The sequence below is a fragment of the Misgurnus anguillicaudatus genome, chromosome 6 (genome assembly GCF_027580225.2).
Source record: "Misgurnus anguillicaudatus chromosome 6, ASM2758022v2, whole genome shotgun sequence".
NCBI lineage: Eukaryota > Metazoa > Chordata > Actinopteri > Cypriniformes > Cobitidae > Misgurnus > Misgurnus anguillicaudatus.
The window spans coordinates 26434914-26507002 of NC_073342.2; the positions used below are offsets into that span (position 1 = coordinate 26434914).

The 72089-nt window shown below is 37.4% G+C and overlaps 1 protein-coding gene across 1 annotated transcript; it reads left to right on the forward strand.

Moving 5' to 3' along the window:
• Window positions 1-17690: 17690 nt before the first annotated feature.
• On the forward strand, window positions 17691-45795 carry ush1c (Usher syndrome 1C). The gene is made up of 28 exons (XM_055193032.2): window positions 17691-17850; window positions 19635-19702; window positions 24332-24475; window positions 25667-25805; window positions 27489-27597; window positions 27864-27888; window positions 27985-28042; window positions 28123-28226; window positions 29320-29404; window positions 29518-29577; window positions 29673-29729; window positions 29860-30002; window positions 30195-30260; window positions 30439-30584; window positions 31046-31095; window positions 31708-31872; window positions 32076-32192; window positions 32296-32916; window positions 34459-34512; window positions 35465-35578; window positions 39096-39158; window positions 40770-40811; window positions 40900-40953; window positions 41377-41476; window positions 41625-41734; window positions 44655-44710; window positions 45142-45295; window positions 45471-45795. The coding sequence occupies exons 1-27, from the start codon at window positions 17815-17817 to the stop codon at window positions 45248-45250; spliced, it is 2895 nt and encodes a 964-aa protein (XP_055049007.2). The 5' UTR covers window positions 17691-17814; the 3' UTR covers window positions 45251-45295; window positions 45471-45795.
• Window positions 45796-72089: the final 26294 nt, after the last annotated feature.

The following is a 72089-nucleotide window of genomic DNA, read 5'->3' on the forward strand; positions in this document are numbered from 1 at the left end:
ACGCATGAGATTATGCAAGTATCTGGCAAACGCGAGCGTCACTTTATTTATAAACCCTTTAGACGCGCCTGCAGCGGGCACTTATTTTGACAAGACATGTAATGCACACAGGATTTCTTGACCCACAGAACACATATTTTGAAATAAAGAACCACACACGACGAGCTACATACATGTTGTGACGAACTTTGCATCGAGCGCCCTCGAAAAAAAGAGGTCACCGGCCGCCACTGCGTCTATAGCCACCCAAACACAGCCAAGACATCTAAGTTAAAAAAGGCAAAATTTGTGCTGTCAGTGAAATTTAATAGATGTCTAGCCATAGCCCCAAAACAAATGAAATAAGATTAATGAATAAATGAAACACCTTGTAATCACTGTTGACTTTGCTTACATGATCATGCATCTCGCAAGTTATTTTAGCAAAACGACATGCAATGACCAATTAGATTCAAGGGTATTGACATACTGCCATAGTTGAATTTACTGCACTGATCTGTATGTTTAAATTAATATGCAGCGTATCCATCACTAAATAAGCTCTTTTGTGTTTGAATGAGAACTTTGAAGTACTGCTATTCAATACTTGCAATATTTTAGCACAGAGAATATATTGATTTCCGCAGGAAGACGTTAAACCCCCTTGAAAATTGCCTAGGTAACATGACACGTCGCACCATAGTGGAGGGATTTCTCGTGCTCTTAAGGACTTTTGTGCGCATATGTTGGCCCATTCGCTCATGAAATCGGTAAACCATGTCAATCGTGTGGGTCCTTTCTTCAACATTGTCTCTCAACTGATGCAGAGCCACGAGTTAGCATGATAAACGTTCCCCGGGTCTTTGCGAACAGCTGCAGCAGGTGAATGCCAAAGTTTTGCTATGATTCCACCTTGTCCCAATGCTCAATTTCAACTTTTGGGACAAAGGCACTGCTTCAAAGTATATTGTGACCATGTTCTGTCAAACTCCAAAAATTTCCAAAAAAGTATCCAGCCAACAACTCATTCAACAAGAATCCTGGGGAAGCATGACATTGTTTCTGTATGGTCATTTGGATTGTGTTCCTGGTACCTATTGTAAAAGTTCAAAGGTCAGTTTGTCAGAGGGGAGAAGTTAACAGATCCACTCCATGTGTTTTGTGGTCTGTGTTCTCACCCCAAGTTTGACCATGAAATCCCATGTGGCCTGATGAGTAAGACGTACATTTGGTTTAAGCTATATGTTCAAGGCCACCATTGGTGTGTTTACTGTGGCAAGCCAGAAATCACCTTTTTGTTGATTATAATATCCGGTACAAATAGTCCCATCATGTTTATTTGTACATGTTCATTGCTAGAAAACAACTGGTGTAGCTGATTCCATGTAACTTCATTCCAAATGGTCTGAAACCTTATACCAATATCCTTACATTTAAAAGAAAATAAAACCTCTGTATATCATCACGCTGGGGTTGAACAAGTACACATGAGTACACATGAGTACTGTATACATGTGTATATGTGTGTGTTAACCCATTACCTCAATAATTGGAAAAGCATCTGGTTGAAGATAGGGCCGGGTTGAGGCTAATGGTAGATTTTACTGGATGTTTTATTTTGATGGTGAGTGGCAGTGCCCTGGCTGACACGTGGAGACCTCTGTTAAGGCCCACACATGCAGATTGCTCAGTCATGTTTATGTGATGTCCATTATTGTGGTTTCAGGAGATATTTTATCAAATCTCTGTTTTTCCTCTTTTACAGACTGCCATCAAGTATGTTTCGCTAAATGTGCTACTCAGTTTTCATGTACACTGGGGTCTCACTGCATTTCAGATATTCTATTCGCTTCTGTTCTGTTCTATACTTTTTTTTGTTCTGTCTCTGCTGTGCTTTCGTGAAATGTGATGTGTGTACTCTGCGGTGCTTTATTGTACTATGGTATGCTGTGCTATACTGTACTCTCTGTGCTGTGCTATACTATACTAGACTGTGTTGTCTTGTGCTATACTATGCTATGCTATACTGTCCTAAGCTGTGCTCTGTTGAGCTTTACTAAACTATACTATGCTGTGCTGTGCTACACTGTACCATACTGTGCTGTGCTGTACTATGCTGTGCTGAACAATGCTCTGCTGTGCTATACTGTGCTATGCTATACTGTGTTGTGTTATACTATACAGTGCTGTGTTTTGCTGTGCTATATGTACTCTGCTGTACTGTACTATACTTTAATAATGCTATGCTGTGCTATACCGTGCAGTGCCGTACTGTACTGTACTTGTATGAAATATTCTTTGCTGTGCTGAACAATATCTCTGCTGTGTTATACTGTACTATGCTGTGCTTTGGTGTACTATGCTGTGCTGAACAATATCTCTCCTGTGCTATGCTGTACTATGCTGTGCTGTACAATACTGTGCTGTGGTGTACTATGCTGTTCTGTGCTAAACAATATCTCTGCTGTGCTATACTATGCTGTTCTGTGGTGTACTATGCTGTGCTGAACAATATATCTGCTGTGTTATACTGTACTGTACTATGCTGTAATGTGGTGTACTATGCTGTGCCGAACAATATCTCTGCTGTGCTATACTGTACTGTACCATGCTGTGCTGTGGTGTACTATGCTGTGCTGTGCTAAACAATATCTCTGCTGTGCTATACTGTACTATGCTGTGCTGAACAATATCTCTGCTGTGCTGTACTATACTGCAGTATGCTGTGCTGAACAATATCTCTGCTGTGCTATGCTGTGCTGAACAATATCTCTGCTGTGCTATGCTGCACTATACTATAATGTGCTGAACAATATCTCTGCTGTGCTGCACTGTACTATGTTGTTCTGTGCTGACTAATGTCTCTAATGTGCTATGCCGTGCTGTACTATGCTGTGCTGTGCTGACCAATATCTCTTCTGTGCTATACTGTACTATGCTGTGCTGTGGTGTACTATGCTGTGCTGAACAGTATCTCTGCTGTGCTATACTGTACTATGCTGTGCTGTGGTGTACTATGCTGTGCTGTGCTAAACAATATCTCTGCTGTGCTATACTGTACTATGCTGTGCTGAACAATATCTCTGCTGTGATATGATATGCTGTGCTGTACTATACTGTGCTGAACAATATCTCTGCTGTGCTATGCTGTACTATACTATAATGTGCTGAACAATATCTCTGCTGTGCTGCACTGTTCTATGTTGTTCTGTGCTGACTAATGTCTCTAATGTGCTATGCCGTGCTGTACTATGCTGTGCTGTGCTGACCAATATCTCTTCTGTGCTATACTGTACTATGCTGTGCTGTGGTGTACTATGCTGTGCTGAACAGTATCTCTGCTGTGCTATACTGTACTATGCTGTGCTGTGGTGTACTATGCTGTGCTGTGCTAAACAATATCTCTGCTGTGCTATACTGTACTATGCTGTGCTGAACAATATCTCTGCTGTGATATGATATGCTGTGCTGTACTATACTGTGCTGAACAATATCTCTGCTGTGCTATGCTGTACTATACTATAATGTGCTGAACAATATCTCTGCTGTGCTGCACTGTACTATGTTGTTCTGTGCTGACTAATGTCTCTAATGTGCTATGCCGTGCTGTACTATGCTGTGCTGTGCTGACCAATATCTCTTCTGTGCTATACTGTACTATGCTGTGCTGTGGTGTACTATGCTGTGCTGAACAATATCTCTGCTGTGCTATACTGTACTATGCTGTGCTGTGCTGTGCTGAACAATATCTCTGCTGTGCTATAAGGTGCTATGGTGTGCTGTACTATGATGTGCTGTGCTTAACAATATCTCTGCTTTACTATACTATACTATGCTGTGCTGAACAATATATCTGCTGTGCTATACGGTACTATGCTGTGCTGTAATATGATCCGCTGTGCTGAACAATATCTCTGCTGTACTATACTATACTATGCTGTGCTGAACAATATCTCTGCTGTGCTATACTGTTATATGCTGTGCTAAACAATATCTTTGCTGTGCTATAATGTACTATGCTGTGCTGTTCTGTGCTACACTTTACAAAACTGCTGCTGCTCATAATGTCTTCTGGTCAAAGACATTGCCTTTAGTCTGCAAAGAGATTATTCTGAGACACAGAAGCACAGTAAACCAAACATTTCTAGCAAATGATTTCCACTGGGGAATTCAGTCCAGGCAGCAGCTGCAGAAATGAGAGCTCCATACCTGCAGATGTACTAGACTCAAGTCCACATCAGATTTAGCCTTTAATCCTCAAAATGTTCTTCAGAGAGTGGTGCTGCGGGTCTTTGTGATTATTTCTTCTGGAAGCCAAAGGTTGTTATGAAAATCTGTGTTGATAAAGTGTAATGACTGCATGGGCAGCTGTACCTACGTCATGCAAGAAATTCTGGGCAATATTTTATAGGCCATGTCCAGATAAACACATTACATTTTAAAATTTAATACAATATCTTCACACACCATTGTTTTTTGGAAACTAAACGGGCGCGTTTCCCAAAAGCAACTGTGGTCGCAAGTTCTGTCGTTACCATTACTGTTCATTGTTTGTAATACATTTATACAAAGCAGCATTGCATTACATTTTTACATTTTATTAGCATGTGCTACCTATGAATACAAACTTTGTGCTTCTAGCCCAGTGCTCTACCAAGGAACAGAAAGCAATTTTTAAGTTTAGATTTGGAAAAAGTGACATTCTTTAAGTGATTTTTTTTCCAATTGAATCTGCGTCAGGCATCTTGCATACAGTTTGTATCCACAAATATTTGACCTGATGTAGCAGCAGGCTCAGGGCTCTTCAGATAGGGGCCCTACAAAGAGTCCCTTCGTTGGAGGAGGCGTGTGTGGTGGGGGATGAAGCGTGCCAGCGAAAGGGTCGGGGTAGCCGTGGGGACTACAGAAATGACAGCTGCGGGTGTCGACACGGGTCCAGGGGGAGCAGAAGGTCCAACAGCAACTGTTAGCCTAATGCCAGAAGAATAAATAATAAAACAACTGCTAGATAAGAACTCCCATTCAAGAGGGCCACTGTAAATTGTGGCAGAGCTCTAAATCTCCAGACTTTGGCACGAGATGTTCAGGGCTTTAATTAAACAGATGTGGCAATGAAAATCGCAACTTCTGAGAAACTGGATCATGGCGTGTGCTGATGTAATGCGTGCAGATATCAGTAAATAAGTGGCAGAGAAAATGTGTTTAGAGTAATGGAGCTGTATTGCCGTGCGTGTGTGTGTAGTCCATTCAAAGTCAAAGGTGTGGACACACTCCATCTGTTAACACCTAACAAAATCTTCGACCAACAGTTTCCTCAACACTCTAATACTGAATATGCCATAACATATAACACAGATGTATTAAATATCAAAAACGTATCTAAAACAGGCACCTGTTGATTTATCAAACACTTTTATCCACATCAAGATAAAAGATACAATGATGACCAAAATCTAGGAGCTTGCAAAGCTTTCCAAACATGATGCATGAATGTTATTAGACACTTTTCTATTCAAATGTCACTTCTCATGAATCTAAAACATGTACTTATGTGTATGGCATTTTTAAGGACCGATTACACGGTTTTAAAGAGCACCTATTGTCCGATTCACGTTTTTAAATTAATTTTGGTGTGTAAGTGTGTATTAGTACATGTTAAAGGAATAGTCTACTCATTTTCAATATTAAAATATGTTATTACCTTAACTACGAAATTGTTGATACATCCCTCTATCATCTGTGTGCGTGCACGTAAGCGCTGGAGCGCGCTGCGACGCTTCGATAGCATTTAGCTTAGCCCCATTCATTCAATGATACCATTTAGAGATAAAGTTAGAAGTGACCAAACACATTAACGTTTTTCCTATTTAAGACGAGTAGCTATACGAGCAAGTTTGGTAGTACAAAATAAAACGTAGCGCTTTTCTAAGCGGATTTAAAAGAGGAACTATATTTTATGGCGTAATAGCACTTTTGGGAGTACTTCGACTCGGCGCAGTAACACCCTCCCTCTCCCATTATGAGAGTGAGAAGGGGAGCAGACTTTTCAGGCGAGTCGAAGTACTCCCAAAAGTGCTATTACGCCATAAAATATAGTTCCTCTTTTAAATCCGCTTAGAAAAGCGCTACGTTTTATTTTGTACCACCAAACTTGCTCGTATAACTACTCGTCTTAAATAGGAAAAAAGTTGATGTGTTTGGTCACTTCTAACTTTATCTCTAAATGGTACCATTGAATGAATGGGGCTAAGCTAAATGCTATCGAAGCGTCGCAGCGCGCTCCAGCGCTTACGTGCACGCACACAGATGATAGAGGGATGTATCAACAATTCTTAGTTAAGGTAATAACATATTTTAATATTGAAAATGAGTAGACTATTCCTTTAAAGATTTGCAAAAGGTACAAACCCCAAAGAAAACGATGACGCAAGTTATTACACACAGATGGAGGACGAATTCCAAACGGTGCTTAGGGAAAAAGATGCAGCATAAACATAAAGTGAAAATTAGGTTTTTTTTAGAGCTTTATTCCCCAAATGTATTTTAATGGACTACAGTATGAGACACAGTAGCGCAACTCTCTCTCTCAAGTTTATACATCAAGAGTTCTGATCTTTGGTTGGAGCCGATGGTGTAGTGGGCAAGTGCTCCGACATATGGTGCAAATGCACTTTCGGCAACCCGAGTTCGAATCCCGGCTCGAGGTCCTTTGCCGATCCTGTACCCCTCTCTCCACCCTATACTTTCCTGTCCTCTCCTAAAATACTATCTATCTAATAAAGGCAAAAAACGGCCCAAAAACATAACTTAAAAATAAAAGAGTTCTGATCTTTGAAGGGCATAGGGATAATCACGTTTGATTGGAGTTGGACCGGACACATTCAACCACATGTGCGTCTGTGCATACAGAAAATTGTTCACTTTAGCGCCTTTTTGTGGTTAAATTGTTTAAAATCACTTAAGTGTTAACATTTGAAAGCCTTTGAACCATGTGCAAATGATCAACTTTCACCATATTTAAATTTGGGTCTTAATCCGCGAATCGCATGCGAGCCGAACCGTGGGTTGTGAGCTGTACGGACCACGGATCAACTGCGATCCATTAGACGACTAATTAGTATTAAAAAAACAAACATCTTGAGATACTTGGTAGCCTACAATATTTACATCTTATGATTAAGCATTAGAGACTTGTGCTTGAGTAGGCTACTTGCTAGTGGCACGCTCCTTATTTCTCCGATGAGTCAACAACGACCGAAAGTTAACTTCACCGAGTCATATTGCACAGAAATCTTGTCGAACGAAAAAAATAACGGTATTAACCGGTTACCATTATTTTAAAAAAAGATTCTGTTCCAAAACATATATATTTTGAAAGTTTCTGGTTTCGTTTCTGTTCCTTGCAAAACATCAAAAGTTTCTGGTTTTCGTTTTCGTTCCGTGAACCGGTTCAAATCCAACAACAGCCCTTTGAAGGCCTAAAAAATGGAATACTTTTGAAAATGGGCGTGAAATTTGTGAAAATCGCGAATTTGTAAAAACAGTGATGTCATGTGCATGCAGATTATTTTCAGACGTAGCGTGACATCGCCAACTACTGGTCTGGCATGCACGATACAGATTTTTTTTGTCATTTTTGTGGATTCATGTTAACATGGATTGTTGTGACATTGTTGTCAACTGTACATAAAAAAGGAAAGTTTTTTTAATACATTGTTGTCATATAAACAAACCATGCGGCTTGACTCTCACCAAAAGCGATACCTGACCAAATAGCCACACAAAAATACTAATACATATAAGTTTTTGACCTTGTGGAGACATTTTCTGGTCCCAACAAGGAAACAAGCTTATACATCGATCATACAGAGTGATGGTTTTTAAAATTTCTTAAAAAAGGCAAACCAAAATGCCTAAAAAGGACACAACTTGTACTTGCTGTGTTGACTGTATCTTAAAATAGTTTACATCATTCAAATCACAAGAATTTCAGCTTTCCAAAGATATGTGACATGTTTAGCTTTTTGTTTTTGAGGTGTTGTATTTGATGATGTTTTCTGTAACTTTGTGAATCTGGGGAAAAAATAATAATATGGAAATATACATACATAGATACAGGTCATTGAAAGTGCTTGAATCTTATGCAAGATGTTTTCTGAACAAAATCCATATTATTCCCCGTGTAGTCATAATATCAAAAACATTCTAGACGTTATAAGCACACGTGCTACACTGTTCGCTTTAAATGCTTATATCTTTTGTATGCGAATGTTGATTCATACCAAAATGCTTTTTTGCATAGTTGTGTTTGACACATGAAAACGTCTCGGGTTACGTATGTAACTGTTGTTCCCTGAAAAGGGAATGAGACGCTGCGTCTCCGTTGCCATACTTCCTACTTCCCTTGCAATATTTCAGATAGCGATATACTTCCTGGCTCCTGCGTCACCGTTTCTTTGTAGTGAAGCCTCACCATTGGTCGAATTTGATATACACATTTAGACGCACTTACCCCTGGAGGCGTCCCCAAAGTGTCACCGCAGTGACGCTGCGCGAGTTCCCTCGAAAGGGAACTGTAACAATGTATCTTAAACGATGTAACACGATGTAACCTTGCTCTCACTTGAAATGTGTCTCCACATTTATTTCTTGAATTTAAGGGTATTAGACCTGGAAAGTCCTTGAAAGGTCCTTGCATTTAAAGTTAACTAAGGTGTGGGAACCCTGACTAAAATAACCAAAAGTTTGCAATGAGAGTTAGGTTTAGGGGTTGCGTTAGGGGATAAAATATAAAGTTTATACAGTATAAAAGTCATTATGTCTAATGTCCTCATAAAACGTGCCAACCAGTGTGTGTGCATGTGGAAAATTTGTGATATTAATAGTCATAATAAAATAGTTTTTGGCTCTGAATTGGTCATCTCATAGCGCAGGTAACTCAAATCCACACTTCTGAGCTCGGTACACGTCCACCTCCCCCACCTCTCCATCCCATCTCCCTCGAGCGATATGCCAGGCATCCAGCATGGTCAGCAGGGAAACCCTATCTGCTTTTTGCCATAGGAGTTTGGCCTTGGGTGCAACTTTGCCATTAACTAAAACAAATGCTGCCATATTTTTAGCTGCAGTAATTGCCCTGTTCAGCATCCAAGCTCTTGGAAGAAGCACAGAGACACCCCAAACCCCCACTGCCGCGACCCCCACTCTGAAACATGAACTCAGGTTAAGACTATTAACACGACACGGAGAGACGCTCGGGGCTCTGTGATGTGGCCTGATACTTGCAGGTGTGATTTCTCCATTTAGACCAATTGTGCAAAGTCTTGATTTGTTGACAGACGACGAAGCTAAAAGACGGATCAGGTGTGAATTTATGGTTATTTTTAAAATTAAACATGAATCAAAAGGGATTCTAGATGATGCTATAATTGCCACTATATTTTTTAACAGCTTTGTGCAATCTGATTCCTAATAATAATGTCCTTGTGTGAATCATATATAGTGTTGTACTGCATATTTGGATTTGTGCATCTAAAATAACCATACATTGATTATACCTGGGTGCCATATTATGCGTCTTTACATGCTTTTTGGGATATAAAATTACCCACAAACCCTTGCACAATCCAAGATGGTTTGCAACTCTTGTCTTATGCCATAACAAGATTTATTTTTATATCTGTATTTAAAAAAAAAGAATCAAAGTGAAATTAATGAACCTAAACATACAAATGCTTGGAGGGATTTTGCATCTGAATTGCTCATATGTCTGTTATGCCAATGGGTTGTGCATGCCATTCATTGCCAGTGCAATATGTACTACTAGGTTAAGCATGCATACTGGAATTTATACTGGAATTGTATAAGCATGAACTAAACAATTGATAGCAAGAGCCAACAAAACTTTGCACTGAGTTATTTACTTTATCTATTGTTCCTGATGTTCCTGATGTTCAGAGTAGTTCAAAGGTCATGGGTTTGATTCCCAGGAACACATTTACTGATAAAATGTATACTCGTGCACTGTACAGTAAGTGGGATTAAAGCATGTGCCAAATTCACACAAGCTCAACAGAGCCCTTGCAAAACATACCGGAGTTGGTCATATAACCGCATTATATTGATATCCTCCCCCCATCTTAGGTTTTTTGTGATTAAAGGCACTCTCATCCCCCAGCAGGCATTTGGCATTGACAAAAGCTGTCATTTCTCTGTGAGGTCGGAGTGTGCCAGCTGACAGCTGCAGGGCTCAAGCCTCTAACATCAGCCCGGCCGCCTGCCCATTAGTGCAAGCCTATTGGGTGCTGGCAGGGCCACTGGGAGGCCAGTAAAGGGGCGATGTGATGCGTGCAGAGCCCACGTCCTTATCAACAGACATTGATCTCTCAAACTGCACCCAACTTTGGCAGAGGATCATGGGAGATCGATGTAGTGGTGCAGAATGAAATATTTTTTAAGTATGGGGTTTGATGATAATGGGTTGGAGTTATTTGATCGTTTTAGCTTTGAGTATCAGAGCCATTGTACTTCCCAAAGAGGAACAATTTTATGCTTTTATTCTCAGTTGTGTTTTATTTAAGTATTAATTTAGTGGCAGTTGTTTCTCATACAATTGCTTAGGAGAAATTAATACAGAAACAAATGAGACAATTGTTAATGTACATTTAAGTTTATGGAGCATAAAATCTCATGTGATTTTCTTTCTTATGGGGTTTCCTCATAATGTAATCATAATTGCCTAAAAGCTCAATTCCAAGTTGCAAAACTCTAAAATTCCAATTTTGGGCACAAAAACATTTACTTTATTTTTATTTAAAAAATGCCTACAAAAACTGATATTTTTTGTTGCAATCATTATTAGCAATGTTCCTGTAACTGTTTAAGGTCGATTGTATTTTATATCATTATGAGAGGTTTAATGTATAGCTTTGACAATAACAATAGTTTTTCTAAAATAGTTTTTAATAAACTGGGTTATTGGCAGTACTAGGCCACTGTAACATATGTGACCTTGGACCACAAAACCATAAGGGTCAATTTTATGAAATTGAGATTTATACATCATCTGAAAGTTTAAAAAATAAGCCACTGATGTATGGTTTGCTAGGATAGGACAATCTTTTGCTGAGATACAACTATTTGAATATCTGGAATCTGAGGTTGCAAAAAATCAAAATATTTGCAAAATTGCCTTTAAAGTTGTCCAAATGAAGTCCTAAGCAACACATATGACTAATGATAAATACTTTTTGATATATTTCCGATAGGAAATTTACAATATCTTCATGGCACTTTATCTTTACTTAAAGGTGCAGTGTGTAATTTTTTGAAGGATCTCTTGACAGAAATGCAAAAAATTATACAAAACTAAATTATCAGGGGTGTATAAAGACCTTTCAAAATGAACCGTTATGTGTTTATTGCCTTAGAATGAAACGTTTTATCTACATACACCGAGGGTACCCTTACATGGAAGCCGCCATTTTGTGCCGCCATGTTTCTACAGAAGCCCATAACAGACAAACTTTTTTACTAAGTTGTCTCCAATGATGACATATTTGTCCGGTGGTGGCTACCGTAGCTTCTTTATGTGTTTCAAAAGCAAGACGTGACCAATGGACTGAGCCGTTGGTTGCAATTCACCACCTCACCACTAGATGCCGCTAAAATTTACACACTGCACCTTTAATGGAACAGTATGTAGGATTGTGGCCAAAACTGGTATTGCAATCACAAAACTTGTGGCTAAAACTGGTACTGCAATCATACAACTGGTGGCCAATACACAACATGACAACATAAACATCAGTTGAGGGCTGCAACTCCACTTTTTAAATGAAAATATTTTGGCCAGACCACTGTTGTCAGTGATATAAGTATTTGAAATGAAAATTATTTCTTAATGTCTAGTGACATATCAGGACTATTTTATGATTAATTGATATACATTTCTTACATACTGTTCCTTTAATATATGATTTTTGGCATAAAAATTGATAATTTTGACCCATACAATGTATTGTTGGCTATTGCTACAAATACACCCATGCTACTTACTTATTACTAGTTTTGTGATCACTTATTTCAAGTATATATATTGCTACTGCAGATATACTGAAGATACACTGTAAAAAATGTCTGTAGAAATTACATTATTACTGGGTATTACTGGCAAATAGCTTTCAGTAACTTACTGTAGATTTTACATTCATGTTATTTACTGGCAACAGTTTGTTCAAAGTTAAATGAACATAAAACCTTTTAAGTCTTTATCTTCTACAGTAAGTTACTGGCAACCAGCTGCATAATTACAGCAATTTTTTTACAGTGAAAGATATTGCTAGTGTAGTATAGCATGCATACTTAAGGTACATTCACATTATAAGCAACTTTGTCGCTGTGTGTCGCTCGTCTCTTTCAAAAGAGGTGTTTCTAAATTTGGTCGTCATAAACAAATGAGTACAGTCCACTCCAGTATCTGAAGAGAGACGGATGACTAAACTCTACTGCTTTGTTCTCATTGGTAGTCGCTCCCGAAAGTCGCTCATAATTTGCATAAAGTTTAACTTTTCTCAACTTTTTCGCACGGCTGGACACACCCACCCAGTCGCCAAAGGTCACGGTCACCAGAAGTTGCCATAAGGTACATTCACATTATAAGCGACTATGTCGCTGTGTGTCGCTCGTCTCTTTCAAGCGAGGTTTCTAAAATTGTTTGTCATAAACAACTGAATACCGTCCACTCCAGAAGAGAGACAGATGACGTGAAGTCGCCATAAGGTACATTCAAATTATAAGTGACTTTGTCGCTGTGTGTCGCTTGTCTCTTTCAAAAGAGGCGTTTCTATATCTAGTTGTCATAAACAAATGAGTAACGTCCACTCCAGTAACTGACGAGAGACGGAGGACGTGAACTCCCCTGCTTCGTTCTCATTGGTAGTCGCTCCCGAATGTCGCTCATAATTTGCATAAAGTTAAACATTTCTCAACTTTGTTGCGCAGCTCGACGCGCCCGTCCAGCCGTCAACGGTCACTGTCGCTCGTGTCGCCGGATGCCGCCGAGCTTCCATTGAAATCAATGAGATTGCGTCGCTCTGCCACTGCTAGACGCTTATAATGTGAATGTACCTATAGCTTCCATTGAAATAACGCCGCATTCAGACAGCCAGCGATGTTATCACTGTGTGTCACCCGTCTCTTTCAATGAGGTGTTTCTAAATCTGCTTGTCATAAACAAATGAGTACTATCCACTCCAGTAACTGACGAGAGAAGGATGATATGAACTCCACTGATTCGTTCTCTTTGGTAGTCGCTCCCGAAATTCGCTCAACATTTGCATAAAGTTAAACTTTTCTTAACTTTCTCGTGTCACTGGACACGCCCATACGGTCGCCAACGATCACTTTTGTTCGTGTTGCCGGAAGTCGCCAGGTTTCCAATAAAATGAATGAGATCGCGTCGCTCTGCTACTGCTGGTCGCTGGCTGTCTGAATGGGGCATGAGATTGCGTTGCTCCGCTACATCTAGTCGCTGTTAGTCTGAATGCAGCTTTAGAATAAAACTCTATTCTGTGTTCTCTCTTTTTAATATTTACATAAATATCATGGCGTATCTATGGTTAAAACCTTACTTTTAGCTTCAGAACTGACTTCCCTTACGGTGGCCCTGAAGTGCAAACCACAACAACAAATTACTAAACAACAACAACAAATTAAAAAACAACAACAAATTAAAAAAACACTACAACAAATTAAAAAACACCACAACAAATTAAAAAACACCACAAGAAATTAAAAAACACCACAGCAAATAAAAAACACTACAGTAAATTAAAAAACACTACAACAAAATAAAAAAGAAATAAAAAATAAAAAATACAACAACAAGTTAAAAAAACACTACAGCAAATTAAAAAACACAACTACAAATTAAAAAACACTACAACAAATTAAAAACACAACTACAAATTAAAAAACACTACAACAAAATAAAAAAACCATAACAAAATAAAAAACACAACAGCAAGTTAAAAAAACACTACAACAAAATAAACAACAACTACAAAATAAAAAACACTATAACAAATTAAAAAACACAACTAGAAATTAAAAAACACAACAACAAATTAAAAACACAACTACAAATTAAAAAACACAACTACATTAACCTACCGGAAGAGGTAGGTACCAGTGGGCAACATGAGACATCGCTGATTGGACGACACTGCAGTTCGGCTTTTGAACCGGAAGTAGTGTAGTGTTTTTTAATTTGCTGTAGTGTTTTTTAATTTGTAGTTGTTGTTTAGTAATTTGTTGTTGTGGTTTGCACTTCAGGGCCACCGTATTCCCTGGTACCTTTTGTACCACTCCAGTAAAGTACAGTTCACAATTGCACCTAAAGAGATCAAATTAGTACCTCAGAGGTACATATTGGTACCAAAGAGTGCAAATTAGTACAAATTGGTACCTATCTGTACCTAAATGGTATATGTTAGGACTTTTTATAAAGGGAGGGCCCCAGTCATAGAAAGAAACCATTTTTATGCAACAGTTATCTTAAAATTATATAACACAAAATAAAAATATCTCTTAAGTATAGCACAACTTGGACTTAGGACTATGTAACTACAAAACTTGTTTATTACAAAACATAGCTGTATTCCTTTCTCTTTTGCATGAATATATTTTTGAAGTAGATCAACAGAGCTCGTAATTTGTCACACAGCAAGACGCATAGATGAACCGGTTTTGAATTGCCTTGTATAGGAACATGATATCCAGGCCACCATGACTTACTGTTGGTGTGTCACCGTACACTGTACCGCACGTCTCTTCAGGACACACGTTTCCTAACAACCAGAAGACTTCCAGCAACTCAAGGAATGAACGAATGATGAATTGCCCTGCTAATGATCACTACCCGCATGAAAATATATATAAGAGCTATTTTAGTATAACTTATAATGACCTTTAAGGCTACCATGACATGGGAAAAATATGAAGCATGTGATGCATGTTATTGCTTTCCTAAGCATTTTGGCTTATGGTTTACAGCAGGATATTACATTTTAGGAGAAACCTGTGCAATATCTACAAATCAGACCATTATGGAGACTTGGAGTCAGGAAGAAACCACTAAGCAACACCATAGCAACCACCCAGAACCTCCCTAGCAACTCTATTACATTTTAAGTTAGGTTATATACATTATTCTGCTTAAATATTGATTTGAAATATTTTGGAGGCTGTTAGGTATTTTGTTTAATGGAGTGATACATTTAACGTATTAGTAGTACCGGTCAAGTTGACTTGCAGTACCTGGATTAGTTTTAGTGATTGTTATCAGGGGATGACTTTTAAGCGCCATTCATGTCAGGAAATGTAAAAATCTAGGTTTACACTAATAGTTGGATGCATTCTGACTATTGTTAGTTTGGAAAAGTCACACCTTAAACCCCACACATTGTTTTAGGTGCAAAAGCATTAAGTCTAAGTGCAAGACTAACACATTTGCCTGCTCCCTTTCAACAGCTCCACAATGTGCTTCTTCCTGTGGGCATGAAGTGTGACGCCCCAGCACACCAAAAGTGAGCTTAGGCGAGTTATGTGACCGAAAGTACTTTTTTATGCAACTTAAAAATGCAACAAAATATCTACATTGATTTTAATTAATAGTTCATTCCCAAAATAATATTTTTCTTTTATGTATGCACCTTTTCGTGACTTCGGTTGAAAAAATAAATGCATACCAGTTTGAAACAGTGTCAGTATGAGAAAATAAGAATTTACGTTACTGGGTGAACTATTACTTTAATCGATAAAAGAGGCTTAGGCAAATCTGTCTTGCCCTTTCTAGGCCCAGTGGTAGCACAGCATGACAGTATCATTTACCTGCTTTCCCATACTGCCACCTAGTGGTTACTGAGCATTTAACAGCTTACAACTTTATTAATATTATTAGAAATGTTTAGCACATTGACATTTTTTATTTGTTTCATTACAGTAAGGAAAGTGATTTAAATCAGGGATAATGGCAAAATTATAACTCATGATTCTCTAATATGCACAATAGATATGCATGAGCTATATTGTATTTATAACGTATTAATAGTATTATGTAAGTAAAAAATATTTATTTTTTGCATGCATAGAAATCATAAGTTTGTATAAAATTAGTGAAAAAAAATTTTCTTAGCATTTATATGGATGGTTTAAAATAAACACCCTTCATATAACTTTTAACTTTTATCTTCTTTTTCAAACTGTAATGTTCATGTTAGGATCATTTTTTTTTTAGTAAATCTGTGTAAGATCCTGCCCCCGAATCCGTACTGAGTTCTGTCCTTCTAAAGTTGTGTGCCTCTATGTGTTTTGATGGTGGGTAGATGAGATAGTATTTCAGGCTGTAATCTCTCCCCGTAAGCCCTTGGGTCAGAGACGGGCCTCGAACCCCCCAAGAGCACCACACTGCCAACAGCTGAACCAGCAGGGGCCAACCTGGCTGCTTCCCCTGAAAATGAGCACTCCACACACACATTCGCGAGAATATGCCCGAACCAACGCGAAGGACACTTACAAGCACATACACATTATCCTGTGAACGTGTGTGGTCTTTAGGTCTAATGTTTTGTCATGGTGATAAATAATGATAATTACTAAGCCCCCCTGTACAGCAGGGATGGAGAACACACACAGAATCTGAGCAAAATACTGCGAATTACACAGAGTACAAAACAAAACTGTGAAATGTTAACATCGCTGCAGTAGGAATTGATAGGAACTGTAAACAGTGAGGTCCTGTTTTGTCTACCCCAAAACTGTTTATGCATATTTTAAATCTACATTACCGGAAAATACATATAGGCCTAAACACAGTAATGAGATGGATGATAGATAGATAGATAGATAGATAGATAGATAGATAGATAGATAGATAGATAGATAGATAGATAGATAGATAGATAGATAGATAGATAGATAGATAGATAGATAGACGTGCAATTTTTGTGTGTGTTCTTTTAAATGCAAATTAGTTGATCTTTGCACTAAATGGCAGTGCCGTGTTTGGATAGTGCAGATTAAGAGGTGGTATTATCCCCTTGTGACATCACAAGGGCAGCCAAATTTCAATGACCTATTTTTTCACATGCTTGCAGAGAATTGTCTACCAAAACTAAGCTACTGGGTTCTTTTTTTACGTTTTCTAGGTTAATGGAAGAACTGGGGACCCAATTATAGCACTTAAACTTTAAAGCATTATTTGGTGTAAGAATATGTATATATAAAATTATTGATATGCTTGAATTTGATTGAACATGATTTTTCTCAGTATTAGATGATTTATCAAATTATTCATCGAAGTAAAATATTTGTTTTCTCATTTTAAACTTAATTAACAAACAAGTTTAGTAAAATGTTTTATTGAAATGTTATCTATGAGATTGTGTTATCAATAAGATGCTATTTTTTTAGGCATAGCTTAACCCTTACGAAAATTAACCATGTTTTTTTGTGGTAAAAGTGCAGTAACCAAGTTTTTGGTGTATTGATTAGCAAAACCATGTTTTTTTGGTTGTAACTGTTGAAAAAACATGGTTAATTTTTGTAAGGCAAAATAAACGGAATACGTTTGCGAGATAAAAAATATATTTGACGTTTTATTGTAGGCTACGGAGCACTTTGCTGACATTTCATCCATAAACTCTTGTGTAATAAAGCGAACAGCGTGATAACATCAACAGCAGGTATCGACCTCTGACCGGGGCGCGCGCACAAGTGAAGCGCGTCCCCAGCAGAGCAACCGTGACCGTTGACAAAAACTGCTGCTCACTCATCATGGAGCGAAAAGTAGCGAGGGAATTTCGACACAAGGTAATACGTTTTATAGTTTTTTTTACATTGCGCGTTATTGCTTTGTTTTGTGGGATATTTATTATAGCGTATAGGCTACTGTAAGATAATCGCCTCAGAAGTGGCGGAAGAACACTCATCCTTTATGGTTTCACACGTTATTTAAATTATTAACACGTAAAACACGTTCAGTTTTCGATATGGCAGCATTAGGTTTACACAGAAACTGCCGTTGTTTTGTTGATAATGTTGGTTTTGGACTGAAAATGCGATAAACCTGGTGTCATAATGAATATTTTCGACTTCAGATAGATATGCTTACATCGACTCGAGGACAAAATACACATACACGCTAAATATGTAATTTATAAATTAGTTTAAACTTAAAGATGAACGTATTCATATTTTTACCACGGTAAAGGTGCCAGTAATGGCATAATTTCAGGTAAAAGGTAGGCTTCAGAATGACGTCACCCGACGTTCGCTTACCTGATTGGCTGAACAGGTGACAGGTGTAGAGGAGTGGGCACTGTTGTACAGCAAGTTTTATTTTATATTTTCGCCTCAGACGTGAATTAACACTTTGTTGTACGTTAGGTTTTGTTTGTGAAAGTATACAGTATTATGTATTTATTGTTTTAAAGCTTCTCAGGTGAAGTTTGTGTAATATTAGAGTTGTACCATCTGTTCAGAGACACACAATAGACAGTTTATCACAGTGTTACATGAAGCCACAGATCTGTGAGCTCACGCGTAATGGATTGCTGCATTTATTGTTGGGGTGTAATTGCCTGTAGATGGGGGTTCGAAAGCTGTGCACCTAATAAAATGAAAACCTTTGTATTTTGTTTCCTTCTGGTATAAATATTTAAATGTTATATTGTTAGCCTTTTATTAGACTTGAATTGATTTGGCTAGAGATTAACTGATGATTTCATTTATAGGCGTCACCTTTATCAGTTTACAGTTTAATGTTGTCCAAAGGTGGAATGCCATTTGGTCTTGTCAAAAATATTTATGGCACCATATACACCCTTTATGCACGCAGGCATCGTTTTATTACACGTAGCCTTTATTTTGTACTTGACATTTAACCAAGGTTGACAGAAATAAATTTCCACCAAACACAAGTTTAATTAAGATAAAGTCTTGCAATGCTGTCATTAAAAACCATAAATTTATTTATTTATTTTATTTATTTATAAATGTATGGTTTTTAATGACAGCACTTAATCTAAATTAATATTTTATTTTTAAATTTAATTTAATATACATTTTATTAAAATAAATCAAATGTATTTATTTAGGATATTACTGTTTATTTTAATAAAAAGCTTGGTTTTTAATTTGTGTAAACTTCATGCAAACTGTACTTATGTAAACTTTGTTAATGGTAAGAGCGTCAACACACTTTTGTAATGTGATACTTAAGTGCATTATTTGAGCCAAGTACATTAACAGGTCCAATGGATCAGAACTGCACAAATGCTGCTCATGGTACGGGTAAAGAATAAAGATCCACCTGACCTGACGTATTTAACCAAACACAACAACACAAAACTTTTTCCTTGCAAACACAATTGATGCTCCACCTCCTCTGTCTCTCTCTCGCTCTGTCTCAAACCTTCTTCTTACCTCTTGGTCTTGGTCTCTTTCTCAATGAGAGAGATGTGTTACATCATTGACTGGCCAAAACGCTTCCTTAAAACTTTTCTGCAGCAGATCAGTCGTCACCAGGTAAAGATGTGATTAAGATTAAGTTTGCGATTATTAATGATGAACTGATTGAAATCTGTGTGTTCAAGGTGGAGTTATTGATTGACAATGAAGCAGAGAAGGACTATCTCTATGATGTTCTCCGCATGTACCATCAGTGAGTTTTTTTTCAAATACCTCCCTGTTAAAGAAAGTCAAAGGAGTGGTTCTTACTTTACAAACATCTTTATTTTGTCATACGTTACACAGCGCTTTCAGCATTTTGTCTTAAACAAAAAGCACAGTATACAAGGCTGCATTTACAAGAAAGAAATGTATTGAAGGCTGGGGAGACGTGTTTAAAAGGTGTTTTTGTTTACATAAATATTGTTAAGTTGTTAAAGATTTAGCATTGGTCAAGTGTATACAGAGAAGTTATGTCTTTAATTTGAAAGTCATTTAAAGCTGCAGTTGGTAACTTTTAGCTTTATATCACCATAAAGAACATAAAATTACAGGTGACTTTTATGTACTTACGTTTCTATTTATTGAGAAATAAATTTCCTGCAAAATGTGATTATTATTATTTTAGATTTAGCCTTGTAAATTGTGGTAAGGTAAGGAAAACACTTTTTCTTTTTAACCAAAAAAGTGAAGGATTGCAGATTTAATTTTCCACAGTATTTGAATACTCTATCCTCAATTAGGCATGGTCTGCGTATACGAACAACATTTTTTCAAATGGACACAATTAGGGTTGTATAACGATTAATCGTGAATAATCTATTGCAGAAAAAAAGGTTTTTCTTTACATCATATATGTGTGTGTACTGTGTATAATAAATACACACATGCATGTATATTTTTAAGAAATGTTTACATGTTTATATACATTCGTATATTTCTGGATTATATATATATATATATATTAGGGCTGTCAATAGATTAAAAAAATTAATCTAGATTAATCGCATGATTTCATGAGTTAACTGCGATTAATCGCAAATTAATCGCACATTTTTATCCATTCTAAATTTACCCTAATTTAACACTTTTCAGGTTTTTAATATTCTAATCATATATACATATATAGATGCTTTATGCAAATGTATGTTAACAACAGCCTGTTTACATTTTAACAGAATCACCAGCCATTGTTTTGTATATGAATTTTCCTTTCAGAAGATTTTTCTTTCTCCATTTTTGTTTGCTGCTGCATCATTTGTGACCTGTGCAGGCAAGTTGAGTCGGAATTAGCAAATTTTAAAAAAATAGTTGTTCATATTTTGACATTCTCTATTAAAACATAGAACAATGCATGATTTGTTGAAATATAACAAAATATGACAAAACTACACGTGTTTGAAGTTGAAAGAGTCAAATTACCACAAAAATTTCCACATCCATACATTATATTACCACATCAATACCTTAAAATCACTGGTAAAACTAATAGATTTAGCACACACAAAGCAAAAACATCATCAATGTATGTTCAACTTTTTTTCCTTTTGTTTGATTGACATTGAGACAGACTGCTTAAAATCTAAGTGATCTAATATAATGTTACACATCAGATAGTTTTACCCAACAGTTAACCAAACATTTACTTAAAACATAACAGATTATAGAGCCTACCTGCGTGAATTCTTATCAAAACAGATATTTGTAAAACTGTAATTTTGTGTAGATGTCTATATATCCGGGTCGCGCACTCGCGCGTCTGTGTGCACGCGCTTCAGATATCAGTCAGTCAGCGTGAGGGGATCGCTTTTGAGTCTTGTCGCTCTTAATAACTCTTTAACATTAATCAGGTACCGAACTTTATCTCTCTTAATGACTCTTTTAACATCAAGCAAGTCCTGCAGTCTATTTTCTAAGTCATGCATAAAAGCGAAACCAAAATGAATTGAGAAGCATTTTTGTATTAGATTAAGCATTAGGAGGACGGTAACGTTACACCTCTCAGACGTATAAATAAAGATCATATCAGATGTCCAACGAGCATTTAGAGCATTGGATTTGGTAGACGATTTGCTCAATGTTCTTATTTCTATGAAAACCTTTTACTCATTTAGAGAGAGTCACATTTGTCTGCGTCTCTGTTCATTCAACTATGGGCTGGACCAAGGGTCAAACAGAAATTGCGCGTTGCGTTAATCTCCGTTAAAAAAATTAGTGGCGTTAAAATGAATTTGCGTTAACGCGTTATTAACGCGTTAATTTTGACAGCCCTAATATATATATATATATATATATATATATATATATATATATATATATATATATATATATATATATATATATATATATATATATATATATACATATATATATATATACATTTATATATATATATATATATATATATATATATATATATATATATATATATATATATATATATATATATATATATATATATATATATATATATATATATATATATATATATATATATATATATATATATATATATATTAATATATATTTCTTCTTAAAATTATACATAATTGTGTGCATATTTATATACATAATTATTATTCACAGTTGACACAAATATATGATGTAAACAAAAACCTTTATTCTGCAATAGATTAATCACGATTAATTGTTATGCAACCCTAGGCACAATACATTTTACTTTTAAGCAACATACATCATATGCCATGTAAAAAATAAAGCCTTTAAATAAAAATATTTTGTGATATATATTAAATGTAAACATCAAATGAATTACATGACTTAATGATTTAATCAATTTTGTGTGAACACAGCTCATAACCCTCTGTATGAAACCGGTAACCAGCCCATGCATGTCTATACTCAATACCAAAAGATTGGGTAGTATTATCATTCTCAAAGGTTTTGATCTACTTTAATTTAATAATAAAGTAATTTTCCAACAGTAGTCCTGGAATTTTGTTGATCAAATGTCAACTCAACCGGACAACAGTGTTCAATGTCTGATGTGCAATAATAAGAGCTGCTCAATACAAAGCAAACAATCCTTAAAGTCTTTTTTGTAACCTCAAATGGAAGTCAACGTCATTGCTCCGCTGGACAGGTCGGTCACTGCTCCACTGAACAGGAATAAGAGGCTTGATCCAATGGAAAAGTAACCGAGTGACTTGGATCATATAATTTCCACTCTCCTCCTTCATTCAAGGGCAGCCATTCTTTTACTTTCCATTGTCTCTGATATCTGAGTCAGGAGTAAAATATCAATGATTCATAAAGCAGCTGTCTCTAAATTCATAAGCTGCCTCTGTGACTTTATATGGGCATAAAATTCAGCATTAATTCATTCAGACATTAAAACAAAAAACCCTATAATCAATACATAAAGTTACACCTCAAAGAGCTTTTAATCTGATGCTTAAAGGATTAGTCCATTTTCTTAAAAGAAAAATCCAAATAATTTACTCACCACCATGTCATCCAAAATGTTGATGTCTTTCTTTGTTCAATCGAGAAGAAATTATGTTTTTTGAGGAAAACATTGCAGGATTTTTCTCATTTTAATGGACTTTTTTTATAGAGCCCAACAATTAATACTTAACTCAACACTTAACAGTTTTTTTCAACGGAGTTTCAAAGGACTATAAACGATCCCAAACGAGGCATAAGGGTCTTGTCTGGCGGAACGATTGTCATTTTTGACAAGAAAAAATAAAAAATATGTACTTTTTAACCACAACTTTTCATCTAGGTCCGGTCCAGCGCGACCTAACGTAAATGCGTATTGACGTAGGGAGGTCACATGCTACATATATAAAACACACATTTGCGGACCATTGTAAACGATAAACTGACACAAAGACATTAATTAGTATCAGTTGACATACAACAACGTAGGAACGGTCCTCTTTCTCAACACATGTAAACACTGGGGCGGAGTTTCGCGTTCGTCCTCTGTGACCTCTTGACGTGATGACGTATTGCGTCAGGCCACGCTAGTGCATCACGACCGGATCTAGACGAGAAGTTGTGCTTTAAAAGTGTATATTTGTCATTTTATTGTCAAAAATGACATTCATTTTGCTAGATAAGACCCTTATGCTTCGTTTGGGATTGTTTATAGTTTTTTGAAACTCCGTTGAAAAAAACTGTTAAGTGTTGAGTTAAGTATTAATTGTTGGGCTCTATTAAAGTCCATTAAAATTAGAAAAATCCTGCAATGTTTTCCTCAAAAAACATAATTTCTTCTCGACTGAACAAAGAAAGACATCTCCATGGTGGTGAATAAATTATCTGGATTTTTCTTTTAAGAAAATGGACTAATCCTTTAAATGTTAATTTAATTGATAATCATATTACGCAGGGTTGAGTCACCAGATGAAGCACATTATTTTCATAGAGCATCAAATTCATTATTGCCAAATAAAAATAAATTTCAACTATTAATATTACCAAAAAGTGGAGCACTAATAACTACTAATAAGTTTACTCAAAATCACTCAAGGTCAATGAAAACCTTTCTACTATTCCAATTTATATGGACAAACAACTATAAGCAAACTATTTACAGATCAGTTCCCCAAAAAGGTGTAAAATTGTGGTGTAAGCATAACATTTCTTTTCATTTTGTCTTTATTTTAGTTAATATCTGGTTTAAAAAATAAATTACAGGGATACACTGAAACAAGTAAAAGTCCATTTTAAATCAATTTAAAAGTCTAAATGTATATTTACGCACTGTTTGTCCAATTGATTTTATCCATTTACAATGTGGCAGAAAATTATTTTGACCCTGTATTCATGTTCTCAATCAGGTCCTATTATAATTGCTCTGCAATCTATTTAGATCAATGGACCTGCCTGTCCTGGTCGGTGACCTGAAGTTGGTCATTAATGAGCCGAAACGCCTTCCCCTATTTGATGCCATCAGACCCCTGATTCCTCTTAAACACCAGGTGCAGTACGACCAGTTCACGCCCAAGAGATCCAGGTGAGAATTATCATGATGCGGTTTGGTGCTTCTGAGAAGTCTAGAAATCAATCCGTGCATGAATAAGAAAGAAGGGAATAAAGATGGAGAGAAAGAGAGACAGGAGATGACAGCCACCCCTCTCGTCTCCAAACGGAGTAATTGCTGTCTCTCATGCTCGGTCAGACGTGGTGAAGGAACGCTGTTATGAGCAAAGAGAAAGAGGAGGTTTATTCAACCGAATCTGATGTACAATGCTAATGCGGTCGTGAAAAACAAGATTCTGTTTCCTCTCGCTGTCCCTCTTCTCAGAGGATGAATAGATGATTGTCATTCAAAACTAAAATGTTTGCAAAAATACGTACTTTCTAAATAAACGGAAGCTTTATCTGTGCTCACCTGTCTATTTATAATGGTTGTATACTTTCAGACATAATGCTTTTAAACTATTTAAACCTTTAGGGGCAGTTTTGACAGGGTTTAGATTAATTCAGGACTATGCCTTAGTTATTTTAGGAAATTTAAGTCGTTTTTACAAACACACCTTACAAAAAACGTTACTGATGTGCATTTTGAGACAAAACAATGGCACTGATGTATGTTAAGATATGTCAGTGCACTATGTTTTTAAATCGAGCCAACTCAAACATGCATTTCTGTCTGGGACTAGGATAAGCCCTGTCCGGGAAACCACCCCTTATAGTTTGATGATTTTACTTACATACCATGAAAATCTGATTTTTCCATGTTTAAGTGCTATAATTGGGTCCCCAGTGCTTATATTAACCTAGAAAATGTGAATAAGATCAACCCACTAACTTAGTTTTGGTAAATCATTCTCCACAAGCATGTGAAAAAATAGGTCATTGAAATTTGGCTCCCCTTGTGATGTCAGAAGGGGATAATACTGCCCCTTAATCTGCACTATCCAATCATGCCACTGCCATTTATTACAGAGATCAGCTCATTTGCATGTTAAAAGACAAACCCAAAAACGACACATTTTTGCACACACCTACAAAGTGACAATTTTAATATGTTAGAATAAATGATCTATAAGATATTTTGAGTTAGAATTTCACACATGTACTCTAGGGACACCAAAGATTTATTTGACATCTTAAAAACGTCTTGTGAAATGTCCCCTTTAACATGAATCATAGTAAATGTTACATATGTTGTTTATTTTTGAATGTCTTCTGCTATAAGCAGGAAGTTGAAGGAAGTGCGTCTGGATCGCACTAACCCGGAGGGTCTGGGTTTGTGTGTTCGAGGTGGACTGGAGTTTGGCTGTGGTCTCTTTATCTCACAGATAGTCAAAGATGGACAGGCAGGAAATGCTGGGCTGCAGGTAAAAGAATAAACTTGATGCATTTTTATATAGCTGACAACATACATGTTAAGTTGCAACCTTAACGTGTTATGATAGAAGCTTTATTTAACTTGCTTTATTAGTATTGCTAATTACATTTTATCTAACCAAAATATGCTAACAAATCTAAAGCGTTCAATCTGTTTAATGCGTAATTTACATAAGGCTGTGGTAGATGTATAATTATAATGTCACTGCATCTTCTCACCACTAGGGGGGAGTAGTAGACCTAATAAGTTCTTCCTCAGACTGTTTTTTATTTTGTGATGCCAGCCTTCCTCTGTTTGAATTTTTGTATTCTTTAAAATAAATATTATCCTAAAAACAAATATAAGAGTTTTTTCAAGCTCATTTAAATTTTAAACCACACGAGCATCATCATTATACTTTACACTACATACTTTATACTATATTTATGCTACACATCAGGGGTCTCCAACCTTTTTGTGAGCAAGGGCTACCACAATGGGTATCATTGTTTAAAATGTTAACATACATAAAAGAAGCCAAGCTAATATAAAAAGATGTAATAAATAAATATTAAAATTAAGGCTATTAATAGAATGTGCTCACAAACTCTGTGTGGGCAACCTGGAGCCCGTGGGCACCATGTTGGAGACTACGGATACAGTATACATGATTATACTAAGTGTTTAAACTATAGGTCAGTAAGTAGGCCTTTGCATTACTGCAAAAGATAAATGTACACTGCAAAAAAAAAAAAAGATTTTCAAGAAAATATTTTCTTAGTATTTTTGTCTTGTTTTCAGTAAAATATCAAAAAAATCTTAAATTAACATGCCTTTTCTTGATGAGCAAAATGACCCAAGAAAATAAGTCTAGTTTTTAGACCAAAAAAGTCTAATTTATGTGATTTTGTGCATAAAAGAAGCAAAAAATCTGCCAATGGGGTAACCAAAATTTTCTTGAATTTTTCTTGAATTTAGTGTTTAAGAAAAATGTTCAAGATTTTTTTTGCTTACCCCATTGGCAGATTTTTTTGCTTGTTTTAAGCACAAAATTACTTAAATTTGATATTATTGGTCTGAAAACTAGACTTATTTTCTTGGGTCGTTTTGCTCATCAAGAAAAAGCCTCTTAATGTAAATTTAAAGGAACATACCACAGTTTTTCAATATTTTACTATGTTCTTACCTCAACTTAGATGAATTACATACCTATTTTTTTCAATGCGTGCACTTTTAATCTTTGTACAGTGTTTCTTGAATGTATTAGCATTTAGCCTAGCCCCATTCATTCCTATGGCTCCAATCAAAAGTTTTATTTTGGGCCACCATACTTACTCGTGTAACTACTCATGTACAGTCTTTAAATAGGGAAAACATGGAAGTGTTTGGTGGCTTCCAAATTCATCCCTGTTTGGATTCTAAGGAATGAATGGGGCTAGGCTAAATGCTAACACATTCACGACACACTGTACAAAGATTAAGTGCACGCATTGAATAAAGATAGGGATGTATTAATTCCTCTAAGTTGAGATAAGAACATAGTAAAATATTGAAAAACGGTGGTATTTTCCTTTAAGGATAACCCACAAGTAGGTTTTAATGATGTGTCCATATATTCAGTATTGTTTTGGCTTTAATAACGTTATTAATATTACATTCAAGTTGTTAATGTCTTGGTCTGTGTCTTGCTCAGGTTGGCGATGAGATCGTACGCATCAATGGGTACTCCATCTCCTCCTGCATTCACGAGGAGGTCATCAACCTCATCAAAACCAAGAAGACCGTCTCTCTGAAAGTCCGCCGTAAGTTCCTGTGACATTCACACATTTCCTTTGTTGTAAAATATCATCTGTAGAGCTGCCGGTATTACACAGAGCAAAAGCTCTTAATAAGCTTTAATTCTCCGGGGGGATTTAATCACAGTTGACCTGTGATTGATTTAACAGTTCAGTCATTTGTAGAAAATATCCTCTGTGGGATTTGTCGCACCTAATTGTATTACTTATTTATTTTCTTTACCGATCGAGCGTCTATATTGATTATTCCCATTGTGATTGTCTCTTCACAGATGTGGGCATGATTCCTGTCAAAAGGTAATCATGTTATTGATGTCACAATGCTGTTATTCTCAGACATACAGGTATGGAAGCACATTTGTTAACATTATATTGATATCTTTTATAAATCAGCTCCTCTGAAGATCCACTGAAGTGGCAGTTTGTGGATCAGTTTGTGTCTGAATCAGGGGTAAGATGGAGTCTCCTGTACGTTTGGCATTTTATTTTACACTGACATTTATACTTGCCCTTTGTGTTTTGCTCTCTCAGGAGAGGAAGACCAGTGTGGCTGGTTTGACTTCAATAGGAGGGACAGAGATTAAGGAAAAGAAAGTGTTTTTGAGTTTAGTGGGAACTAAAGGCATGGGAATCAGGTGAGGACAAGTATACTTATTTTATTTATACTACAGTTCACAAATCAGTCCTAAATCATAACAATCTGTATGACTTGGACCTTACCACCGGAGAATTTACTGTGGTTTTACTACAACAACAACATGACCTTGTGACTATAATGCCAGAAAAAAAATGGTCAAAATACTTACCTTTTGTGTCTAAAGTGCATCATTGTACCAAAAATTTCAAGAAACATTTTTGTTTAGAATTTTTGTCTTGTTTTCAGTAAAAACATAAAAAAATTCTTAAATAAAGATGCTTTTTCTTGATGAGCAGAACGACCCAGGAAGGTAGGTCTGGTTTTTAGATCAAAAATATCAAATTTAAAGGTGCAGTGTGTAAATTTTAGTGGCATCTACTGGTGAGGTTGCGAATTGCAACCAATGGCTCAGTCCACTGCTTACCTCTTGCTTTTGAAACACATAGAGAAACTACGGTAGCCGCCACCGGACAAACATGTCATCGTTGGAGATAACTTGGTAAAAAAATTTGTCCGTTAAGGGCTTCTGTAGAAACATGGCTGCACAAAATGGCAGCTTCCATGTAAGGGGACCTCAGTGTATGTAGATAAAAAACGTCTCATTCTAAGGCAATAAACACGTATATAATACAATAATACACCCCTGTTAATTTAGTTTTGTATATTATTTTGCATTTCACTGCACCTTTAAGTGATTTTGTGCATAAAACAAGCAAAAAAAAAAAATCTGCCAATGGGGTAAGCACATTTTTTTTTTTAAATTTAGTGTTTAAGAAAAAAATTCAAGATTTTTTTGCTTGTTTTATGCACAAAACCACTTAAATTTGATATTTTTTGTCTAAAAACTAGACTTATTTTCTTGGGTCGTTTTGCTCATTAAGAAAAAGCATCTAAATTTAAGAATTTTTAGATATTTTTACTGAAAACAAGATAAAAATACTAAGAATTTTTTTTCTTGAAAATCTTTTTTTGCAGTGCACTGTAAAAAATGATTTTCAAGAAAAGAATTCCTAGTAATTTTTAGTATAAATTGTTATATGATGTGCACCATAAGTTATTAATCTGTCCATCGATTTTATTCCTTGTCGTAGCATATCGAGTGGACCAACACAGAAACCAGGAATATATGTAAGCAATGTGAAGGCTGGGTCACTCTCATCAGAAGTGGGCTTACAGGTAACCAAAACCTGAAACAAAAAGACCAGACTAAACCTTGAACTGTGACATCATAACTTCACTTTTAAAATTGTTTGTTGTAATACACAAACACGCGTGTGTGTTGCTTACAGATCGGGGACCAGATTGTTGAGGTCAATGGGGTCGATTTTATGAACTTGAGCCATCAAGAGGTGAGCAGCATCTTTTGAAAATGCAAAACTGTTAATGAATTTCCTCTCCAAATATTTTCATTTGTTATCGTGTCATATAATGCGTGTGTTTACAGGCAGTCCGGGTGTTGAAGAGCAGCCGTAGTCTGACCATCACTGTTCTCACCGGAGCTGTAAGTACATTAAAAACATCCCGCTGAAAGGCTTTTATCGTTCTCAGGGGACTAGAAAGTGTAAAAGAAAGCTATTTCCCCAGCCTTAACAGCTTGCATGTGTCTGATTGTGTTTATGTTTGCGTCTCAGGGGACTGAACTGTTTATGACAGATGAGGAGCGCTTGGCGGCTGAAGCTCGGCGTCAGCTTGACAGACAGGAGCTAATGCATCAGAAGAAAGTTGCATTAGAGACCAACAAGATCATCAAAGAACAGCAGGAGAAAGAGCGATTGTTCGTAAAAACACATCTTAACAGTACATTACACATAACAATGCTACCAAAACAATTCTCAAAGCAGACAAAACATAACAGTGATGCAAAAACAAAAGCTTGCCTTACCAAATAAAACCTTTTGAAAAGACACACTGTGTTTTAAACATGCATGAATACATATATTTTCTTGTTTTATATGTGTTATTGCAGAAGGAAGATGGAAATATCGCAGAAGACTGCAGAGGAAGAGGAACGCCACCGGAAAGAAATTGAGAGGTAACGCATACCCAACTCATCTTCACCAAAATACAAATCATCTTTGAATAGACTTTTAAAATAGACCATGTCCAGGGTAGATATAATTAAAGTCCAACAGAAACAAGACTGGAAGGCTTCAACTAAATGATTGTCCATTTTATATATATGTCATGTGTATGTGTGTGTGTCCATGCAGAATTGAAGCAGCGGAGAGGAAACACCGTAAAGAATGGGAAGAAGACTGGGGCTCCAAGGAAAAATCCAAAACTCCTTCTCCGGCCCCGTCGCCATCTCCCCAACCAATGACACACCGTGCACCCTCACCAAAACCTAAAACTTCAAGTAAGTTCATAGCAACATCCATAAAACCTCTTCAGGGCATGTTGTTTGAATAACCCCAATAGAGCAACACTACTCTCCAAAGATCAAACAAACATGTTTCCTGATCTTAAAAGGTACTTGTAATGCATTACTTCTGTCCTTGCATGAATAGATGTGCATTTATTTTGGGAATGCATCATCTCTCTTTGTGTGCTTTTTCTATTTCCATCACTTTGTTTTTCTGGTATTCCTTGTCTGACTCTTCCTGGTACCAGGCGATGAAGATTCAAATGAAGACGAGGAAGCAGAAGTGAGTGAAGGCTTCATATACCAAACTAGACACTTGGCCTTTCTCTAAACACTTCACTTTTATGTAGACTGTCCTCTGTGTCATTTTGTTTGGTTGGATCATATCTTGGTAGCCCCCATACAGTATATCGGTCATATGCATGAGATTCACAGTGTCGCTCTTGCTCTTGTAGCATTCGGTTGGTTCTACCGTTATGAAGGGAAGTTGCCTACGATCAAAAAGGTACATTGTGTGCTGAAAGCATGGTGTGCTGTTTTGGTGTGATTGAACTGTCGGATATGTTGTTAATTTTGAGATCAGAAAGGAAATCTAAGGTTTAGTCTGCATGGTAGTGGGATTGCTACTTGTTTGGAGTGGTTGCGACAATAACACCTTGTTCCTGAAAGAACATTGTATTGCAGAGTCTACTCCAAACTTAAACAACCCTGAGAACCCTACTGAAAAATCCAGCCAAGACCAGCATAAGCTGGTGAGCTGGTTTTAGCTAGTCTCCCAGCTTGGTTTAAGCTGGTGTTGTTGGTGTAGCAAGCTGGTCTAGCTGTGTTTTGGTCACTTTTTAAGTCGGACTTAGCTGGTCAAGCTGGAAGACCAGCTGACCCCACCAGCTTGACCAGCTTTGCCAGGCTGGGAGAACCAGCCTAGACCAGCTACTGCCACCTTAAACCAGCGACCAGGTCTTTTCTGGATTTTTCAGTAGGGAAACTCAATAAAGGTCTTCAATATTACTTGAAAATGACAGGAATGGTTTGGATTAAACACTGCAGTACAAAGGCCTTACAGGCCTGGTGTTAAAAAGTCCATCAGGTCTTCTCAAACATCACTTTGGGTATTTAGAAAGGAAAGGAGACTAAGAAGAAGAAGAAGACCTCCAAGACTGACACTCTCCCAGCCGAGAAAAAGAACAAAAAAGAGATGGAGTTTGAACTGAAGCTTGCAAAAGAAAAGGAGGAGATACTTGAAAGAGAGAAGCAGATGAAAATCAGCAGACTACTGCAAGAGGTACTATGTCTACCAAAGTGGTTACAGTAGGGTTTCTTGATGTTTGTGCTCTGGGTTGTTGTGAACAATACCTTTAGTCTGTTTGGCACCATCACTAGTATACCCATGTGTATGGTGACTAAATAAAGTTTAGGCCATAATTATGGTGTTGTACCCTTTGTAATGATTGTTGGAGTTGAGTTTGGATTTACTGACTCAACTAGGTATCAGAAACTGAGAGGGAAGATCTAGAAGAGTCAGAGAAGGTGCAGCATTGGGTGGAGAGGCTCTGTCAAACCAGACTAGAGCAAATCTCTTCAGTTGAAAATGAATCTCCAGAGGTAAACACTACTATGTTCCAAAGTGTGTTCATCTTTGCATCTAGACTAGTCTAAATTTGAGTTGGTTGGTTCAAGGTTCTAAGCAATTAAGATGTATCTCCAGATGTCTCCAACACGTTCCCCTGCATCAACTGGTCCCACCAGGCGGAGATTCCCTGGAGGTCTCACGCTGGCCACCACGGACCTTGATGACATCAACTTAGATGAAGTAGACCAGAGTCTGAGGCAGCCTCTTAAAAGACTAGCCCCAACTCCACCCACCTCCAACCAGGCTCCACCTCCCTTACCCCTCCCTCCACCCTCACCCCGACTTTACAACACATCTAACCACTGTCCTCCATCTCCGAGAGCACCTCACCCAGTGCAACCCACCAGACCCGCTCCCCAACGTCCACCCTCCCCACCGGCCTCTAGGGTACCCCCTTCATTAACAGGTCGTGCACGGCCGCCCCCCTCTTCCCCACAGTTTTCATCCAGGGCTCCGTCCTCATCTCAGCCCCCTCCTCCTCCCCCACCACCTCCACCACCACCCCCACCTCCTCCTCCACCACCACCTCCACCTCCCCTGCACATGGAGGACAAGTACCACACAAGGCCATCCAACTATCCCCGTTCCCCAAGCTTATCCGAACAAGGCAGCAGGTTTAATGAAAGTGGTTACCGGCCAAGAGGGGGATTCCAGTACATAAGCCACAGTAATCTCTCGCAACCACCCAGCCCTAAGGTTTGCACAGTTAGCTTGTTTATTAGTCTGAGAGGACTATGATGAATGTGTATGTCAGTGTTGGGGAGGTTAGTCCCAAAAAAAATTGACTTCTAGATTCTAACAAAATGTGCTACCTGTAGCATCAAGTGCAAGGTATCATTTGTTTTTAGAAAAAAAAAGTAAATAAATGTTACTATTTTGATTTAAACATACTAGTAAACAAACAAATCTAACACTTTAGACTTAAAAAAAATATACTATAGTACATACATACAAGTCTATTACAAGTCTTTACTCCTTTCAATTCTGGGGCTCTTTCTCACCATTCAAATCCGCCCATTCCACTCTCCACGAAAAACAGCAGCGATTGGTTAACAAACAGCAGAAAATAACTGTTATAAGCCATATATAGAGGGTATGCATTGACATCACTTTTCCACATGACCACGCGAGAGCTCGTCCGGTTGAGTGGCAAAACGTTCAACAAAATGGCTGGTTTTCATAGCAGCTGCTGCGAAAATTCCAGTAAAACTGACTATTATCAGCTTAAATTGAATTTAGTTGGACTTGATAGCAGAGGTGGACAATACTTTGTTACATTAGCTACATTTTCCAAGCATCTTTGCTTTATTAGGGTGTTTGTCTGTGGAAAAATGTTACTTCACTACATTCTAAAGCATTTAATCATACTGTGTATTCTTATATATTGTATATTAAAATGTATTTAATGCCTAATTACTAAAAATTGTGTACTTTTACTTGAGTAAAAGTATGTTAATGTAGGCTACTTAAATATTAAATGTAAAACAAGAACGTATTATTTATGAAATGTAATAGAGTAAAAATTATGAATATGCTTTGGAATGTATGTTTTCCAAAGAAAATCACGGATAAAATACAAATACTTGAAGTAGAAAGTAAAACCTCTGCTTGATAGTGACCCTAGCAACCTGTCAACCCACCTGTGGTCTGTGAACGATCAATTTAGTTCTCCTTTCGCTGTTTCTTGGCAGTCTGTAAAACGATAGCTCCGAATTCTTGTTAATCTGTTAGTACAGTCTGCACAACAGCTTTTTCCCATTTCGATGCGTTTTCACCGTGTTTTCGCCGATGTCACGCTGTACTCAAGTGCTGCCGCTCTGTCTTTTGCCACTCAGTGGGTGTAACCGCAGTCCCTCTCACCCACGGTGACGTCATGTGCATACCCTCTATTGTCAAAAAGTGAATTTATATTCTATTGTCTACTTTTAGTAGCTTTTGGATTAGTTTAACTCTTTCCCCGTTAGCGTTTTTTAAAAAGTTGCCAGCATTTTTCATGATTTTCACAAAAGATTAAGATTAACTATAATATTAAGATTAACTATAATTAATTAATCCCCAACACTGCTTTACATACATGTCAATGCTGTAAGCGAGCCTTGAGTGGGATGTATAGGTTATTGTATGTTAACTTCAGATTAACACAAGTTGAGCATCTTAAATGCAAAGTGTGGCGATTTGCGGTTCGCTTGTGGATCTGCTGGTGTTGTTAGATTTTTAAAACCTTATCTTGTGGCTCAGGTGATGAGAAACACATCTCATGCAAGCAGAATATCAACTTCTAATAATCCACTGGTGAGTCCTCAGTTTTATGAAACATGCGGCATTAGGCTTTCTGCTCCAGGAATAAACAAAATCAGACTTGCCCTGCATGTGTAATGTGTACAATAATAGTAGCTTAATCCAACCGGCATCTCTTTTACGGGGGAAATATCTTATTAGTTGGCATAGTTATTTGGGGGATTTTTGCACCGTATCATAAATATTTAATTTTTCATTTATACATTGGATTTATTTGGTGACAAAATCCAGTGGCGGCTGGTGACTTCTTTTTTCGAGGGCGCACGATGCGAAGTTCGTCACAACATGTATGTAGCCCATCATGTGTGGGGTTCGTAATTTCAAAATATGTGTTATGTGCATCACGTGTCTTGTCAAAATAAGTGCCTGCTGCAGATGTGTCTAAAGGGTTTATGATAAAAGAGACACTCAGATACTCACATAATCTAATGCGTAATCAGAGTTTACTGTTAAGGGAGTGTCTTGAATCTATTTTGTGAACGTGAGCATCTCTTTTATCATAAACGTTTTTGACGCGTGTGCAGCAGGCACTTGTTTTGGCAAGACACGTGATGCACATGGTTCACATGATGCAACAGACACATATTTTGAAAACTCAAGCAACACACATGACACTCTGAACACATATTTTGAATTTGTGCCCCTTGGATGAGCAGTCACAAGCTGCCACTAACAAAATCTAATACAGTATGTTCCTATTCATTATTTCTTAAAAAGACAAAAGCAGACATTTTGGATGACATACTGTAAAAAGTTTTACAATCAACTTTACGAAAGTTAACATTTGAGTCTGAGGGAGCATTTGCAAGATATAGCAGACAAAGTATATCCATTAAATGAAAGGATCCTAGCATCTACCATATTGTATGGTTTGAAAACTGAAATAAGAAAAGTGTGGCCCATTCTGATCTCTAGTGTGTGTCCCTTACTGCTAACCTCTGCGTAGCAAATAGCCCCCAGTCCTCCAAACCAGCGGAGACAGATCAACCCTGTCATGTCCAAACCCGTCATGCTACCAACTCAGACCTCACACAGACCCGCACTTCACTCAGAGACCATGGTAAGACAGGGCATGCTCTTGTGTTTGTGTGATGATAATGCATGCAATGATGCATTTCGACAACTTACAAAGCTCATTGATTTGATTGTTGTGCCAATTGCTGTTTGACTCCTTGATTGTAATTTGAGTTTTTGAGACTCAAGAGAGACCAGAAAGACGTAGGTATATACTCTCTGATTGCAATGATGAAGAAGAAGAGAGGAAGATAGATAGTTAGAACAGCAGAAGATGACAAATTGTACTTTGCATGCATAGTGAGACTTCTAGCATTACAATGCCTTTGATTGATCAACCTGACAATGTAGACCTGCCCGTGGCTTTCTCAGTAAGACAACCAGACTTGCTTTATCGGATCACAGTGGAAGCCAATCGCTTTGACTGTCCTTGTGCCTCCCTAATTAATGGGCGGTTGCCAATTTGTGGTTATTTAAGGAGGGTAACAAGAAGGGCAAGAGATTACAAGAACCTTACCGCCTTGAAGTGTCTCCTCAGAGTTTATTTATTATGGTTAATGGTTTTTGCTAAGCCAAGCATAGTCATACTTGGGCATTTAAAATAAAAACTTAAGCAGTGGCCGCACACGATGTGAAGCTCAACATGTTTTTAGCCCGTCGTGTGTGGCTCGTCATTTCAAAATATGTGTTTGGGGCATCATGTAAACTTGCGAAGCCTGATGAAGATGCTTCGAAGGGGTTTATGATAAAAGAGACGCTCGCGTTTTCCAGATATTTGCTTAATCTCATGTGCAATCAAGAGTTTAGTGTTAAGTTAGTGTCTTGCGAGTATTTTGTGAACGTGAGCGTCTCTTTTATCATAAACCCTTTTGACGCGTGTGCAGCAAATGTATTTTAAAAAGATGCATAATGCACATGGTTCACATGATGCAACCAACACATATTTGAATTTGCGCCCCTCGGAAGAGAAGTCACCGGCCGCCACTGCCCTTTTGTTTAATGTCTTAAGGGCAGTGTCCCTTTAATGTATTAAACTTTGCTGTGCTACAGACAAACATGATGCATCAACATTTTACATGTCATTTTATCAGAGCTATTCCATTATGATTTTTCAGAAGAGTATGAGAAACTCGAGCCAGCAAGCAACTGCCAAGAACAGTAGAAGCCACCCTAAAACACCATAGAAAGTTTTAAAAAAGCTTAGCTTATACCAACCTCACATTGTCCTGTGATTGTAAATAATATAGGTTTACATACATTACTGTCGGTTTAAACTAACCTTGAAAATTCTGGCAAAACAACCCAGCATTTTTTAAGAGCAGGGGAGAGTGGGGCACAACCCAATGCTTTTTGACTTTGGCTCTATCATTCAAAAAATGTTTAAGTTAGATTAATAATTTTTTTATACAATCAACATACACATCTGCTACAAATGAACACTTAAAGTTTGTTTGTGGGACCTACCGTTTTCGTACAATTACACACCGAAAGTGAGAGGAGTGCAAATTTTACAACTTACCCCATAGATGGGGTTAATTGTAATAAACAAAGGATTTGTTGTAACACCTGCTAGAAAATTTAGTTAAAAGACAAATAATTCAATACAATTATGTCTATATACTAAATGTGGATATTGTTTATATACCTGCCTATAATCTTTCTATCTAACCATTTTTGTATTTTGCATCAATGCATATAAATAGATTTTTTGAAAGGGCTGCACAATTAAGACAAAAAAAATCATAATTTTCATTTACAGCGGGGAAAATATACAGAGGCCCCCTAACATTTCACATGTGCACATGAAAGTGTGCTCACTTTATTTCATTTTTGCTCCATGTCCCCTTAGGGGCTCCGTAATAATAAGTATTTGACACATCAGCATTTTTATCAGTAAGGGGATTTCTAAGGGGCTATTGACACAATATTTTCACCAGATGTAGCCATCAAGCCAAATATTAAATTCATACAAAGAAATCAGAACATTTACTTTATTGATTATGACTCAACTTGTATACTTAAAGGGATACTTCACCGATCTAGCATTCAGCTTTGTATCTGTAGAAACCCGGCAGTATTACTGAATGACCATGTTTCCCTCCCTCATTTCCCCCTGAGAGGAGAGATATCTGCATTTTGGTTCTGCAAAAAAGTCCTCCGATGATGTAATATGACGATTTTTGCATCATCGGAGGACTTTTTTGCAGAACCAAAATGCAGATATCTCTCCTCTCAGGGGGAAATGATGGAGGGAAACATGGTCATTCAGTAATACTGCAGGGTTTCTACAGATACAAAGCTGAATGCTAAATCGGTGAAGTATCCCTTTAAATGTTCTGATTTCTTTGTATGAATTCATTATTTGGCTTAATGGCTACATCTGGTGGAAATTTGTGTCAATAGCCCACTTAGAAATCCCCTTACTGATAAAAATTATGAATAGATGAATAGTATTTGGGTAATAGTATTTACATTTGTTTTTATTTTATTATCATTGTATACTAGAGGCTTAGTTGTAACACCGTGACAACTAAACCCGCTGTGTAAAAATGTTGAATTTTCAATCCCAGCTATCAGTTACTTGAAGTTGTTGACATGTTTTAAAATGGTGTTATGTTTTGGTTAACAAGACAGTGAATAAAATAATATAAGGTTGTATTTGGTGACTTACACACCCTTAGAAATTGAAAAAAACGTAAGATGACGAAATGAACTTTTATGCCTCCAAAACACTCTTTGTTCAATATCTTAAACAAAACATATCAAAACTTTTCACAAATTCTGTACAATTTGTCCACACTTTGTACAAAAGCAGCCGTGTTACAATAAACCCCGCGTAGGTTTGTTCCCCGCTCACCCCTACAATATACTCTTAGAAATAAAGATTCTTAAAAGGTTTACAGAGGTGCTATTTTGGTTCCACAAAGAAACTTTCAGTCAAAGGTTCTAATAATTTCTTTATAACTTTATTACTTTTTATAATCTAAGAACCTTTATCACTCCAAAGAAGAACCTTTTATGAAACCAATGGCATAAACCTATGGCATTGTGAAGCTTCTTTATTTTATGAATGTATAAAGGAGAACCTTTTGTAGCATTTTTATTTTTAAGTAAACATTTATTGGTATAGTTTTCCTGACAGACAGTATAAATGCACATGTATAGACATGTTATTACATAAGCAATTTAGATAATGGATAATTTCTTAAGATCTAAATCTCTAATAATGTTCTTTCTTATTTCCTTATTCTTATCTAAAGAGCCAGATGTCCTTCTCTCTCAAATGATCCCTCACTATCAGTAGAGACCCATAATGGACAATATTTCAGTGTTATTAAGAGCAGTCAGGCATTCAGTCTATTCGTAAATCTCACAGGCGACTGAATTCATAGACAGTTAATAGACCTATTTAATATGTTGACACCAACCGTATATGGCATATAATGAGATAGCATGCACGAAGCACTTAGTGTGTGTGTGTGTGTGTGTGTGTGTGTGTGTGTGTGTGTGTGTGTGTGTCTTTGTGTGTTTTTAAGAGTCAATCATAATTATGTGTGTTTCAGCCCCCAGAGATGCTCAAACGGATGGTCACGTACAACACGTCTTTTAAATCCGGCAAGAAACAAGTAATTGTCATCAGTGCATTGTGTTACTCCCCCAGTCCTTGAGTAAAGTCGAAGTGTGTATTTTCTGTCTGTGAAGTATAAAATGCATCCTTCTGAGCTGATTTCCAACTTTGATAATAATTTAAGGGTCTTATTATTAGAAACACATGAGTGTGTTTATTGTTTCACAGAGGTCAACGCTCAGTTAAAAAAATACAAAAACCAAATAATAAAGCTGGATTATATTAGTCTTACATGAGGGTGCATTTTACTCACGTGTGTTTTCTTATTTTCTGTACCGAGACTGCTCTCGAATGATGATGTTTTACATAATCAGATCTCTTCAGATTATGATTGCATCTTTACCTTGATTGTAATATTAAGTTTTTTTTAGGTAAAACTGAATATATTTACATTTAGAGTCATTCTGACATTAAGCATCAAGTCTGCTACGTGTGCTCAGTCACGCCCAGTCGTATTCATGCAATCACACCTTCATCTTCTTTGATTTGAAAGCAGCTTTTGAGTGGATGATGTGCACATATAACATAATCAAACTGATGACTGTATATTATTATTATATCTAATGCATATCCACTAGGTAGCGCCCGTGTCTGTTTTAGTATTTAATGAGGATAAATTTCCATAGAGCTTGTTGGTTCAGGTGTTAAAACTGGATTGATTATTTGCTTGTGAAAATGTCTCAGTGGTTTCAAATGTGGCACTTAGGCTGTAACCACATGCTTAGGTTCACTTTAGCACTGAAAATCATTCTGATATGAACAATGGAAAGAGACTAAATATCTAAAGATTAATTGCGATTAATTGCATACCAAATAAAAGTAGATTTTCGCATAATATATTTGTGTGGGTGCTGTGTCTAATTATTATGTATATTTAAACACACTCACATACATATACATTCCAGATTTTTTTATTTATATATAATTGTTTTATATTTATATATAATATAGAATATATAAAAATAAATATATATGCACATAATTACACACAGCACACACTTATATATACACATAATTACACACAGCACACACTTATATATAATATGTTAAAAAAATCACTTTTATTTTGTATGCGATTAATCACGATTAATCGCATACAAAATAAAAGTTGATTTTTGCATAATATATTTGTGTGTGCTGTGTCTAATTATTATGTATATTTAAAGACACTCACATACATATATATATATATATATATATATTCCAGATTTTTTTATTTATATATAATTGTTTTAAATTGATATAGAATATATAAAATAAATAAATATATATAGACATAATTACACACAGCACACACTTATATATAATATGTTAAAAATCACTTTTATTTTGTATGCGATTAATCGCGATTAATATTTGCCCAGAAATCCAACTAAAGCTATCAATGATCCAACCAAACAAATGTTTATTTCACACTATGTAGAGTATATGTACCATTTTTTTTTTATTTCTGTGATGCTAGTGCCTAAGGAACGCTTTACTTTTAATAGTTTATTTAGATTTTATGATAACATACCCTTTAATATTGAACTATACTAGTTCGGTAAAGTGCCTCATTTTCTGACAAAATACAAACATTGGGCTTTTGTTCACCATATTTGTTTTGCAGGGATTTCAGAAATATGTGGATGATTTCGATCCATATTCTATGGTACAGTCATTCTTAACATATACATATATCTGTATTTGGTCTCTGTGGACTTTTCCTCACTTCTAGCTGCGTGTTTGTGTGTTCACAGTTCACGGCCGAGCAGATAGCTGGGAGAGATGTGCGACTTCTGAGAATCAAGAAGGTAAAGTATGAAAATAAAAAATAATAAATGTGAGAAATCTTTGAGATATTTGACTAATAGGACTGTCAAAAGATTAATGCCGATTAATCGCTTACAAATAATGCTATATATATATATATATATATATATATATATATATATATATATATATATATATATATATATATATATATATATATATATATATACACACATGTATACATTTAAGAAAAATATTTCTAAATAAATATTTATATACATGTAAATGTTTCTTAAATACATATATTAATGTGTGTGTATTTATATATACAAAATAATTACACTGCATACATATAGATTATACAAAAACAAACTATTATTTTGTACGCAATTAATTGCGCTTAATCTTTTGACAGCCCTAGTAAAAAAGCAACACTTTGATGTATTGATTCGGTATATGTGTAGGAAGGAAAGCTTGATCTGGCTATAGAGGGAGGAATTGACTCCCCACTGGGAAAGATCGTGGTGTCGTCCATCTACGAAGGAGGTGCAGCAGATAAACACGGTGAGCCTTACAAAAATGTTTTTAATTGTGAACGTATGGATAATCTCTATACATTCACACATGATAAAAATTATTTCTGTTTATGCACTACAAATTGTTAAGTATAAACTTCATCACCACCATACATATTGTGTGTGTATTGTCTCAGGTGGAGTTGTGGCGGGTGATGAGATCATGGCCGTGAACGGAAAGATCCTGATCGATGGGACTTTGGCTGAAGGACAGACCTCAATGGCTCAAGCCTGGAACAGTGGAGGGGTACATCCATCATTTCAACCAATTTATTTGAATTTGATTAAGCCATTAAATGTTGACTCATTACTATTCCTCATATATGTTTATTTAAAATGGACTTTTCGCCTGTATAGAAAAAATACAGACTTACATTGAAGGAAGGACCCAAGCCATATATAGAGACAAGAATTTCATATAAACTTGGGGGTCGGCTCTTTCGACTTGGTCCACTGAGCAACCACATAGCTCATATCTTCTTATATTCTGTTCAATTCCACATCATTGTGCAATTTGTTTATTAATAAATACCATCAAAAAGCAAACTGTATGTACTGAAGAACTGAACAATATAATGATTTCCATTCATGTAGAAAATACAACCGTTTTGCTATAATTACTTCATCATCAAGCAGTATAATAAGCCATTAAATGGGCTCATTTTCCAGCTCCACTAGAGTTAAACACGTTTAGCATAGCTTAGCTTATTTTTAGCATAGCTTAGCATAATCCATTGAATCTGATTAGACCATTAGCATTGCGCTAAAAAATAACCAAAGAGTTTCGATATTTTTTCCTATTTAAAAATGGACTTCTGTAGTTACATTGTTTACTAAGACAGACGGAAAATTAAATTTAGCGATTTTCTAGGCAGATATGGCTAGGAACTATACTCTCATTCTGGCGTAATAATCAAGGACTTTGCTGGTGTAACATGGCTGCCGCAGGCGCAATGATATTACGCAGCACCAGAAAATAGTTCCCTCCTATTAAAAGTTACCAAGGGGACTTTTTCGAGCCATCATTGCGCCTGCTGCAGCTATTTTACAGCAGCAAAGTCCTTGATTATTACGCCAGAATGAGAATATATTTCTTAGCCATATCAGCCAAAAAAATCGCAACTTTAAATTTTTTGTCAGTCTTAGTACACGATGTAACTACAGAAGAGTCAAGTTTTAAATAAGAAAAATATAGAAACTCTTTGGTCAATTTTAAGCACGATGCTAATGGTCTAATCAGATTCAATTGATTATGCTAAGCTATGCTAAAAGTGGTACCGCCAGACCCGGAGATCAGCTGAATGGATTCCAAAACGGTAAAAATCTACTGTTAGGGGAGCTGGAAAATTTGCATATTTTCAAAAAAAGTAGTGTTGCGACATACAGTCTTGTTCAAAATAATAGCAGTACAATGTGACTAACCAGAATAATCAAGGTTTTTAGTATATTTTTTTATTGCTACGTGGCAAACAAGTTACCAGTAGGTTCAGTAGATTCTCAGAAAACAAATGAGACCCAGCATTCATGATGTGCGCGCTCTTGGGGCTGTGCAATTGGGCAATAAGTTGATATAGTTGAAAGGGGTGTGTTCAAAAAAATAGCAGTATAGCATTCAATCACTAAGGTCATCAATTTTGTGAAGAAACAGGTGTGAATCAGGTGGCCCCTATTTAAGGATGAAGCCAACACTTGTTGAACATGCATTTGAAAGTTGAGGAAAATGGGTCGTTCAAGACATTGTTCAGAAGAACAGCGTACTTTGATTAAAAAGTTGATTGGAGAGGGGAAAACCTATAAAGAGGTGCAAAAAATGATATGCTGTTCAGCTAAAATGATCTCCAATGCCTTAAAATGGAGAGCAAAACCAGAGAGACGTGGAAGAAAACGGAAGACAACCATCAAAATGGATAGAAGAATAACCAGAATGGCAAAGGCTTAGCCAATGATCACCTCCAGGATGATCAAAGACAGTCTGGAGTTACCTGTAAGTACTGTGACAGTTAGAAGACGTTTGTGTGAAGCTAATCTATTTTCAAGAATCCCCCGCAAAGTCCCTCTGTAAAAAAAGGCATGTGCAGAAGAGGTTACAATTTGCCAAAGAACACATCAACTGGCCTAAAGAGAAATGGAGGAACATTTTGTGGACTGATGAGAGTAAAATTGTTCTTTTTGGGTCCAAGGGCCACAGGCAGTTTGTGAGACGACCCCCAAACTCTGAATTCAAGCCACAGTACACAGTGAAGACAGTGAAGCATGGAGGTGCAAGCATCATGTTTCTCCTACTATGGTGTTGGGCCTATTTATCGCATACCAGGGATCATGGATCAGTTTGCATATGTTAAAATACTTGAAGAGGTCATGTTGCTCTATGCTGAAGAGGACATGCCCTTGAAATGGTTGTTTCAACAAGACAATGACCCAAAACACACTAGTAAACGGGCAAAGTCTTGGTTCCAAACCAACAAAATGAATGTTATGGAGTTGCCAGCCCAATCTCCAGACCTTAATCCAATTGAGAACTTGTGGGGTGATATCAAAAATGCTGTTTCTGAAGCAAAACCAAGAAATGTGAATGAATTGTGGAATGTTGTTAAAGAATCATGGAGTGGAATAACAGCTGAGAGGTGCCACAAGTTGGTTGACTCCATGCCACACAGATGTCAAGCAGTTTTAAAAAAACTGTGGTCATACAACTAAATATTAGTTTAGTGATTCACAGGATTGCTAAATCCCAGAAAAAAAAAATGTTTGTACAAAATAGTTTTGAGTTTGTACAGTCAAAGGTAGACACTGCTATTTTTTTGAACACACCCCTTTCAACCAACTGCCCAACCGCACAGCCCCAAGAGCGTGCACACCATGAATGCCGGGTCTTGTTTGTTTTCTGAGAATCTACTGAACCTACTGGTAACTTGTTTGCCACGTAGAAATAAAAAATATACTAAAAACCTTGATTATTCTGGTTAGTCACATTGTACTGCTATTATTTTGAACAAGACTGTATAGTGTTGTGTATTTGTCAAGCCAGGTTGATGTCAGTGAGGTCTTGTGTGATCTTATAAGATTAGTTTTGAGTAAAATAATACGATTTAGAATTGAGAGTGCATTTAATTTAATGAATTAAATTTGTCATCTTGATATGTTTCTTTGTTTTTATGAATGAGCAGGACTGGATTGACTTGGTGATCGCAGTGTCCCCGCCTAAGGAATATGAAGATGAAGTGTATGTATACTGTACTGTTCTTCATAATATATAATCCCAGAGAAAATCACAGCCAATCAGCACATTCTGTCATTTTACTAATAAATGCATCGCCTGGATAAAAAGTTGCACACAAAAATCTTACGATTATGACACACACACACACATTTTTATGATTATGACACACACACGTGACAACATTTCCATCCAGAGCTGCATTATTTTTGTCCAAGTTCTTGTGATGATGATATAAGATTGAAGAAGTCTACTGTAGAATTACATCTATTCATCAATGCTATAATGATCCAATCATTAGCTATCACAAGTAGTTGCTAGTTAAAGCATACAAATTTTGACTTTTGGGCCAGGCAGTGTAGTTTTATATAATGTGTTTTGTTCTCAGTTCAATTAAATTCATGTAGATGTATCCATCATCTGCTGTATGTCTTCAGCTCTAAAGCAGCATCAGTCAGACCCACTGCAAAGAATAAGGTTTTCAGTGCCCCTGTGTACAGACAGGGCTACATGCTCCAGATGCGACCGCCTAATCCCCCGCCCTGATCGGACGGTGGTAACAGTACCCCAAACCACCCCTACCCCTCTGGGGTGAGCATTTGCATCATGTACATGTGACAATCTCTTTATTAAGCCTTAAACCAACATTTGCTTTCTTAAATCTAGTTTGCTAAAACTAAAATGATATTTGGTACTGTTGTATTAATATGTTAATACCTGAAACATTATTATTATTTATTACAAAGTGCTTTTATGTGTTTAAAAGGTTTTACAGTAGTTCTGATTGATGTTGCTCAAAGAGACGGTTACATGTTCATGACTTTGATTTTTGCTTCTTTGATCTGACCTGTTCATTGCACCATATTAAGGTATTTGCTATAAAGCTCTGTCGTTTATTCTTCGTACTACTGTCTGAATTTTTACTACTTTATAAATCTGTATCTGGTTAACCAGTAGCAGATTTATTCTGAGTTTAAAACTGTTTAAATGCATGCATACCAAGGACAGATTATAGACTGGGCCAATGTGCCCCAGGGCGTTTTTTCACCAAAGTTAGTGCCCGAGCTGGTGCCCAATCTAGAACTGATGTAGTTTTCCACACATACACACACAAAAAAAACGAAGGTCGGTGGCTTGATCCTGGTTCCAAATCGACCCCGAAACCACCGCTTAAAAGGTGACATTTGTAAAAGCATTTTTGTCCCTGCTGAAAAGAGCAGCTGGTCACCAAAATGGGATGTTGGTGTCCTTATTAGCTTTTTTATGAAGAACTTGCTGGTTGACAATCTTCACCAGCTGTTTTGCTAGTTAATTTAACATGCCTATACTGATTCACTAGCTAGACTTGCACTAAATCAGCATGAACCATCATGGATACTAGGACTGTGTTTTGAGATCAGTTTGACCATCCGATTCCAATTAGTATGGATTCTGGTTAGTTTTGATTTTTTTTGTCAATATTTCATTTAATATATTAATTTTGTTACATATAAATGCTGTTAACTCTTTCCCCGCCATTGAAGAGTTAACTCAGCAATTAAGAGAAAACGCGTCCCTGCCAATGACAAGTTTTTCCGGCAATCAGTATTTCCGGTATTGTCAGCCAGATGTCGATCTTACCCAATTTATACAACGCGGAAGCAACCCCAAAATCAAACAGTTCAAACTCAGTGTATGTTTTGATCATTACTCTGAATTGGATTTCTATCAAATTCTTTCACAAAAACACAATTAGGCTATCTCAGCTTTTTGCTCAAAATTTTGTATTTTTAAAGAAACCTACCCATATTTGAGAGGTGATAAAAAGAGAACAAATGAAGATAGGATGAAACATTTTTGTTTGTTTGTTTTTAGCAGAGGGTCTGTTCTTTCATTTGATATATTGTATGTTTATATATTTAAAGAAGATTTTATGGAAGACAATAAACTTTTGTGATGTCATTAAAAATGCTGGCTCTGGCTGGCAACTTTTTTTTTAAAACGCTGTTGGGGAAAGAGTTAACTGTTCTTGTGTATTTTAGTGTATTTTATTTAAAATACATATTTACATTCCCAGTAGTGCACACACAATTGTTTAATTTCTTTTTACTAATAAGAAACACTGTATTAAAGCACAGGGGCAACGCAAAAAGCGCAAAAGCACTCAAGTGCAATTTATAATCGGGCGTAGGTTTTACACCATAGGTTATGCATAGGCTGTGCGTAGCCTGACGGGCACCTCGCCAAAATTTTAATGTGTCCATTCCACCTGGACCGTAAGTGATTTGATTGGTCCATTATTACCCCTCCCGTCAGGTAAAAAATCTGCTTTACATTTCTTCATAATCATTTTCACATGCGACACTAACAAAGATGGGCCAAGTTGAGGAATGATTTAACTCAAACTGCAAAAATAGTCAGTGTATATTTACCTACATCACTGCTGGCAGGGCCAGAGTGGGACTCATTTTCAGCCCTGGAGTTTCATGTCTTATGCCCTGTCCCAATATTCACACTAAGCCCTAAGGTCTTCCTCGAAGTGGACACTTGTTGAAAGTTAGCAGAGTAAGTGCGTAAGGGCCCGAAGCGGTGAAGAGCAGAATTGGGACAGTTTGACACACGTCACTATCTACGTCACTTCTGTCGTGATCTGGGGCTGGATTTACGAAAACATTCTTAAGACAAAAAAATTGTAAAGTAGTTTAGATAAGTTATAAGAAGTTTGTAACAATGTTTCAAGTGCAATTCTCAAACATTTCCTAATATTCTCAAATATTTACATAAGAATATCTTAATGTTTCTCTTAAGAGTAAAATGACAAGCTTTGAAATGAATTATTCTACCCTGCTCATGAGGTTATCCGTCCATTCATCTTTTTTCCACCTTGTAATCATTAACGAGATATATACTACAGCTAATGAAGGCGGTGCAGTGAGTAAATATCATTCCCTAATCTCCCAATCGGTCCATCCTGCGGGTGCTTCACTCTACGTGCCCGGTTCTATGTCCCACACGTCCGCATGACAGAGATGGACGCGGAGGGTGGTGAAGTTTGCCCGGGCTTTCGGAGCGTTCGACTCACATGGCGGATCGATTGCTGGTTTGACTCCCGCACACAGCGTTTTCCAGCTGTTCACAATAAATGTACTATAATTTATAATGTATTATAATTTATAGTCTATAAAGTAAAATGTTAGCTAATATTATCACTAATACTAATGTGTTTTGTGACACAATAACTTAAGTAAGCCATTAAACTCTATTATTTTAGGAGTATGAAATTCCTTATTAAACTTATCTTTGTGAAGTAAACATTTTAAATGTTTTCCCTCTGAGTTTTGCCGGCGTCCGACCATAGCAACCGTTTCGCTCCCTCATTGGTTAGCTGTTGGAAATGTCAGGACACTACAAGGATTCTGGGTAATAGCCCATAGCAAAGTGCGGTCTGATGCGCACTTGCGAAAAGGGTGCATTAAGTGCACTTATGATCACCCCTGGAGAGCACCATTAGAGAATCGGGACACCCTACGGTCTTGCACCCGTTAGCGTGAATGCGCATATGAGGGGCACAAGGGCAGAAGTGCGTATATTGGGACAGGGCCTTAGACGGGCCCACTTTAGTTCACAACTGACTATATTAAAATAATATAATTAAGTCCTCAGTATTTTCTAAGTCTGCAATAGTGCATTATATTCTCTGCAGCCTTGCAATTAATATATTTTCTAAAAATATCATTTCCAATTCAGTGCAAATATTAGTCTAAAACAATTATAATTTTGCCATAATCGTGTAGCCCTACCATAAAGGTATTTTAATATTATTCAATTAAACTTATTCAAAAACTGCTGAAAAGGAACAAATGTGTTTGTGTTTTCCCCTACATTTATATTTTTAATAAATGGTGGATCTTGAGATTACCTGTTGGGTTGAAAAAGTTTGGAAACCCCTGATAAAGCAAGATTTATCAAGTATTCAGGGGAAACAGATGGAAAAATAAAAATCCTTATCTTAATCTGTTTAGTAGTACTTAGATCTTGTATATTGCCCAATAATGTATGTTAGGCCTCTCTTGTGTCAAAAAGAACAAATATATAATGGACTTTCAACATTTTACTTGAGAAAACATCATATTGATATGAAACATAGTTTTTTTACCCCAATAAAACTGATGAGTTTTGCATAAAACAGATGAAGAATAACTATTCATAGATTATTCATTGTTACATCTATAACTTAGATTTAAAAAAATATGATTTGTAGATCATTAACCTTTTGAAGGCCATTCGTATCAAGTCGTGCTCAAGTTTATTTTAAATCTAAATGCGCGACAAGTGCATTCAAATATAGACGCGTCTAAAACAAAACTCGTGTTCACAGGCGAGCGCTTTGAAAAGCAGAAGAAAGCGGCGCGTCCTGCGTTGTCAATGCGTTTTAGAGGTTTATGGACCCTAATTATGATTATAAACGCAAGAATTACTCCGTGGTCGTGAGTCGCTGCACAATCAACTTGGGCATAAAGCAAATTACGCGAATGAGGCTGCTGTGCATTCGCGGGAATTCTCCTGGTTCTCCTTATGGCCAATCCGGGCTGGTCTTTTCAAATCATACACAACACGCTGCTTCTTCTTCTTCGTTTGTGGGTTTACTGGCCAAGATGCTTCTTCTTTGCTGTACATATGAAAACCAACGCGTTGAGGCTATGATGTAGGACCTATGCACAACTATAATCATTTTTTTTTTTACTTTCATTGAGAGGAGAGGTTTGCAATTGCAGTGAACACATTTTAAATGTGAGCACACTCTCTGGGCAAGAGCAGACAGAATTCATAAAGAGTGAATATATGAGAACGCACATCCAATTTTGTGCAAAAGCACAAAAAATAACATTATTGTACTTTTGCACTACAGTAATTCGATCCCAACAATTGTCAGTAAAATAACATCATGTTTATTAGTTACTGTTTTTGTCTGTATTGTATTTTGGCTATATTTTTTATTGATTATTGCATTAGCCTGTTATTTTTTTGGTTCCATTGTTCTGGATCTGACATTGATGAGCAGGACATTTAGAAAGCTTTAATAAATGTGTCTCAGAAAAATCATCTTAAGACAAAGCAATGGCACTGATATATTTTAAAATGTCTGTGCCAGTGGTTTTCGATTAAAATAGCTCATTTTAATAGCAAAGGGTTGTAGTCTGGGACTAGGCTTAATTCTTGTATGTGAAACTAGGCCCAATTGTATTAAATCAGATCTTTGCAATTGCATTACTCACTTTTGGATATTATACAATTGGTACAAGAGACCAGTGGTCCAGGGCCTCACAGGACTATAATCCATCCTTGGTGCATAAAGATGTGCAATAAATGTTGCTTAAAGGCACTTTGTGCTTCACAGGCTTTACCAGCAATGACCTGTAGTATTTGTGTCTTTAAGCAATGAAGTGAACCAATGCAGTGGTATACTGTCCTTTCATGTTTATTGCATTTTTTTATTTTCTATTTTTACAGGACATTCTTTTGAGGACCTGCAGACCAGTACATAAATCTTATGAGGAATCAAGAGACAGCTGTTTAATGTTTGGTGATTTGCAAAGCACATTGTTCACTTACTGTGCAAATACAAATTTGTATTAATAAATTAGTATCATTAAAAGCACATGGATTAATAATAAACATCTTTTAATAATAACTTAATAATCAACTTGTTTCGATTTGCTCTGGTATAATGATTGAATACACTATAATACAGTACAATATACTGTAAAAAAATTCCGTAGAAATTTAAATGTTATTCCAGCTGGGTTGCCGGCAACATACAGCAGACCCAAACCCATGTTATTTACTGGCAAGAGTACAGAATAAAACCATACAATAACAGCCTCATGCAAAGCATTCTGGGAAACAGAAATCATTATGTACCCTTTTCTGTTTTTTGCTTCAGATTTTGTTTCCCAGAATGCCTCGCCTGATGCTGTTGTCTTAGTTTTACTCTATAAAGACAAAGACTTGTAAATGTTTAATGTTCATTTTACTTTGAACAAAATGTTGCCAGTGAGGAACATAAATTTGGATCTGCGGTGTGTTGCCGGCAACCCAGCTGCAATTTCTACGGATTTTTTTTACAGTGTACAACACACAACACAACATTACAATACAATACAATACAGTACAATATATTATAATGAGTGGGTAATATTCTTGATTAATGATCTCACCCTTGTTAGTCAATGTTTACATGCTGAATTTGGTTCCTTTAGCCTGTAATTATTAGAATGCTTTCTTGTAGGACTGTGATCAGTTAGTATTTTTGGTTTAGTTAAATGTAAACACAAATTTAACTTGTTTGTATTCAATAGCAAGCATTAATTATTTAAATTACTAGAGTGCCTTTATGCACCTCAAGTTTGTTTTACAAAGCCAGAAATGTTCAAAGATTATATAATTCACCTATTTTATTCTTGCACATTCTAAAAAATGACATGCTGAGTTGTTTGAACACATTGTTGGGTCAAATATAAACACTATTTGTGTTTATTTAAACCCAGCTGCTGGGCTCGTCCCTTTTTGACCCAACGCTGGGTTGAAAATAACAATTTTTTTGAGTGCATATTGGGAAGTGTTTTCTATGAGCGAATTCTTTATGCATATCACATGCATATGCGGGGTGTTTTAATAGGTACTTATATACACAGAAACATATAAGAAATTCACATACACGGCATATAAAAAGTGTTTGAAACTATATTATGAATGATCCTTTTTTTACTCATTATAATAAGAATGTGGTATTTGGTGACAAGTTTTGTAAACATAGGATGTGGAAATTGGCATTTGATTCTGTAAAATGAAGTGAAGTATTAAATGTAAAGTTGGCACACCAAAGCTCCAAACATCAAAATGTATTAAAAGGAGTTAGCTTGGCATGTGATATTTCAGATGGCACACTAGAAAGGACCAATTGATGTGCATGCTTTTTTGTAAAATGAAGTGAAACCAGAATGAAAACAATTACCAAGTGCTACAGTAAAATATCTTAGGTGGGTGGTGTGTTTGCAGGGCGCGTGTTGCATGTCACCGTTCTCTGGAAGAAGCTTCCCCCAGTCTGTTCACATGTGTTTTTATAGTCCTATATTTCCATCATGGGGGGCTGCATTTAAGTCCATTTTTATGCCCTACCCTTGCTAACTTCGCTTGTTTAATCAGATGTACGTCATTGCTTACATTTCACTAGTGCACACTACTGGTGTAACCCTTGCAATGGGTTTCAATAGAACTCCCTAACCACTTGATACTACACATGTGTGTGTGCTGCTTTATCTGGTGTTGTGCTGGCTGATCGTCGTATCATGACATCACAGCAAAGCGATTTAAAAACTTTACGGGCCATTCGAGTTGCTATTGTGACATCTAAAAGGTGTGACAATGTGGTCTATAGAGCAGCCTAAAGTAAAAGTGATTGTCAAGTATGGGAACCAATGCTTAAAAATGTCACCTCTGCCTTTAACCTATCCCAGTGTGAAGCGAACAAATGCACTGCAAGTCATGAATTCACGCATACCCAGAGCAGTGAGCAGCAATCCAGGGAGCAACTTGTGGAAAGATGTCTTGCTTAAGGTCACCTCAGTCGTGACAAATTATGCTCTTTTTGGCATGCCTATAGAAGTTAGTAGCAGCCAAAAGGTGAATCTGGCCTGCTCTGGCTTTCGGAGGAAGAAAAGTCTTTTAATCTTTCTTTAGCAGGCAGGATGTGTTAAGACTCGAGCTGTTTTCATGACATGCTTGGATTAAAAGAGCACGAAGAGCTCCCCATATTACAGCAAACCTCACGCGGACTCTTAAGGCTTTGAAATGGGCAAAACTAAGGCATTGTAATTAGTGCGTACAGTCTCTGTTCTGTTCTGCTGGCGTTTAGGGTTTTCTGCATATAAGATTGTAGAGTTGTTATGCTTTTGATCATCAACATACTTAGAGGTGTGTGATCAGTGTTGAGATAAGTGAATGATAAAGAAACTTTTAAAAATTAAAAATTTAAGTTGTCAATACATCAGATGTTGAGGCAGCCTAATTCTTAATACATCTGGCTGTCTTTTTAAAGTTTTTACTCAGTTATTTCATTGTTTACACTGGGCGTAGGTTGAGGGCTTATTTCTTTTAGCTTCATCATGACAGACTCATACTCTTGTTTCCACTCTTCTGATCCAGGGGAAGCGGTGCCCTCCAGGAACTTATATGCATCTTTAGTCTCCAAGCTAAAGATCTTCCTTGCTCTCAGACAGCTTTCGCCAAACTCCTTCCAGAACTGAAAAATTTAAGGAACAAAATTAATCACAACACTTTTATAACAAACAGTTTTACCAGTTTCCCTATTGAATTGGTCATTTACAAGTTACTTTACCTCCTCTGCTTTCCCAATAGAGGATATAAAGAAGCCCTTTATTTTCTCACTCATGTGTTCATTAATCGTGTCCTCTCCAACAAAGGTTTCCTTTTTGAGGCACTCCAGAAGTTCCCTCACTGATTCCCAGAACTTCTGAAGCTGAATTAGAATGTTTTGGATTTGAGTAAGGCACGTTTGGACCTCCTTCAGATGGACAGGGTCAGGTATTGAACCTAGAGAAACCATATGAGGCAGACCTTGGTTATTATAGACGAGGTTAGGGTTACATCTAAGATGTAATTTTTTATCCATATTAGCATTTAAAAGACTCTTACCATCTTGTATTTTTAAAGTTGCCAATTTCAGCTGAAGATCAGTCATCTTCACATGGATCTCCCACTCCCACTGTCTCAGGTCTGACTTCTCAGAGGAGAGCTGAGACAACTCACTGGTGAGGGCTTGGGTTTTAGCCACTACACCAGGTTCACTTGCCGTATCATAAATTAATTTAATAATAGGCCCAATAAATGGCACAATTGAAGCCATAATATCCACTTCTTTACTTTTTTTACAAACATTGTTGACGTGATTCTGCAGCTCTGCATTTTTGTCTTGAATCTTTTTCTCAATCTCTTCTATTTCCTTCAAGATTTTATCTCTTTCCTCCTTAATCTCTTCTAATGCATTCTCATGACTCTTCATCTCATCAGAGGTTTGTGCTTTCATTTTTTCTGTCTCTGTCTTTTCATAAATCACATCACTGGTGCATGAAGCCACACTCCCGTTTTGTTTATCATATCTGGTAATATGAAATTTCAGATAAATCATCAGCATATTTTTATGTTAATTTAAAAATTATAATAATTTAATGTGTTGAAACCTCTTGATTATGCACTGACATATGAAAGTTTTACATTAACACATGGCATATTAACAAGCTTTACATTTATATTCAATATTTGCTATCACATCACCTGGCTATTATGTCTGTCACTCCTTGAACTATTTCATTGATCCATGCTTTTGCTTTTTCCAGTGACTTAAAGGCCAAATCGGTTTCATTATTTTTAACAGCAAGCTTCAGCAGGGGCAACAGTGAGGAAATCAGATTACCACTTGTAGTCACACACTAAAAGACAACAAAAAAGTTTATGTGGCACATCTACAGAGATCATACTTTCACCAACTACAAATAGCAAAGTGCCATATTGAATTTTACACTCAATTATTTTGCAGGCACTTTTACACTGAACAATTTTCATCAGAAAACTTTATTTCATCAGTAAAATACAATTATTCCTGCAAAGCAGTTTTTATGGAAAATAAAGGTTGGCTTCTTGCAAAATATGCAAAATAATCAACACATTTGAAAAAGGTTAAAATCTGATTAATTGCAGAAAATAAGCTCTTTGACCAATAGGGCTATGATTCTTGCACTTTGAAATTAATATCATCATCACTAAAATTAGGAACATACTAGAATGATAAATCTACAAGTTGTGAAGATTATGTTAGAATTGTTAGAAAGAGCACAAGCATGAGTATGCTATGAGTTTTCGGGCCCTATTTTAACGATCTAAGCGTATTGTTTAAAGCGCAGAGCGCAACGTCTAAATGGGCATGTCCTAATCCACTTTTGCTAATTTAACGACGGGAAAAATTGTTTGTGCGCCGAGCGCATGGTCGAAAAGGGTTGGTCCTATTGTAATGAGAGTATTTTGGGCATAATGTGCAATAAACCAATGCGAGTCTCAGCTCTCATCCCCTTTAAAAGCCTGTTACACTGGCGCTATGTCTAATCCCTATTTAGATGACGAACTTTGTAAACTGAAAAACTAAGCGGAGGAAGAAGATCCCCAGTTTAAGATTAATGTAAAATAATTGTGTTGTTTTTCACTTGTATTGAAATTTTTATTTTTTTATTAAAATCTTTAAAACCCGTTTTCTTTTAGTCATGGAAGTAAAAAGCAGGCTTGTAATTGCTTTAAATGTATGGCTATCCAATATCATCAAAAAATAATTTACAAGTATGTAAGAAAATGTTTGTACTCTAAAAATACTTTATTTGTAACAAACAGGAGATAAAGAATTTACAAACGGCTCTCCGCACATTTCAGCACTTTGGACAGCGTTTTTTTTAGCAAAGAGTTTTTTTAAGCATTACTTACAAATGTTTCTCATCTCGCCATATCCACAGTCATCATATACAATAAATCCGTGAGGTAGCATTAAAAAAAAAAACATTTAAAAACAGACGCATTTGTTCAAAGCAAAGCATTTATTTACTTATCAGGCTACAGGTGAAGCAGCTCTTTGCGCCTTCTAACGTCTCATAATTAGTCCTCATTTATGTCCAAGAGATTCAGTAATAATCTTTTACATTCAATCATTTAATCTTTCATATTTAAAAGCATTTTTGTGCTGCTGCGCATTCATGTACTTTTTGATAAGCAAACCCGCGTTGTCCTCCCGTATAGGCGCATTTTACTAATGCGCTCTTTAAATAGCATAAAACACATTGCGCCATTGACTTTAGACCAGGTTTTTGTTGGTCAATGGGGTAGTCTATTTTAGTTGCCTCAAAATAGCAACGAATGCATTTGCTATTTAAACAACGCGGCGCTAAACGTGAAAATTAGGGTGGAAACTAGCAAAAGACACTTGCGTCGCACATTGCGCTGCATTGCGCCGGGTGTAAGATAGAGCCCTTCATGTGTGTCTTGGTGTGATGACACATTGGGCCCTATCTTGCACCCAGCGCAATTGACTTTGTCAGTGACGCATTTATCATTTCGTATTTTGCACTGGCGCACAGCGGGTTTTTCCCTCCACAGACGCACGTCGGCAAACTAGGGAATGAACTTGCGCTCCCTGGGCGATTCAGCGCAAAAAAGGAGGCGTGCTCCGGCGCAAACCATCTCTTATGCTATTTTGCAGTTTCAAAAAACAATTGCGCTACTTACAAAAAAAAACCTAGTCTAAAGTCAGTGGCGAGTTGCGCGTGGTTCATTATGCTATTTTAAGGGCGCATGCTTGACCATAATGTATAGCGTGCACAACGCGCATTGCTTATCTAATCTACACAGATGCAACGGTTATTTTTGCAAATCATAAATTGTTACAATAAAAAATATTAATACATGAGATAAGGGAAATCATTGTGGTGAGCATTGTGGTGATAGTTTTTATTTATTTTGTGTGGCAGCGTTAAACAATTATCATGCAAATAACGATTACAATATTTTCATAATTTTGTTGTATGGCTGTATTACGTTTATTTTATCTAAATAATAATTAAAATGTTTTCATAAGAAACCTTAATGTATATGAACTTGATTTGTGTACTTTGGGGTTGGACCTTGCTTGCGTTTCTTGTGTCCGATTTCAAAGCCCCCAAACCCTTTCAGCGGTGAGGGTGGACGCAGCGATGTCCTCCTGTGTGCCCGGCGTGCCCGATTTATGCTGGCAAGCTTGGGATCCCCCCCGTCTCCTGACATCATTGTAGTGCTTGGCGCAGCTGATGAGACAATAGGGCTTGGGCGCCGCGTTGCATTCTGGGACGTCGCGGCCATGTTGGTGGCCTCGCGAATGTAAACATACAGCAAGTTGAACGAGGAGAAGCGGCGGAGTTGGGAGAATTAAAAGAAAGAAAAAATATGTTAAAATCTGGAAAATGATGTGGATTTTACTGGGATACGTTAAACAGGGAAGCAGGGACCGGTATGTGGACAAAATCGGAACTATTAACGGTTAGGATCCATATGAAAAAATAGTTAATAAAGAGCCTTTTAAGATAACAGCGTGGTTGTTGTGAGAGCACAATTTCACGCCAATCTGTAAGCAAAGTCACGTATGACCTCGCTTCACAAGTAGCTTAGTTAATGCAGCAGTTTTTGCTGTTATGAACTCTGTCTGTGTACCCTGTCTTGTACTCTTATTTTGAAGTCATGTCTGTGTCATCCATGTCTGTAGTTCTTTGTAGTTCTTTTGTTCATTGGTCTGTGTGATGATTGTTCCCCAGGTGTGTCTTGTTTTCCCTGATTACTCTGTGTATTTAAGCCTAGTGTTTCCAGTGTCTGATGTCGATCGTTATTTGATGTTATGGTGTTTTCGTGTTCCGTGTTCTTGGTTCCTTGTTGGACTTCCTGATATGTTTTTGCTTGTTTGTTATTATTTTTTAATAAACCTCACTGCTTTTGGATCCGCATCCTGTCTTACCTGGATTTCACCCGTAACAGAACGATCGACCGCTCAGGATCCAGCAGCAATTCCTCATTCCCAAGTGTTTTTCCAAGTTTCCTGGTGTGTTCCCTGTGTCCTCATGCTCCGTGTCGGCGATATCCGAGTGCAAGTTTCACCCCCCACCACGGATGAAGAATGGTGGAACGCACTCGCCGACCTGACTTCCCTCCGGCAACAGGGGAGACCTGTGCGCTGTTTTGCCCAGACTTTCTGGTCTTTTTCGCTGGGCTTGGACCTCTGTGACTCGGAACTTAAAAATTACTTTAATGAATGTCTCGATGAACCCGTGCCGCAGCAAGAGGTGGACGGGTTGCAAACACTCGATTTCTGGGGCTTCGTCGGTTACATGCACAACCGTGGCCGATGGAATTTGTGGGAGTTCCCCGCCGAAAGACCCGCAGAGACTGTAACATCACTCGAGCCAGTCATCATGAGACCAACGCATTGCTCACGTCATCGGCGGCGGAGGAAGAGACCCAAGGCCGAGCGAGCTACTGTTAGCACGGACGCTATTCTCCCGAGTCCTGTTTCCCCTGTGTCAGCGCCCGTGCTTAAGATGGCCGCCACGTCATCCTACTCCATGCCTCAGCCTCAGTTCGCTGTTGTTAAACCTGCCCCAGTATTCGAGTTTGCCACAACTATACCAGCCCCGACTTGTCAGAAAGCCACCATCATCACCGTTCCAGTAGTTAAAGGTGCAGTAGGAACACCCGCACCCATTCTCAAGATGGCTCCCATACCCGAACCGGTTCACAACATGACTGCCACACCTACTCCTTTTCACGAAACTGCATTGATGAACTATCCAGCACTGCCAAAGTTCCGGTGTTTCATCACCAGCCTGGTGGATACCCCATTGGTATCTGTACGGGTGGCTGGGGTTCCCCGTCCTGTGGTCTCCAGATCCGTGGTGCCTGTTAGGTCTGAGGTATGTTCTCTGCATTCTGTAATTCCCATATTTGGCATGGCTGTGTGGTGTGTGTGGTCCGCGTACTGCTCCTCTGTCTCCTGTGATGCTTTCCAGAAACCTGAATCCTCTAAGTCCCCCGAGTCCCGTGAATCTCCTGAGCCGAGTGAATCTCCCGAGTCCTCTGAGCCGAGTGAATCTCCCGAGTCCTCTGAGCCGAGTGAATCTCCCGAGTCCTCTGAGCCGAGTGAATCTCCCGAGTCCTCTGAGCCGAGTGAATCTCCCGAGTCCTCTGAGCCGAGTGAATCTCCCGAGTCCTCTGAGCCGAGTGAATCTCCCGAGTCCTCTGAGCCGAGTGAATCTCCCGAGTCCTCTGAGCCGAGTGAATCTCCCGAGTCCTCTGAGCCGAGTGAATCTCCCGAGTCCTCTGAGCCGAGTGAATCTCCCGAGTCCTCTGAGCCGAGTGAATCTCCCGAGTCCTTTGAAGCTTCTGATTCCCCTGAGCCGAGTGAGTCTTCTGATTCCCCTGAGCCGAGTGAGTCTTCTGATTCCCCTGAGCCGAGTGAGTCATCTGAGCCGAGTGAGTCATCTGAGCCGAGTGAGTCATCTGAGCCGAGTGAGTCATCTGAGCCGAGTGAGTCATCTGAGCCGAGTGAGTCATCTGAGCCGAGTGAGTCATCTGAGCCGAGTGAGTCATCTGAGCCGAGTGAGTCATCTGAGCCGAGTGAGTCATCTGAGCCCCATGGGTCAGCTAGTGTGGTCACCGCGATGCCCCAGAGACTCTTTGTCGTCACCAAGACTATGGCCAGTGCTGAACTCTCTGCATGTCCCAAGATGACTGTCCCCAAGCTCTTTGCCCTCACTGTCTGGTCTGAGATGTCAATATGTGAACTCACTGCCCTGTCTAACCAGGCCCAGAGGGCCTCTCTCTGTTCTCTTCTACCCAGGTTCATGATACCACCAGCACCACCCTGGTATCCAGTCCCTCTCTGGTCTCCGGCTCTGCCCTGGCTTCCCGCCCTGCCGGCTCCGCCCTGGCTTCCCGCTCTGCCGGCTCCGCCCTGGCTTCCCACTCTGCCGGCTCCGCCCTGGGTTCCCGCTCTGCCGGCTCCGCCCTGGTTGCCAGTTCTGCCGGCTCCTCCTTGGTCCCTGTCTCCGCCTGCGGCTCCTCCTTGGTCCCTGTCTCCGCCTGCGGCTCCTCCTTGGTCCCTGTCTCCGCCTGCGGCTCCTCCTTGGTCCCTGTCTCCACCTGCGGCTCCTCCTTGGTCCCTGTCTCCGCCTGCGGCTCCTCCTTGGTCCCTGTCTCCGCCTGCGGCTCCGCCTTGGTCCCTGTCGCCGCCTGCTGCTCCGCCTTGGTCCCTGTCGCCGCCTGCTGCTCCGCCTTGGTCCCTGTCCCCGCCTGCGGCGCCGCCTTGGTTCCAGCCTCTGCCCCCGGCTCCGCCCTGGCTCCAGCCTCCGCCCGCGGCTCCGCCCTGGCTCCAGCCTCCGCCCGCGGCTCCGCCCTGGCTCCAGCCTCCGCCCGCGGCTCCGCCCTGGCTCCAGCCTCCGCCCGCGGCTCCGCCTTGGTCCCTGTCTTTGCCTACGGCTCCGCCCTGGCCCTTGGACTTTCATGGCCTTGGCCCACCATCCCTCCCCCGGGTCCACCTCCATGCCACCGCCCTCCTAGACTGTTGTACTTTGGGGTTTTCTGGGGGGCGTCTGGAAGCCGCCCTTTGAGGGGGGGCTATGTTATGAACTCTGTCTGTGTACCCTGTCTTGTACTCTTATTTTGAAGTCATGTCTGTGTCATCCATGTCTGTAGTTCTTTGTAGTTCTTTTGTTCATTGGTCTGTGTGATGATTGTTCCCCAGGTGTGTCTTGTTTTCCCTGATTACTCTGTGTATTTAAGCCTAGTGTTTCCAGTGTCTGATGTCGATCGTTATTTGATGTTATGGTGTTTTCGTGTTCCGTGTTCTTGGTTCCTTGTTGGACTTCCTGATATGTTTTTGCTTGTTTGTTATTATTTTTTAATAAACCTCACTGCTTTTGGATCCGCATCCTGTCTTACCTGGATTTACCCGTAACATTTGCTGTCAGCAGAGGGATAGCAACAGAAAGATGAATGTTGAAATTTTCCCGTATTTTGGGCGAGTAAACTGGGACAGTTCCCTTATGTTCAATGTTGACCTAAGCTATATAAATTAATATTCAGATGTTATACTTCACTGTCGTATATATAAATGTCATTTATATGTCATGTATCCACATTACTGAGGGGTTGAGGTTAATGTTTGGTTTCCAATATTGAATAAAACATAATGAAGTTTTCTGTAATCTGTCATTTTTAATGTAAATTACTTTTAATGTGTTACTTTATTATTAATACAGCAACGGTTTACCATGGTTGAAAAAATAACGACAAATTAATTAAATTAAGACACACAATTGAGAGAAAGTATGTCTATAAACAGAGCGCAGCATGGAGCGCTGCAGTAAAGGAGGCAACCAACATGGCCGCCACGACAAGTAATGACGTCACGACGCCCAAGCCCTATTGCGGCTATTTCCTCTCACGCCTGTTTAACCTACGCTGATTTGGGCGGGTTTCTCCCATCCCCATACAAAACAACTTCTCTGTCTTTGACTGCTCTTACAAGAACTTCGGTCTTCTCGGCTGTGAACCACTCCTGGTGTGCGCCTGGTAAATCCGTCATAATAATAGCAACCCGCCATGGAACTTGCGCCCTTGCGTTTAAAGGGAATGTTGGATAGCGTTTTGATTGGTTTATTTGACATTACGCCCAAACCACACCTATAAATAAGGAACCTAATTCAGACCAACCCCTTATTGATTTGCGCCCGGCGCAAGACTTATTTCTCCCGCCGGGAAAATAGCAACAGCGCCCAAGATCCGCCCACAAAGTCACTTGCGCTTTGCGCTTCGGACTTGCGTTTCAGATCGTTAAAATAGGGCCTTTAGTGTCTCTGACAAGTATGTTTTTTACATATGAATATGTATAAGAGTTGGCTAATTTTGTATAAATGCTAACAACCCACCTACCATTTAGGGCACCCTTCAGCCCCACCTCCTCCTTCTCCTGCTGTGTTGGCCCTCCCAATACTTTGCATTTTGGGGATAAAACTATGTGATTAAACTTTAAACTGCAATAAAACATTTGTGTGAGAAGGGGTTGTTTTTATTAGTAAAGTAGTGTTCATGTCATTCTATTTTCAGTCAGTCTCACCCCATGGCGTCAATATTTGACGGCGCTTGACCATGCGTCGGTGTGTTGGCGCGGGGGGTGTGCCTTTCGCGTCAGGTTTTGACGAGCTGGGGACGTCAATACTGGTGGGTCCGTGGCATTCTCTTTCGTATTTTCTTACCATTTTCGCGTCTGTTTAGGGTTAGATTTACATAATGACATCCCTACCCAAACCTAACTCTAACCCCAACGCCAGGTGACAACTGTTTAATTTCGCGTACCTAACTCTAAGCCCAATGCCAGGTGACAACTGTTAAATTTCGCGTACACTGTTTAATTTTGCGTATTCTAACCCTAAACCGACGCGAAAATGGTAAGAAAATAGGAAAAGAGAATGCAACGGACGTAATAGTATTGAAGTCCCCAGTTCGTCAAAAAATGACGCGAAAGGTATACCCTCCGCGTCGGCATGTTGGCGCATGGTCAAGTGTCGTCAGGTGTTGACGCCATGGGGTGAGACTGTGTTATTTCAGTAGAAGGTTAAAAAGTGTTTAAAACAACACTGTAAAAAAATCCATAGAAATTGCAGCTGGGTTGCCGGTAATTTACCATAGATTTAAATGTATGTTATTTACTGGCAACAGTTTGTTCAGAGTTGAATGGGCGTTGAACATTTGCGGGTCTTTGTCTTTACAGAGTAAAACTAGAATAACAGCATCAAGCAAAACATTCTGGGAAACAAAATCTGTAGCAAAAAAACAGAAAAAGGTTGATGATGATTTCTGGTTCCCAGAATGCTTTGCATGAGGCTGTTATTGTATGGTTTTGTTCTGTAAAGATAAGGACTTGTTAATATTTAAAATTTATTTAACTTTGAACAAACTCTTGCCAGTAAATAATATAAATTCAAATCTACGGTAAATTACTGGCAACCCAGCTGCAATAACATTGTAATTTCTACTGATTTTTTTTACAGTGAAGAAATGTATTTCTTAAACAACATACTTTTTTAAAACATACTCTACAGCTTGTTTTAACCAGTTTTTAGACTTAATACAAGCAGACATCATAATGAAAAAATATAATTGAATATCACTGCCTATGTTGTTTGAGTGTGTTTTACAGTTTGTGAATTGGATAACCTTAATGAGTATACCAAATTTAACAAAATCTTACTATATGTTACACTGTACAATGTGAAGAGTTGGATAAACTTTAAAAACATTGCTTCAATTGGTAACACCTAAAAATTAAAATGTTTTCTACCTAAAATTTTCTTTAAAATTAGAAATACCATTAATCATAATCACATACAATGTGTTCTAATGTGTCAGAGTGTGATAACTATCGGAAGAACCTCAGAATTTTACCCTCAAAAGAATAACTTCAGAGGAGCCAAAGAGAAGCTGAGTTTCAACAGCTCGCTCTCGGATAATCCTCTCCAACTTGGGGAAAGGAGCCAAACACAGGTAAGAGAGATGATAGAGTAAAGCTGTACGCTTAGCAGCTGGAAAAAGCTCCTGAACAAATACTGGGCTGTTTGTGAAATCTCTGAGCATCATGTCTGTAGAGGTCAATATGAAATTATAATAAAGATTAACAGACTTGTGTCAATTTCACAAAACATTAATCATGATATTTTCTTATAATAAAGTTTTACCCACTTGTGTCAGCTGCCATTGTAATTTTCGTTAAAGGACTTGATGATAAAAGTAACCTGATAAGAAAAAAATGAATAAAGAAGATGAAAAAGAAAAGACAAAATCAAGGAGAAAGGATTTAAAATGAGAAGAAAATACAAACCCTAATGTGTAAAGAGAGTATCAGAGAGATGATTTCTTCCTGTAAAATGAATGAACCACAGATGATGGTGATACAGTTGTCTCAGCACGTACACGTAAGTTTCATGTTTTTATGTGTTGCATAAGTTTCATGTCATCTCATTGGTTGGAGCAAAGTTACATTGACGTATGTTCCCTTTCAGTCAGTCACAACGACGTCAAGTCGTAACCGACAAATTGGGAACCGCTTCAAGGGGACCAATTTACTTCGAGAAGCTACTAAAACGCCAATGAACTTGGCATGCACGTATTTGCATCTGCTGGCGCCGCCCCGCATTGCGAGTATTTAACGACCATCAGGTGCAGCTTTATTCGCTTTGAAAGCAGGCAGATCAACTGCTTTTTAGAAGCTCTCTCTTTCTTATCCGGAAGTACGCCCCAGCTAACAATTTTACGTTATAAAAACGTTCCCGGAACGTCTTACGAAAGTTTGGAAAACGTTTATTTTTTAACGTTCTCACAACGTTAAAAGCGTCCAGTTTTTTAGACGTGGTATTAACGTTAATGTGTGGTTATAAGAACGTTATTCAAAACGTTTTTAGAAAGGTTCAGTCTGTTGTTATATTAATGGTCTAATAACGTTTTTAAAAACGTTATTGAAACGTTCCATTCACCATTATATTCATGTTCTCAGAACGTTTTTCTAACGTTCGTAACAGGTTATAAAAACATTGTTTAAACGTTCTTACACAGTACAAACGTCCAGTTTTTTAGACGTAGTATTAACGTTATTGTTTGGTTACAAGAACGTTTTTAAAAACGTTTCTAGAATGGTTCGGTTTGTTGTTATGTTAATGTTCTAAGAACGTGTTTTAAAACGTTATTAAAACATTCCAATCACCATGATATTACTGTTCTAAGGACGTTTTTAAAACCGTTCTTGAAACGTCCCATTTGCCATTATATTAATGTTCTAGGAACGTTTTTCTAACGTTTGTAACTGGTTACAAAAACATTCGGTTGAAACGTTCTAGGAACGTTAAAAACGTCCAGTTTTTTAGACGTAGTATTAACGTTATTGTTTGGTTACAAGAACGTTTTTAAAAACATTTCTAGAATGGTTCGGTTTGTTGTTATGTTAATGTTCTAAGAACGTGTTTCAAAACGTTATTAAAACATTCCAATCACCATGATATTACTGTTCTAAGGACGTTTTTAAAACTGTTCTTGAAACGTCCCATTTGCCATTATATTAATGTTCTAGGAACGTTTTTCTAACGTTTGTAACTGGTTACAAAAACATTCGGTTGAAATGTTCTAGGAACGTTAAAAACGTCCAGTTTTTTAGACGTAGTATTAACGTTATTGTTTGGTTACAAGAACGTTTTTAAAAACGTTTCTAGAATGGTTCGGTTTGTTGTTATGTTAAAGTTCTAAGAACGTGTTTCAAAACGTTATTAAAACATTCCAATCACCATGATATTACTGTTCTAAGGACGTTTTTAAAACCGTTCTTGAAACGTCCCATTTGCCATTATATTAATGTTCTAGGAACGTTTTTCTAACGTTTGTAACTGGTTACAAAAACATTCGGTTGAAACGTTCTTGGAACGTTAAAAGCGTCCAGTTTTTAGACGTAGTATTAACGTTATTGTTTGGTTACAAGAACGTTTTTAAAAACGTTTCTAGAATGGTTCGGTTTGTTGTTATATTAATGTTCTAGGAACAAGTTTCAAAACGTTATTAAAACATTCCATTCACCATGATATTAATGTTCTAAGGACGTTTTAAAAAAGTTCTTAAAACATTCTATTCACCATTATATTAATGTTCTCAAAACGTTTTTCTAACGTTTGTGACAGGTTATGAAAACATTATGTTTTAAACGTTCTTAGAACGTTAAAAGCGTCCAGTTTTTTAGACGTAGTATTAACGTTACTGTTTGGTTATAAGAACGTTATTTAAAACGTTTTTAGAAAGGTTCAGTCTGTTGTTGTAATAATGTTCTAAGAACATTTTTAAAAACGTTATTAAAACGTTCCATTTACCATTATATTAATGTTCTCAGAACGTTTTTCTAACGTTTGTAACAGGTTACAAAAACATTATGTTCTAAACGTTCTTAGAACGTTAAAAACTACGTTTTGACATTTTTATAAACTTTGTTTGGTTATGATAACGTTATTAGAAAGTTTTTTAGAACGTTCCAGTCTTGTTATAAAAATGTTCCAATAACTTTAAAACATTATAGTGTTTAATCCTCATTATATTAACGTTTTCCTAACGTTTGCATTAAATTATAAAAACTTTTCTGAAGGTTTTTTTGGTTATAAGAACATTGTTCAAAACAGTTTTAGAGGAACATTCAAGTCACTTGTCAGGGACAGAAGACAACAGAGGCAGAGAGTAAAATCAAACAGTTTATTAAAAGTTGTGGTAAATTGTAATGGTAAAAAATGAAAGTCCAGGTGAAGAGCAGGCACAAACACACCACCCAGTCACAGGTGTATTCCAGTGTATCCAAATATCCAACACAGATGATGACAATGACTGGAAGCCTCTGGTAGATAGAGTCAGATTAGTCCATGCAGCATACAAACATAGCTAGCACTGGACAGTGTGCAGAGATGATAAGGTGTGCCAGGAGATCGTGATTAGTAATTGGGTGATTTTGATCTGGTGAAGTGAGTGAGGGAAAAACCTGGCAAATCCGTTACATCACTCATATAAACAATGTTTTTTATATATATTTAAAAAAATAACATTCCTTTCACTTAAATATTCTCAATGTAAATGTTATTGCAATTATATTTGTCTCTAAAATTCCAATATAGAAATTATAAAATGGAAAGCTAAAAGATTATTCATTAGACTTCCCACCCCACAGTTGAGTCAAGACTGGAACATTGAAATAATCAATTAGATTAAAATAAAATGTGACTGAATCACAAAAACCAGTCATAAGTAGCACATGTATATTTGTAGCAATAGCCAACAATTCATTTTATAGCTCAAAATGTTAGATTTTTATTTATGCAAAAAAGCATTAGGATATTAATCCAGGACTAGGCATTTTTATTTTTCTCATCCTTACATTTACTTAAATTTCTTTAAATCTAGGGCCGGGCCGATACAACTTTTTCATGTCTGATACCGATGTCGATGCCATAACCCTGAGTATTTGTTGATACCTAAACCTAACCAGTTACAAACGTTAGAAAAACGTTCTTAAAACGTTAATATAATGACAAATTGAAGGTTTCAAGAATGGTTTTAAAAACGTCCTTACAACATTAATATCATGGTGAATGGAATGTTTTAATAACGTTTTGAAACACGTTCTTAGAACATTAATATAACAGTAAACCGAACCATTCTAGAAACGTTTTTAAAAACGTTCTTGTAACCAAACAATAACGTTAATACTACGTCTAAAAAACTGGATGTTTGTACTGTGTAAGAACGTTTAAACCTAATGTTTATGTAACCAGTAACAAACGTTAGAAAAACGTTCTTAAAACGTTAATATAATGGCAAATGGAACGTTTCAAGAACAGTTTTAAAAACGTCCTTAGAACATTAATATCATGGTGAATGGAATGTTTTAATAACGTTTTAAAACACGTTCTTAGAACATTAATATAACAGTAAACCGAACCATTCTAGAAACGTTTTTAAAAACGTTCTTGTAACCAAACAATAACGTTAATACTACGTCTAAAAAACTGGACGTTTTTAACGTTCCTAGAACGTTTCAACCGAATGTTTTTGTAACCAGTTACAAAAGTTAGAAAAAAGTTCCTAGAACATTAATATAATGGCAAATGGGACGTTTCAAGAACGGTTTTAAAAACGTCCTTAGAACAGTAATATCATGGTGAATGGAATGTTTTAATAACGTTTTGAAACACGTTCTTAGAACATTAACATAACAACAAACCGAACCATTCTAGAAACGTTTTTAAAAACGTTCTTGTAACCAAACAATAACGTTAATACTACGTCTAAAAAACTGGACGTTTGTACTGTGTAAGAACGTTTAAACAATGTTTTTATAACCTGTTACGAACGTTAGAAAAACGTTCTGAGAACATGAATATAATGGTGAATGGAACGTTTCAATAACGTTTTTAAAAACGTTATTAGACCATTAATATAACAACAGACTGAACCTTTCTAAAAACGTTTTGAATAACGTTCTTATAACCACACATTAACGTTAATACCACGTCTAAAAAACTGGACGCTTTTAACGTTGTAAGAACGTAAAAAAATAAACGTTTTCCAAACTTTCGTAAGACGTTCCGGGAACGTTTTTATAACGTAAAATTGTTAGCTGGGATACTGCATATCGGATCGGCTCACCCCAATTTAAATCCCCAGAAGATACATTTTTATGCTAACATTTTTAGAATATTCCACTATGCAATGGTAATGTTGTAATGCTAATAATACAATTATAACGTTTTCAATGCTACCATTTTAAGAACCTTACATTGCATACACAATGGTAAAGTTTTCAATGCTACAGTTTTAAGAACAGTACATTACATACACAATAGTAACGTTTTTAATACTAGGGTATGAAGAACGTTCTGCTAACTATGCAAATATAATGTTTGCAATGCTACCGTTTGAAGAACGTTACATTACATACACAATAGTAACGTTTTCCATGCTAGGGTGTGCAGAAAGTTCTGATAACAAAGCAATTATAACGTTTGCAATGCTACTGTTTTAAGAACATTATCTTACATACAAAATGGTAATGTTTTCAATGTTGCCGTTTTAAGAACGTTACATTACATACACAATGGTAACGTTTTCCATGCTAGGGTGTGCAGAATGTTCTGATAACAAAGCAATTATAATGTTTGCAATGCTACCATTTTAAGAACGTTACATGACATACAAAATGGTAATGTTTTCAATGTTACCGTTTTAAGAATGTTACATTACATACACAATGGTAACGTTTTCAATGTTACAGTTTTAAGAACATTACATTACATACACAATGGTAACGTTTTTAATGCTAGGGTGTGCAGAATGTTCTGATAACAAAGCAAATATAACGTTTGCAATGCTACCGTTTTAAGAATGTTACATTACATACACAATGATAACGTTTTCAATGTTACAGTTTTAAGAACGTTACATTACATACACAATAGTAACGTTTTTAATGCTAGGGTGTGCAGAAAGTTCTGATAACAAAGCAATTATAACGTTTGCAATGCTACCGTTTTAAGAACGTTACATTACATACACAATGGTAACATTTTCAATGTTACAGTTTTAAGAACGTTAGATTACATACACAATGGTAACGTTTTTAATGCTAGGGTGTGCAGAAAGTTCTGATAACAAAGCAATTATAACGTTTGCAATGCTACCGTTTTAAGAACATTATCTTACATACAAAATGCTAATGTTTTCAATGTTGTCGTTTTAAGAACGTTACATTACATACACAATGGTAACGTTTTCAATGTTGCCGTTTTAAGAACGTTCCATTACATACACAATGGTAACGTTTTCCATGCTAGGGTGTGCAGAATGTTCTGATAACAAAGCAAATATAACGTTTGCAATGCTACCGTTTTAAGAATGTTACATTACATACACAATGGTAACGTTTTCAATGTTACAGTTTTAAGAACGTTACATTACATACACAATGGTAACGTTTTTAATGCTAGGGTGTGCAGAATGTTCTGATAACAAAGCAATTATAACGTTTGCAATGCTACCGTTTTAAGAACGTTACATTACATACACAATGGTAACGTTTTCAATGTTACAGTTTTAAGAACGTTACATTACATACACAATGGTAACGTTTTTAATGCTAGGGTGTGCAGAAAGTTCTGATAACAAAGCAATTATAACGTTTGCAATGCTACCGTTTTAAGAACATTATCTTACATACAAAATGCTAATGTTTTCAATGTTGTCGTTTTAAGAACGTTACATTACATACACAATGGTAACGTTTTCCATGCTAGGGTGTGCAGAATGTTCTGATAACAAAGCAATTATAACGTTTGCAATGCTACCGTTTTAAGAACGTTACATGACATACAAAATGGTAATGTTTTCAATGTTAATGTTTTAAGAATGTTACATTACATACACAATGGTTACGTTTTCAATGTTACCGTTTTAAGAACGTTATATTACATACACAATGGTAACGTTTTCAAGGCTAGGGTGTGCAGAATGTTCTGCTAACAAAGCAATTTTAACGTTTGCAATGCTACCGTTTTAAGAATGTTACATTACATACACAATGGTAACGTTTTTAATGCTAGGGTGTGCAGAATGTTCTGATAACAAAGCAAATATAAGGTTTGCAATGCTACTGTTTTAAGAACATTACATTACATACACAATGGTAACGTTTTCAATGTGGCTGTTTTTAGAACGTTACATTACATACACAATGGTAACGTTTTCAATGCTAGGGTATGTAAAACATTCTGCTAACAACGCATTTATAACATTTGCAATGCTACCGTTTTAAGAACGTTATATTACATACAAAATGGTAATGTTTTCAATGTTGCCGTTTTAAGGACGTTAGATTGCATACACAATGGTAACGTTTCCAATGCTAGGGTATGTAGAACGTTCCGCTAACAATGCAATTATAACGTTTGCAATGCTACCGTTTTAAGAACGTTACATTACATACGCAATGGTAACATTTGCAATGCTTGGGTGTGTAGAACGTTCCACTAACAATACAATAAAAACGTTTCTAATGCTAACGTTTTAAGGACGTTTATTAATTGCAGATAACGTTAGGGAAACGTTCTACAAATGTTATTGCAAGAACGTTTTTGGATATCTTTGGGAGAACCTTAACAGAACGTTAGCCAAAGTTATAAGAACGTTCCCTGTTAGCTGGGTAGGCTCATAGGTTTTTTGTTCACAGCACCCCCTGTTCAAAATGACTTCCAGCGGCCCTGCTATTAATGCGTTAAGCTTCACATTAATGTCCCGATGTTTTTTTTATTGTTCCGGGCAGGAATTAAACTGTAAATGTATATGACTTATTAATAAGGTATATAGTGATTTTGATCTTTTAATAGCACTGTATTTAATGCATTTTCATGATTTTCACAAAAGTTTAATGCCTTCCAGAAAATGTTCTTCTTTAATTATATAAACATACAATATACCAAATGAAAGAACAGACCCTGCTTTCAAACAAACAAAAAAACGTTTCATCCTACCTTCAGTAGTTCTTTTGTAATCAGCTTTTGAATATGGGTAGGTTTCAGCAAAAACACCACATTTTGAGCAAAAAGCAGAGATAATTCCATTTTTGTGACAGACTTTTCATAGAGATCCCATTCAGAGCGATCTTTAAAACAAACACGGACATGCAGCCGCTTGCCATAGGGCAATACTTCCAGGTATAAAAGTTGCGGAAGGGCGCCACTTGGTGGATAATAGCGGTATTGCGGATAGACGGAAATACTCGTCATTGGCGGGGAAGCGTTTTCTCTTGGTTGAAGAGATATCTCGTCAATGGTGGCGAAAGAGTTAAGTATGATGACCTCTTAGGGCGCACTCACACTATCCAAACCAAACCGCGTTCGGGCGCGTTTGACCCCCAAAGCCTGGTTTGTTTGACAAGCGTGATCGCTCTGTTCCGTGCCTGGGTGCAGACTGGTTAATCGTGCTGCGGCCGGGTTGCAGAGGTAGGCCGGAGCGCGGTTCACTTGGGCTCAGGCGCGGAAGGCTGTGGTGTGAGCGCAATCACGCCTGAGCGCGATTCAAAAGGTGAAGATGTCAGTTGCGCGACCACCAGAGATGTATAGTAACGAAGTAGAACTACTTCACTACTGTACTTAAGTACTAAAAGACAGTATCTGTACTCTACTGAAGTATTATTTTTTTCTCCTACTTCCACTTTTAGGGGCTGGACACACCAAAACTTTTAAACGCGGCTGAAAACGCCTTGAGGACGCCAAATACCAGCTGTTTTCAGCTGAGTGCCAGCTCTCTTCAGCTGAGCGCTTTGGTAGCTGTGATACTTCAGCTGTGAGCCGGTTGGTTGCTGTGGTAATGTCCCGCCCCTCCTCCACTGTGATTGGGCGGCCGTGTGAGAACTGACATTAACGAGCGCAGCTTTTCTCCCAAAGTTGAATCTCTTTCAACTCTGGACGCTCAGCGCCGAGCGCGGAAAACCCGCCGAGCGCCGGTTTTCAGCGCGGAAAAAACCCGCTAGCTGCTGGCTTATTTGAAAAACGCAGAGCTTCCATTGGAAACAATTGAAAACATGCGCCGGCCGCGGGCGTAAAAGCGTTGGTGTGCATGCCCCCTTACTTCAGTACATATTTTCGATGAGTTTAATACTTTTACTTCGATACATTTTTTATGTGCTGCATAGTTACTCGTTACACTCAAATGTTACGAATCATCCCAAACCCATATTATCACTGCCGGAGTGGTGATAGACATTAGAAACACACACAGATCGTGGTCTAAACCAATCGGAGAAAGTGAAGAGCGGACCCCTCCCTCCCTCTCACTCACAAATATGAGCCGGGGTGTGGACAAATGTGAAGCGAAGAGGGAACCAAAGTGCGTGAGAGAGACAGAGAGAGAGAGGGAATGCGCGAGAAAGGGCAAGTGTGTGTGAAAGAAGGAAACCTAAATACATTGAAACACCTTTTTCCTTTACCTATTACCATTATATTGCCTTATATTTCATTAATTCTGAATTCTCTATCTCCATATCAGTTAAATTAATCTGAATTATCTGAACATTCATGTCCTTGTACTCCCTCTACAGCCAAAGGAATTGTGAGTGTCCTTTAGCGTAAACATTTGAAATAATATAAACAATATTATATTCAAACTTTTTACTGTTTTCTTTAATAACTACATTACACAATAC

What these genes read in the sequence shown, in the direction of transcription:
- ush1c (XM_055193032.2), top strand. Translation starts at nt 17,815, where the DNA reads ATGGAGCGAAAAGTAGCGAGGGAATTTCGACACAAG. An exon ending in AGTTGCCTACGATCAAAAAG is followed by an intron (nt 31,096 to 31,707) that starts GTACATTGTGTG and finishes TTGGGTATTTAG; the next exon opens with AAAGGAAAGGAGACTAAGAA. An exon ending in CAACTTCTAATAATCCACTG is followed by an intron (nt 34,513 to 35,464) that starts GTGAGTCCTCAG and finishes ACCTCTGCGTAG; the next exon opens with CAAATAGCCCCCAGTCCTCC.